Source organism: Panonychus citri, unplaced genomic scaffold (assembly GCF_014898815.1).
Source record: "Panonychus citri isolate SS breed McGregor unplaced genomic scaffold, ASM1489881v1 Contig00025, whole genome shotgun sequence".
In the NCBI taxonomy this organism is placed as follows: Eukaryota; Metazoa; Arthropoda; class Arachnida; order Trombidiformes; family Tetranychidae; genus Panonychus; species Panonychus citri.
Genome location: NW_026515430.1, coordinates 20,259 through 86,032, shown reverse-complemented (window position 1 = coordinate 86,032; position 65,774 = coordinate 20,259). Strand labels below are relative to the sequence as shown.

The 65,774-nt window shown below is 31.8% G+C and overlaps 7 protein-coding genes, 2 long non-coding RNA genes and 1 pseudogene across 10 annotated transcripts; 6 read left to right on the top strand and 4 right to left on the bottom strand.

Annotated features, from left to right (window-relative positions):
- Nucleotides 1–1,386: 1,386 nt before the first annotated feature.
- LOC128396704 (CCR4-NOT transcription complex subunit 11-like) lies at nt 1,387–2,556 on the bottom strand. Its single transcript, XM_053357319.1, is given in 4 exon segments — nt 1,387–1,418; nt 1,421–2,147; nt 2,249–2,346; nt 2,499–2,556. Coding segments are annotated over 4 exon segments (915 nt in total).
- Nucleotides 2,557–8,452: 5,896 nt separating this feature from the next.
- LOC128396703 (putative uncharacterized protein DDB_G0282133) lies at nt 8,453–10,602 on the top strand. The gene is made up of 5 exons (XM_053357318.1): nt 8,453–8,570; nt 8,722–9,185; nt 9,339–9,679; nt 9,919–10,309; nt 10,440–10,602. The coding sequence occupies exons 1-5, from the start codon at nt 8,559–8,561 to the stop codon at nt 10,600–10,602; spliced, it is 1,371 nt and encodes a 456-aa protein (XP_053213293.1). The 5' UTR covers nt 8,453–8,558.
- A 413-nt stretch (nt 10,603–11,015) lies between these two features.
- On the bottom strand, nt 11,016–11,911 carry LOC128396700 (uncharacterized). The gene is made up of 2 exons (XR_008326837.1): nt 11,678–11,911; nt 11,016–11,483 (listed from the first exon to the last, which is right to left on the bottom strand). It is a non-coding gene; the product is annotated as an uncharacterized LOC128396700 (long non-coding RNA).
- An 83-nt stretch (nt 11,912–11,994) lies between these two features.
- LOC128396698 (calcium-binding mitochondrial carrier protein SCaMC-2-A-like) lies at nt 11,995–14,174 on the top strand. 2 transcript variants are annotated; one of them, XM_053357316.1, is made up of 4 exons: nt 11,995–12,378; nt 12,878–13,156; nt 13,355–13,688; nt 13,984–14,174. In XM_053357316.1, the coding sequence occupies exons 1-3, from the start codon at nt 12,127–12,129 to the stop codon at nt 13,670–13,672; spliced, it is 849 nt and encodes a 282-aa protein (XP_053213291.1). In that variant the 5' UTR covers nt 11,995–12,126; the 3' UTR covers nt 13,673–13,688; nt 13,984–14,174. The 2 variants fall into 2 exon arrangements, with proteins under 2 accessions (XP_053213291.1, XP_053213290.1); XM_053357315.1 differs by having other exon boundaries at nt 11,996–12,378; nt 13,355–14,173.
- Nucleotides 14,175–14,453: 279 nt separating this feature from the next.
- On the bottom strand, nt 14,454–15,388 carry LOC128396709 (60S ribosomal protein L10a-2-like). Its single transcript, XM_053357322.1, has one exon. The coding sequence runs from the start codon at nt 15,206–15,208 to the stop codon at nt 14,552–14,554; it is 657 nt and encodes a 218-aa protein (XP_053213297.1). The 5' UTR covers nt 15,209–15,388; the 3' UTR covers nt 14,454–14,551.
- Nucleotides 15,389–15,761: 373 nt separating this feature from the next.
- On the top strand, nt 15,762–18,382 carry LOC128396708 (ATP-dependent RNA helicase SUV3 homolog, mitochondrial-like). The gene is given in 4 exon segments (XM_053357321.1): nt 15,762–16,076; nt 16,168–16,195; nt 16,197–17,974; nt 17,976–18,382. Coding segments are annotated over 4 exon segments (2,229 nt in total). The 5' UTR covers nt 15,762–15,972; the 3' UTR covers nt 18,295–18,382.
- Nucleotides 18,383–19,179: 797 nt separating this feature from the next.
- Nucleotides 19,180–22,020, top strand: LOC128396707 (vacuolar protein sorting-associated protein 53 homolog). Its single transcript, XM_053357320.1, is given in 4 exon segments — nt 19,180–19,668; nt 19,774–20,279; nt 20,282–21,020; nt 21,118–22,020. Coding segments are annotated over 4 exon segments (2,403 nt in total). The 5' UTR covers nt 19,180–19,201; the 3' UTR covers nt 21,809–22,020.
- On the bottom strand, nt 21,825–23,392 carry LOC128396702 (tRNA methyltransferase 10 homolog C-like; annotated as a pseudogene).
- A 217-nt stretch (nt 23,393–23,609) lies between these two features.
- LOC128396701 (39S ribosomal protein L21, mitochondrial-like) lies at nt 23,610–24,457 on the top strand (the record flags this gene model as incomplete). Its single annotated transcript, XM_053357317.1, is given in 3 exon segments — nt 23,610–23,832; nt 23,940–24,344; nt 24,346–24,457. Coding segments are annotated over 3 exon segments (621 nt in total), but the record flags the coding sequence as incomplete, so codon positions are not given.
- A 22-nt stretch (nt 24,458–24,479) lies between these two features.
- Nucleotides 24,480–25,414, top strand: LOC128396706 (uncharacterized). Its single transcript, XR_008326840.1, has 3 exons — nt 24,480–25,143; nt 25,214–25,300; nt 25,398–25,414. It is a non-coding gene; the product is annotated as an uncharacterized LOC128396706 (long non-coding RNA).
- Nucleotides 25,415–65,774: the final 40,360 nt, after the last annotated feature.

The window sequence follows — 65,774 nt, the reverse complement described above, 5'->3', positions numbered from 1 at the left end:
CTCTCTCTCTCTCTCTCTCTCTTCACCTTTAATCTTTCAATTTCTCTAACAACCACATTAATTGTACCCTAATACACTAATCATTTACATTGCTTTTTGTTTACAGTTTATTTTATGATGATTGATGAAGATAAATCTTGATGATGGTTTGCAAAAGAAAAGTTTCAAACAATTAACAAGCAATTAAGCTTTAATATTATTGTTTCTATCTAATCATCATCATGGTATCGTTTATATGGGATTCAGTTAGATTTGTTACCTTGATTGGGTAACTATTAATTTCATCACAATTTACACCAATGACTTTACAAATACCAGTATAATCAAATTGTGAAGATGATTATTAGAAAACAACAAAATTAATGTTAATCCATTTTCATCTTTATCATCTTGATAAATAAGGTTTCATTAATGGATTAATATTACCATAGGAACATATGGTTCTTATTGACATGAGATGGAAATTGCAACATTTAAGCTTACAGATTAATGTAAACAAGAAAATATGTTTTAATTTAATCAACCGATAAACAATATCATCAACCACCATGATTACAATTAACAGTTACAATATTCCCAAACCACCATTGATTTACAATCAATTATAATTGATTGATGTAAATTCTGTACAATCAAACTTTACGATCAAACTTTAACTTTACAAGTTTGTTTCAACTGAGTTTCTTATATGTACATAAAGTTGACATTTTGTTTTTCTCCATTGATTAATTAACGTTGATTGCAACCTTTTCATTGCGTTCGTATCAATAAACAATATGCAAATTTTATCAATAGATTTTGATAGATATCAAAAGGAAGCCTGAGAAAAACAACAACAACAGTCGCATCGTCTTAGCAAAAATTAATCAGGTATAAAAAAGTTTGTCGTTTGAAAGGTTTCCATCAGGTTGTTGAGTTTATCAGGTCATAAGTGAAATTAAGAGCAATCAAGTCAATTGGTTAACTCATTTCATCGCCGGTTGATGGTGAAAAATTCATTGGTGTTGACCATTGGGTCGGTGTTTTGTTTTGATTTGTAATTTACACTCTATCAGGTTTAATCAGCTGTTTTTATCCTTGTAAGGGTTGATAGGGATGAAGAGACAATTACATCTTAGTGGTGATGGATCGATGATCGGTTTGATTTGGCTTTTCTTTTAAATGGAACAGTTATATTGCTGATATTACTATCATGTTGATTTCCATTTGTTTCTAATTACAAGTAATTAATAAATGAAAATAGTCTTCATGTAGGAAAAAATGCTTCAGGTCTATAAGAAGTGTGGTTAGAGATAGACAGAGAAAGAAAGAAAAAATAGTGAGAGAGAGAGAGAAAAAAAGAAACCATTTCAGTAAACAGGCAAAAAAAGAAACCAAGTTAATTGTTTAGGCTTGTGGTGATTGTTGTTGAGATGATGAGGTGAAGATGATTGTGAAGATGTGCCTGTGTTGTTATTGCTATTGGATGTTGTCACAATGTTGAATGAAGATGATGAATTGGTTGTGGTGGTTGATGGTGGTGAGTTTTCCTGTTCACATAAATCAAGTTGCTTGAGTAATCTGAATAGAGCTGCTGCCTCTCGGATTTTACTAAATTCAATACAAAAAGCTTGAACTTCTAGGAAAACATCTTGAATCTTGATTATCTTGTTGCGAATTAGTGATTGAAGAAAGACGCAGGCCAATCGGACTAAACGATTTTGCATACATTTATCTTTGATTCGTTCACAGGTTTGTATGCAATTAGTAATGTAAAGATGGACAAATTCTGGGGGAAGTTCAACAACGGTGGTTAATCTATTTACAACTTCCATTGAGTGAACGGACATCTCCATGTTGACAAGAACCGATAGATATTCAGAAATTTGATTAGATGGCATAAGTGTTAATAGAACCTCAATAGCAATTAGTGGATTATTTTCAACTAATTCAGGTAACTTGGCTGGTGTTAATCCAACATGGTAGATTAATGTATGATCTTTTTCAATCTCTTGGAGTAAAGTTTTCTGTTGGTCAACAGTTAAAGTTGATTCAAAGGCTCTGGACATTAGAGTTTTAGCTTCTGATACTCCAGAGACACGAGAAGACACAGTTGGATCCCAGACCATTTTGAAATCATCCAATTCTGAAGGGAAAAGCCATGCAAGCTGAAAGAGATGAATTGAAATGAATTAATGAAAAAAGTCACATTTATAGAGACATTTATAGAATGGGAATGAAATAGAGATGGGGTTATTACTATTTTTACCTCATCTTCAGCGACATGTAATGGTGGAGGTAATCGAACCATTTCTGGTTTGAAATATTGTTCAGTTAAATTTTCTCCCAACAGGAGAGACTCTAATACTTTTCAGTGGCTTGTACATCCTTTTCAATCTTGGAAGAGGTTGACTTTTTATCTCCGCCATATTTATCCTCAACAAAGGTATAATTTTGTGTATCAGGATCAGGAATAATAACTGATACTCCAGCTTTATTGTTAGTAAAAGGAATCTCACCTTCTTTATCGGTTAAAGAATTGAGAAGTTCACTAAGATTAAAATAAATATCAGACATAATGAACCAAAAGAAGCAGAAAACAAAACAAAAGATTCAACAATCACACATTCAAACACACACAGCGAAAAGTGAAGAAAGAAAATTAAAGAAAAGAAGAAAAGAAAATACAACTTAATAAATATAAATATTAATTAACACACAATCAAAATAAAAGAAAACAAAAAATTTCAATGAAGAAAAATAAATAAACAAACAAGAAAAAAAATCACCGATAGCAAATCGATTTAAAAAAAGATCGATTACTAGTTGGGTTAACCGGAGAAAGAGAAAAGGGAGGAGCTTAGAGAATATTTGCCGCGAAATTTGAAAAGAGTGAATCGAAAGAGTTAGTAAGGTATGACTGGTAATGTTTTGGACTAATTTTTTAAAATTAAGTAGCGTCTCATTGACTAGACTTGATGGCTTCGTTTGACCGTAATAATTAAGATTCACTATCTGACTACAATTGTTGAAAAATTCAATTTCATGATGATTAAGATTAAAAAATACGGAGGTCCAAACATGAGCGCGTCGAAATTTAATTTCCTCTTTCATTCATCAATTTTCTATAAAACAATTGAATTCTCAAAAAATTTTTGGCTTTTTGCTTTTTCAATGGGAAAATACATGTAAATACATGAATGAATTTTCATCGATTGTGATCGATTAGAATGTGAATAATTATAATTTTGGATAAAGTCAATAAGTTCAGCCAGTCAGTCGCTAATCAATTTTAGTTAGCTTTTCAGGCAAAACGTCTGAGTTGTGATCATAAGATTGTTCACCATTAATCAGGTCAAGTTCCGAAATCCCAATAGGTTTCAGGTTTTTCCTGACATTTTGGTTTGAATCTACACCTTTTGGTCATCAGTCATTGGCATGGGTAGGTTTTCTTTAATAATTAAATCAAATCCAGTTAGGTGATTCACTCAGGTACGGATTAATTTAAATGCTCATCTGATTCTAATTATATTTGTTGTTAAAGAATCAGTTTGATAATGTGGGGTGAAATTCTCGATCTAAATTCACTAGTTTTCGAAAATTCAGACTAAACATAAAAATCGAGAAAATCACTTTTTGAGTTTGGAAGGGCCTAGAAAATCAATTAATCAGTTGTTTCTGAATGTAATTATAATCACCTGTCTTTTAATGATTGGTTTAGAATTTCAATTGATAGAATAAAGATTTAGTGGACAATCGAAGAAAAGTCCAAAAATTTGCAGGCAAATCAAGGGGTATTACTTTTTTGTTGTTATTTTTAAATTGACTTTTCGACTTTTTACAAATAATTAATTAATTGTTCGATTTATTAATTTTTTAATCAATAAAATTCTTACTATTTTCTCGCTAGTTTAAGATAGATATTAAAAAATCGTACCACTAATTAAATCAAAATCAAGAAGTTCCGTAACTTTGGGTGAATCAATCTAATATAAATGGCTTATGGTTGCCTTTAATTGAAAATTTAAGGCATTGAAAATTATCTTGATTGTGCTTGTAGCTTTCGATAGTAAGTAATTGCTAGCACTGAGAACGCTAAATTTTACTTTAATTTGAATTCATCTCATTTTGCCGAGCATTTTCAATAGGCACAATTTTTAGTCTCTTTGTTTTGTTGGTCTAAGGAAATGTAAGTTTGAAAATGCCTATTAGACATTTGGAACTCGTCAGAGGTAATAAAAATATTAAACTTACATTGAATTCATATAACTTCCATGTAACTTTCGATCATCTTTGAACCAGATAATTTCTGGACAAGGGTTACCATTGGACCTGCACTTTAATGTTACACTTTCACCAGCATCTTACCTTATAAATATATATTGATTTTTTTGGAGATGAATGGGCCTGATTAAGAGAAATTAAAATAGAAAATGGATTAATTATTAATAGATCATCAAAAAACAGTAACTGATGAATTTTTCCTCACCTGACGGACGTAATTTTCTTTCATTTGAACTTTTAGCATTGGACCACATTAAGCAGAAAGAAAATGATAGCAATAAAAGTAATAGTTGGTAGTTACACAAAATACAGTCACCTCTCTAATCGCACCCTTCTGCATGTGCCAAGTTTTTTGGTACCGATTGGTGTAGCATTAGAGAGGTGTATTGATGTTATAAAGTGTATAGAAAGAGAGAGAAAGAGTTAAATAACAGGGGAAAAAAGGCATATTGTCAGGCAGAGTGTCATCGACTGTCAAACACACAATTGTTTTAGTTAAATGTTTATCAAAACATGTGGCTGAAATCGAGCTTCACGTGAATTTGCAGACAGTTAAAATCTGTTACGACCATGACGATCAAGTTTAGGATTAGATATTTTTCATTATGGATCTCTGAGGCCGACGTTTCATTGTCAGGTTCACCGTCAGAATTTATTTACAGATCGATGATCAACTTTTTTCTGACTGTTGCTGATCTGATTCGACAACGAAAATTATTAGACTAGTTAATGGCGCCTGATCATGCGCACCAATAAATCCAGAGATCAAAAGCCTGACTCTTTATCGAGATTTGGCCCCACTGAGCGTGTTAACAAAAGTTGCATTGAATCAATAAAAAATAGACTTTTGATCTCTAGATATATTAGTGCGCTTGTAATCAGAAGCATAATGATCTAACTTGGGTGATCTAATAAGTTTTCATTCCGAAGTTATACGCTCTCAAAGTTGTATGTGTCGAATCAGATCAACTGCTGTAGCAGGTCAAAGAAAAAAGTTGTCGAAAAAAGCTCGAGTCCAGCTATAGAGCTATGTTTGAGGTTTAATTTGATCTACTTAAATAAATTCCTGACGGTGACCTGACGAAATGAGAGCTTGTCGAAAGAAATGATTAATAAGTCAACATCCAGAGATAGAAAATTTTCTAATCCTAGAGCTGGTCAGTCGATGGATCGTAAATAAGAACTAACATTCTGCAAAATCAATATGAAATTCGGTTTGTTATATGATATATTGACAGCAAAAACTTCTAATCGCCGATTGTATTGCCAACCAGAATTTTTTAGAGCTTTTAAAACGGATAGAGAGGTTTTATTAAATGTTCTAACTAAAACAATTGTTAATAAAGTGTTAGACGGAGGCGATAACAGGGTTGACATTACTCAAATTTGACGAGTATTTCGTTCATTTCCTTTTGATTTAATTAGATTGAACCATGGGTCGATGGGTTAATGTTGTAAAAGAAAAGTAAGTTATCATAAGTATCATCATTTGAGAACAAGAGATATACAATGAGTCTGATCTATAAAATAAAAAGAAATGACGGAAAAGTGTGATATTATGGAATGGATCACTTGAAACAATCAACGGTCAACTTACAAAAGAACTGGAAATTTTCTAATGGAAAGAATAGAAAATATAAAGTTCTAGATAAATAAAATTTGCAAATTAAGATTTTTATTAATTTACCATAGATGGGTTAAATTTTTAATTGTTTGAATTGAACCAAAAAATATACATGTATTGAGAAAGTTCAATCCTCTAATTGATTCAGTTTAATCAAGTGAACAACAATTTCATTTGATTCATAATTTCTGACTCTCTGATTAATCTAATTACGATTAATACAGCCAGAGTAACACCTCTCTAATCTCCGCCTCTATAATGTCACAGATTCTTCAATTTCACAATTTAATTTTGCCCCAATTAAGGAGATAGAGAATATAGTTATAATATGTCACACGCTTTAATCTCGCAATCACATATAACTCTTCGAATGATAAATAGTCAGTGTTTTCCATCTCTTGACCTTTACCTTTATTATTATCATTTCCTTCAAACATAATAAACTTACCATCTTCTTCTACTTCTTTTCATCCGCATCAGCATATTCCCTGCACTACTTAATCTTTCATCTCCAACCTCTTCCTCTTCAAAAATCAAATTCCTCTTGTTTATCATCTTCCTTTTACATCATCATTTTACTTTCCATCTCTTTCTCATCCTCTCTATCATCCATACGGTCATCCTCATCATTAACATTATCATGCTTCATTTGATTTATTTTGGTCAAATTCATTTTCAATCTCACCATTTTCCTGATTACTTATCATTTCATCGTTTCTGTTTCGGTTTTTTCATGTCCGGTGTCAGGATCCGGATCTCGTCTGAGAAGCTCACGAAGTTGGACAAACGGTTCACCTTTCGAAGATGAATTTAAATTTAAAACTTTTCGAGTCTCATTTGGTGATGAAATCATTTGCAAGTTCAATAATGAGAGAAGCCCTTTAACCCAAAATCAGTTGATGGATCAGCAATCTTAACCAATTGTTGATTATTAGATGAACGAAATGGAAACGGTAAACTTGGAACATGTTTCAATGAATTAATCACATTAACGTTACCATGATGATGACCATTGGTCAAACTTTTAGAATTATTATCATTATTAATTGAAAGACGACCACAATTAACTTTAATTGTTGATGTTGTTGCATCTGATTTAATCCGGCAGAAGCACAATTTACATCACAAGAAGATGAATTAACATTGTTTACACTTGCAATTGGAATCAATGTTTTCTTTAATGGCCAAAATTTCTTTAATATCAAAAATTTGTTCATGAGGAGAATATCCAAATATATCGATATGATGAAACGTATTCTTAGGAAAATATTGACCAACAACCAAGAATAAGATCAATCTACGATTGCCAGTTATCATTGCCCTATTTGCTTAACTTCGATGCTGGAAATTGTACAGAATCGGAACTGAAAAACTCTGACCTCCCTTACTTGTTTTCTCGGTGGCATTTTCACAATTACCCTCTCTACTTTCTTACACTAGAGCTGAATAACACGATTTATCTTATATATTGCTAATATTGAGTATACTTCCAGTGGATGAGGAAGATGATAAAGATGATCCAGTCAAACCAATGTTGTTGAAATTGTGTAAAGTTATATTAATAAGAAAACCAGAAATACTATCAACACCACTGGTCAAATTGTTAAGTACATTGTTATTAACACTTTCATTTGCACCAGAAGAGTTTGATTCATTTTTTGTTATTATTTTGTTCATTAGACTGAATCTTGAATGGATATTAATTTTTTTTTAATGTATTTAGGTTAACAATAGATGGCGAAAGGAGCAACTGGTTGAACAATCGGTTTAATTTAATTGTGATTATGAATTATTTTCATTTGATTTTCCTAATTAATCAATTGCTTATCAATTGGTGATTAATTTATGGAAAGTTTAAAGATAAGTTCATATGAAATGAAACAATTAAAGTCAAAGTTGAAAGACTTGACTAATTGTGATGATCAAAACAATTGATTATCATTTGATTTATATATACAATTAATCAAAGGTAATTAACATTTGAACAATTAATTTACTATTTTTTTTTATTAATGATATTTATATTTTCAAAGGTTTAATTGTAAACAATTTGTTGATGTTTAATTGTAACACTATCAATCATTATCACTGTTAAATCTCAATCTGATTAATTAATTGGTAATTGGTAATGACATCGTTAACTCAATTACTACAATTTAAACAATCATTAAATAAGTAACTAAATATTACTAATGATCTTGTTTACAAATTAACGATTAATCAATTTTAATTCTGTTTGTTTCAATCTTAAAGATCATTAGTAAATTGATTTGTTTCATTCCCTCCCAAACAATTAACCATTATCACCTTAATCAATATCAACAACGCTTAATATTTAATTGTTTCACTTTTATTTATAGAGATTAATCCAATTGAAATGATTTAGATTTTAGTAAATATGATTATTTAATTGTGATTGTTTTTCTGTTAATTTTAATGATTTAATTATCTCTCTCACTCTCTCCCATTGACAATTAATAGTTAATTGTAAGACTCACGAATGACAGAATGAGAAACTATATAAATTGTTTCGATTGATCAACTAATCAATTCATTCCCAATTTGAGCAATCAAATCAACTCTGTTAACATTATTTTTTTTAAGTCAAATTTAATTTAATTTATTTATTTTAACTTGTGTTAGTTGATTGTGTTAATTAATTTCTGTGAAAATGAGACTAAGTGTAAGTAAATGAAAAACCATTGGATAAAAAATCAATCTACCATTGGAATTAAATTATTGTTACAATTAGTTTTTCTCGAATGATTGGACATTTCGATTTCATTTTTCCATTACAATTAACTAATTATGATTTTCTCTCTTTTCTCTTTTAGTTAATTATGTTATTTTATGCTTTTTTCTTTTCCATGATCATCATTCTAAGTCAAAGTATTCCGATTCCAATTCCCATTCGTTTACCAATACCTATTCCACTGCCAGTTCCCCTGCCGGTGCCACTGCCGGTGCCTTTACCATTACCTATTCCCGTTCGTGACCCGGTGGGTGCGATTGGTGCTGTTGCCGGAATTGTGGGTGGACTGGCGAGTGGATTAGTTGGTGGACTTGCTAGCGGATTAACTGGTGGATTAGCGGGAGCATTGATTGCAAAGAAGAAGAAGAAAGAACATGGTGAACATTATGAACATGGTGAGGAGAAACATAAAGAAAAAGAAAAGAAAATGAAGGAAAAGAAAAAGAAAGATGAAAAGAAGATGAAGAAAATGATGAAAAAGGCTAAGAAAATGTCGAAAAAGAAAAGAAAAGAAAAGAAAAAAGATGAAAGGAGGTTCCATGCACGGTGGGTATTCTGATGATGATGGTCAAGGTGATTTTGACCTCGCAGGTAATCAGGATTCAGCTTATCAATCGGAGACCGATCAAAGTGATAACTCAGGTATGGAAGGTGAATCAGAACTTTCAATTCTGATTCTATTCATGGTAATGATCAAAGTGCTAATGATCAAGGTGATGGACTATTAGGATTTAATGGAGCTCAAAGTGACCACAATAGTAACGTGAATAACAATGCTAACGGTGATTATGGTAACTCAAATCATGGAACTGATCAGCAGTTAGTTTCTCAAGAGCAAAATGTTGATTCCTCCGGAGATCATGGAATTCCTGGAAATCATGGAGGTTCCGATGATCAAAGTTCATTTGGAGGATCAAATTTTAATACTCAAAATACTCAAAGTGCTCATGGTTCATCATTTGATCAACAACAAAATGTTCCCAATGAACATGGAGTTTCCAATGATCAAGAACTGTCCTCATTCTCGGGTTCAAATTCTGGTAACAAAACAATAATAATAATCCAACATCAACAGATCAACACGATTCATCAAGTGATAATCATAATATTCCACTCACAATGGTACTCGAATGATCAAGAATTGTCACCGTTTAGTGGATCAAATTCTGGAAAAATGATAATCCAAGTGACCATGGGTCAGCTAATCAAGATTCTTCTCATGATCATCATCAAGTTAACAACAATCAAGGTTTCTCATTTTCCGATACTTCTAATCAAGGTTCATCTAATGGTCAGTCAAATGATCAGTCGATTTCATCTGGACAACATCAAGACTCATCGATTCCAAATAGACAATCCTCTGAATCTCATGGTGAAACATCTCATGATAATGGAATGAGCTCATTCACTGAAAACACTTCAAGTTCATCAAATAATCAAGAAAACCCAAACAATGATCAACAAGGAACCAATCAAAATGAAGGGATGATCGCGTTCACTGAAACTGTTACTAACTCTGAAAATACTCCAGTTAATTCAGGAATCAATTCATTAGCCGACGAAGGACAATTAGCACTCAAAGTCCATCGAACGACAAACAAACCCCTTTACAAGGCCAAAAAGTACTTCAGTAATCAATTATCGCCGCAAGAATCTCAAGGAATCAGTCCGTTCGTCGAAACTGTTTCCACCGACCAATAGTCCAACTACTACTCAGAATTCCTCTAATCAAAACGATAATTTCTCAGTAAATTCTCAGAATGATAAAGAATTGACTTATTATTCTGATTCTAATTCTAGTTCTAATAATCCAGCGACTGACCAAACGTCCAGTCCACAAAGTGACCATCGAACTACACTTGAACCTAATTCTCTTCACGAATCAAATGGTTCAGATGAGAAAATAATCCCTCCTAATCAACAGAATGATCTAAGTAGTCAGTCAAATGAAAATTGGAACTAATTGTTTACCGATTAACCTTCTCAATCACAATCAATGTAACAATTAACCCTCAATACTAATTTTGAGGTGTAAGAAATTATAATTTATCAATATATTTATAACGTGTGCCAATCACAAAGAAAAATCAACTAATCAGGTAAACAATTGTTTCTTTAAACTTAATCATTTACTTTGAGTAAATTATTTTTCATCTTTTTCATTTGTTAATTTCAAATTAACTTTTTTGTTTAAAGTAATTTATTGATTGGAAAAAGTTATTTATAAACAATTAACCCTTTAATTTAATTGTACTATTATTTATTTCTTTTTTTATATTTATATAAACTTTATTTATTAATTGGTAATAAAAATTTATTTATTTAATTATTTCAATGATCATTAAATTTTTCATTCTATTGGCCTGATTATCACAATTAAATCGGTCCAATTGTTTTATTGGTTAATCGTTTTTAGAAAATTAAAAAATTGAACTTGAAATATTTTCACTTACGATTATTATAATTGACTACTAAATAAGTATCAATTGTATAATTGTAAATATTTTTCATTCAATTGTTGATTGATTACAATTTACTATCCTCCCAAGGTCGGAGGTAATTCATTAGGCATTTAGCACCCGAGAGGGTGGCCCTTGTGGGCACTGAGCTAAACGCTCAGTTCTTACAATTTTTGCTTGTAGTATTTTTACAATTTCATTGAAAATCTTTAGTTTGTTTACAATATTTTCTTCATTCATTAAATACCAGTCCTCCAATCGTAAGTGTCTTGTTGTCTTGGATTCATCAGCTTGGTTTTTGAACAGTGAGATTGTTTAAATTTGAATATGAAATAGGCATCAGTAGGTTGAGACGAAGGCCAAGATCAGGTCCAAAAAAGTTTAACTCATTAGGTTCGTCATGAAAAGAAAATAAAATTAGAAGAGAAATTTCAAATTTGTATCAAGTTAAGCGCTCAGTTTTGTACAGTGATTGTGTTTTTATTTTTAGGTTTGTATTTGATAAGTTTAAATTTGAAAGGCATCTGAGGCTTTGAGTGTGGTTTTTGGTTTCTTTGTTAGGTTATCAATCAAACTTACCAAGAAAACTAAAATGGTTGAAGTTATTAAATAAATAAAAGCATCAGTTTTAAGAGTAACAAGAACAACTAAAGTAACTGTTGAACTATCATAATTTTGGTATCAACTTGATCCTTGTGATGAGATTAACAATAATAACACAAAATTTAATTTTAAATTCACAAGTAAAGTTAATTAAATTAAAAATTATTAGGAGCGAAAAAAGTTAATCTTTCTCCTTAAGTTACAATTAATTTTCGCAACAATTCAACAACAGATGGAGTTGAAATCGAAAGTGATTATGATGACCTCTGGTGGAAATGTTGATAATTGAAGTTGATTTTTTTTCTCTAAAAATTTTTTTGTTTACATGAAGCAATTTTGTTATTTTCTCTCATTAACAATTAGTTATAACCTTTTAATTGTGTTTAATTAAACTGAGTGTATACAGTTTAAGGTAATTAAGCCTAATGGATAATTCAAATTGGTGGAAACACGTTATCGCTGGTGCATTTGCTGGTGGTGTTTCGAGAACGGTAACCGCTCCATTAGACAGAATTAAGGTTCTCTTACAGGTCCAAGGGGCTCAATTAGTCAGTATAAGAGGTTGTTATTATTATATGATTAAAGAGGGGGGTGTTAAATCGTTCTGGATGGGAAATGGTATAAATGTGATGAAAGTAGCTCCAGAAAATGCCTTGAAATTTACTTTCCATGATCAGGTAACATCATTTGTTAATCCAACTGTTAATCCATTTCTTTTTCTTCTTCTTCCTCTGTACACCTTGTATTCTGTATTTGGATTGTGTTGAATAGAGATTTTCATTTCTGTTTGTCGCTGTATTTTTGTCTCTCTTTCATTATCTCCACTCAAAATTGCTCTTCACATTGTGTTTTCGTTTCCTCTCTATGTGTTAACTACCGGGTTCATCACCATGAACCGGTCTGAAAAGTGTCTGAAAAGTTATTCATCTTGTTAACCTTGAAATTTTGCCTTCTTATTTTTCATTCTCACCTCTTTCGCAATCATCATCATGTCTCTTTAAATACTCTATTTCTCTTTTCTCTCTCTCGCTTTCATATCTTTTTCCTTGTTAATATGTGTATACTTTTGCCTTTTCTGTTTTATTCCTAGTCTAATATCTTACCTTGATCAAAAATCAATGACTAATCTGAATCATCATCTTTCTGTTTTCTTTTTTTTTCCTTCATTCTCTTTAGATTAAACTTCTCATGCATGATCAGATGAAAACTGAACTTGGCTTTATAGAGAGATTCATTTCCGGGTCCATTGCTGGATCTTTTTCTCAGACTGTGATATACCCGATGGAGGTTTTAAAAACTCGTTTCTGTCTTCGTAAAACTGGACAATATAAAGGCCTTTGGGATGCCATAGTTAAGATTTACACAACTGAAGGAGTTCGTGCTTTCTATAAAGGTTATATTGCCAATCTTCTTGGGATCATACCTTACGCTGGAATAGATTTAGCCACTTATGAGGTTCGTTTTAATCATCACCATCATCATTATTATGATTATCGAGGCAATTCATCAATCTCTCAGTTAAAATGAAAAGAGAAACATAAAATTGCTTCATAATTTTTGTTCAACAATATAAATCGATTATATTTTTTTTTATTATTATTGTTCTTTCATGTTTAATTATTATCAATATTTTCTCTTTTCTCTTATATATAGACCTTGAAAAGAATGTACATTCAAAGACATCCAGGGAACCCACCATTAGGACTTTATCTTGTCTGTGGGACTGTCAGTAATATAACGGGTGTTTGCATCGTCTACCCATTAACACTAATAAGAACTCGTTTACAAGCTCAAACATCTGATTCAGTTTTACCTATTTTAATGGTATTCAAGAAAATCATCGCCGAGGAAGGTTACTTTGGATTATATCGAGGAATATTACCCAATTTTCTCAAATGTACTCCAGCAGTTAGCATTAATTACTTTATTTATGAATTTACACGTATTCTACTCGGAGCTGAAATGTCTTGACGACACTTAGTCATAGGTATCAACATTTCATTTCACAACAAAAACACCCAGAGATTTATTATTATGTATATTTAAAATGCTTAAATAACTAAGATCATCCAAAAAAACTGTTCCTCATCTCGATTTCACATGAGCCAACAACAAGAACCACCAACAATCAACATCATCTAATTTTCAATTTTATGGGCCAGGGATTTACCTCGTATTCACATTACTCTTTTTCTCGCACATTTTTTTCAGTCTTTTTTTCATTTTCTTTTTTTCTCTTTCATGTAATTTCTCTCTCACTCTCTCTCTCTTTCTCCTATCAGGACCTTTGACATCTTTTTCCATTTTGCTGTTAATTTATTCACCTTTATATTGTTTCCTTTTTCTCTTACTTTCGTTTTCCTCCACAATGGATTTCAAATGAAACAAGCAAGAGGTGCGAATCTAAATTATACAGATGACCAACGAATTAAGTTGATTAATTAAATGTAAATATTTCTACAGGTTTTCCTCATCCTGTGAATTGAGGACAAGTAAAATGAGATGAAAAGTCTTTCTTGTGAAATAAAGCGATATGTTTTCTGAGCTTTTCTAAAGATGATTGTCTCAATTGTCCGAATATCTTTTTTTTTAATTGTTTCGCGAGAAAGAAACAAAATTCATTTTCATTGGGGTTTGATTGGGTTTTTTCATCTAAGGCTTTTATTACAAATGACTGTCGAAGGGACACAAAACAAAATAGAATTTTGTTAAGTTGGGTTAATTTGAAGAAAAAGGTAACTGGACAATCAAATATTCTTTCAGTTACCTTTCAATCTCTTTTTTTTTCTCTAGACAATGACAGATATTTGCAATAGAAAACCTTAATAACAAAATTCTTCGTTTCTTAAATTAATAGAGTCTGATTGGAGGTCCCATGGATGATTTGATGTGTAGGGATTTAATATTTTGCCAATTCTTTTTGAGAAGAGAGACCAAAAAGTTGACGCCTAAGTTGATGTTTTGAGCCAATTCATCGGGTGTCATTTGAACATGGCCAATGGCTACAGCCAAACATAAAACCTTCTTCATTTGGAACTTGATGGTTGCCTTAACTTCATCAGCTTTAGCCACCATACTTTCATTGTGAGTCAACAGCGCTGGAAATTTACCAGCTTTGTTTAGACCAGGACCAAGGAGACGAGGAATTTGTTTAATCAATGATTCAGAAGCAAGGAAAGCATCATAACCTTTGGCCAATTTCTTAACCAATTTCTTGTTCTTGTTCAACTTTTTCAAATCATCGGCATTCTTAGCATCCAATCCATTGGCAGCAGCTTCGTCACAATGTTGCTGATCTCCAAGAATACAAACTCGGAATCGAGGTCGAGGAATATGTTTCACCTTAACGGTACCAGAGAAACGCTTATCCTTTTGGGGATCATAATTTTTAAGACCAATTTGTAATTCGACAGTCTCAAGGAAATGTCTTTTATTCCTTTTACTTTCCAATAGGACTTGGTTTACTCCTTCATAAAGAGCATCTTTAGTTACCTTTGAAACGACCATTTCAATTCACTAATTAATTACAATAAAACCCTAAACAATAAACACAAACGAACAAATAACCACTCTAGATGATTGAATTAATCACAAAATCAAAATTAAATTACTTAATTTAGTTGTTAAACTAATCCCATGTGCCAAATATTTAAGATTTTGCCTTAAACAAAAAATTATCAACTGAAGACCGGATACAGAACCGACTTCCTTTCGAATAGGGGACCGTATACTAAATACGCTTTAGAATAGAATAGAAAAAAAAATTTCTTTTCTTTTTCCAAACAATTAAGTCTCAACTCTCTTTAATTAATTTTGTTTTTCTATTTTAATGAATAGACTCTTAAATCATTTATTGATTGGGAGAAAAAAATTAGAAGAATAAGAACAATTAAATTAGAAAACAATAACAATTAGAATAAAATTTAAAATCGAAATGAAAACAAATCAATGATTATGGAAAATTATATTTTCTTAATCAAATTAACTCTAATTTTGTTCAATTGTTATTTTTTTTTTAATCAGATTCAGTTAAGTTAATCTTGAGGATCTAATTGTTGTGAAGATTAATTATTTTTGTTACAATTAAAATTTGATTGTTTACATTGATTTCCATTCATTAGGTGGCGCTTGTTAGTCAACACATGTTAATGTTTTCGTTTGGTTTTAGTGTTGATTTAATTTTCTAATTTTGTTCCTCTTAACATGTTAATTAGTTGATTAATTGGATTGATCTTTTTTATTGTCAAAGTTACAATTGATTCTCTGGTATCATGTTATCATTTAAAACAATCGTTTCTCGAGTACAACCACAAAGAAATCGAGTAATTTTCATGCCTCATGTGGTTAAATCAACTTTAACCAAATCAGCTGCTAGGTAAGTTTTGTAATTCTAATTGTTTTTGATTCAATTGTTGTTTTTATGATTTATATTGATTTACTGTTTTTTTCTCAATTTTTGTTGATAGTAATACTGGCAAATCCAAGACTTTTAGTGAGAAGAAAATCTTTACCTGTGATACCACTTGAACCAAAATCGATGAAAAATTTGGTCAATCAAACAAATGTTGGTGAAGAATTGACTGGAAGGAAAATTCAACGTCTTGAGATTTTACAATTGTTACAAAAATTTTATCAACGACCACATATTAAAGAGATGGCAATTGAATTGGGAATGGATCTTTCAATTTACAATCAAGCTTTTAAAAGTTTTCAACAATATTGTGTTACAACTAATCCTTTACCAGTTGATCTTCATGTCACTTTCTCGGATATTTTAAATAACTCTGGTCATGTTGATGATATTTACACACCTTTTATTAAATATGCTCGTTCTATTTTTCCTCATCTTGATTGTATTGAGGAATTAAAGAAAATCAGTGACCTTCGACTTCCACCAAACTGGTATCCTGAGGCAAGATCAATACAGAGGAAAATTATTTTCCACTGTGGACCAACTAATAGTGGTAAAACATATCATGCTTTAGAAAGATTTTTATCCGCCAAATCGGGTGTTTATTGTGGCCCCTTGAAGTTATTAGCTGTTGAAGTACATTCAAAGGCCAATGATAGAGGAACAAAATGTGACCTTGTTACCGGAGAAGAGCGTCGATTAGCCGATCCAAGTGGAGCACCTTCACCTCATAATGCTTGTACCGTAGAGATGGTATCAACTCGAGATAATTGTGAAGTCGCTGTTATCGATGAAATTCAAATGCTTCGTGATCCTCAACGAGGTTGGGCTTGGACAAGAGCCTTACTTGGTGTGCCCGCTTTAGAGGTACATTTATGTGGTGAAGAAGCAGCGGTAGACATTGTTAAAGAAATTTTACTTCCAATTGGCGAAACAGTTGAAGTTCGTAAATATAATCGATTAACTAAATTAACAATAAGTGATGAACCCTTATTATCATTGAATAATGTTCGACCTGGAGATTGTATTGTTTGCTTCAATAAAGCCGAACTCTATGCAACTGTCCTGGAATTAGAGAAAATGGGAAAAGAAGTGGCCGTTATCTATGGTAGTTTACCACCGACCAGTAAATTAGCTCAAGCAAGAAAATTTAATGATCCATCTTCATCTTGTAAAATATTGGTTGCAACCGATGCCATTGGTATGGGTCTTAATTTAAGTATTAATAGAGTTATTTTCAAATCAATTGAGAAACTCAATACCAATGATAAAGGAGAAAAGGAGAAACAGTTAATCAGTGTTTCTCAAGCACTTCAAATAGCTGGACGAGCAGGTAGATTTGGAACTGATTACTCGGAGGGTTTCGCCACCACCATGCACAAGGAAGATCTTCAAATATTGAAAAAACTTCTCGTTCAAACAGTTGATCCAATTGTTGCCGCTGGTCTTCATCCAACCGCTGAGCAGATTGAACTTTTTGCTTACTATTTACCGAAAGCAACTTTATCCAATTTAGTAGATATTTTTGTCTCACTGTGTCAAATTAATTCATCGAATTACTTTATTTGTGATATTAGTCCATTCAAAGCTTTAGCTGATATGATTCAACACATTAATCTACCATTAAGAGCTCGTTATGTTTTCTGTTGTGCACCAATTAACCTTCAATATGGTTTCGTTTGTAGTATGTTCACCAAATTTGCTCGGCAATACAGTATCAATGAACCAGTAACTATCGACTGGTTGAGTAATCAAATTAATTGGCCTGTTCCAATACCGAGAAATATTAATGAATTAGCTTCATTGGAGATGACTTTTGATGTTCTTGATCTTTATCTATGGTTAAGTTACCGTTTTCCAGATCTTTCCTGATCCTGAATTAGTAAGAGGATTACAGAAGGAGATTGATGGTAAAATTGAGAAAGGATTAATTCATCTTGCTAAATTGATTACTGCTAATTTAAAATCAAGTAAACTCAGTTCACCATCGACTAGAACCCGAAGACGAATAGAACCAGCAATTAATGGAAAAGTCGACCAATCATCAACAACTTCGAACGAAGATCAATTTAAAACTGAAGAAATCACTGAGTCTCCAACAGCTAAGAAATTAGTTCAATCTGGTCAAATATCTGCAGAGATGTTAAAGAAGCTGCACAAGGAATGGAGTAAAAAGAAATAACAAATTTTTTTGACGATGCAAAAGAGAAAACTGTAAATAGTAAATTTAGAGCTATAGATTTTGTACAATAAAAATTGTTTACAACGAAGCGACTATAACATTTAGTTTGTTGAGAGCACGTTTTTGAGGTGAAAAGCCTAACACACTTGAGAAATAGAATTTAAGACGTTAAGTCAGCGCGAAGAACAACGGGGAAATGTGTGAATAAGATGAAAGAAATGAAGAATCACCATGAACGATTGAATTAATGTTGAAACATTATTAATTTAATTGGAAACTCTATGTCAGCACAATACAAAACAATTAGAGCTTAAGCTTGGTTCTTCGCCAATGTCTCCTTTTAGCATTGTATCGAATCTTGTTTCCATTTTTCATTCTTATCCATTGAGGAATAGGTCGGTTGGTCTTTTGTTTTTTGGCCAACTTGATTTTAATCCTAAATGTCTTATGGGCAGACTATAGAAGAGAAGAAAAAAAATCAAGATAGAGAACAAAAAATGAGAATCAAAGAAAACATAAAATAATTCAATCACAAATAGAAAACATAGATAACTAATTATTCACAATGATTCTCGATACAAAACTTACCATTTTAAACTAATTTTACACTCACAATTAAAGAAATAACTTATTAATTACAATTAACAATCTCTAATTGAAACAAAACAAAATCTTGAAACCAAAAAATGAAGTAAAAGTAACTTTCCGGTTCCGTTTGGAAGAAAAAAAATTAGGGACCGATTACTAATTACAGAATGTAAATTCTTTTCTATTTTATTTGGGGAATAAAATTTCTGATCCATTCAAATGGATTCAGATATTTGTATGTAAACAATTAATTTTTTTCATTCTCTTTGCGTTTTAATTAATGTGATTGATTTAAATTGTGATTGATTTTCGCTTATGAATGTGGTCTGCACCAATGGACACTAAGGTCACCATACCTGCTGAGGTACAAGAAACAATCAGTAAGGTGTTGGTTTCAGATGATCCTTTGGACCAATGTGATTTTGATGCCATTGATTATATTAATACAATTTTTCCAACCGAACAGTCATTAACCAATATTGATGATGTTTTATCTAAAATGAAGGATAAAATAAGAAATTTAGATCAAGATATTAGACGAGTTGTTAGAGGTCAAAGTGATGTTGAAACTGAAGGTCGAGCTGCATTGGATGAGGTGAAAAGGGTAATCGGTGTATTGACAAGTAATATTGGTGAAATGAAGGAACAAGCCAAGAAATCAGAGCAAATGGTTCATGAAATTACTGCGGATATCAAACAATTGGATAATGCTAAAAGGAATTTAACTTCATCTATCACCATGTTAAATAATCTTCATATTCTCGTTGAAGGGGTTGATAAACTCAGGTAAGAATTGGATGAGTTTGTAAACAAATCCAAATGTCATTTGGTTTGTTTTATTGCTTTAAATTTGTTTATCGTTTTAATTTATTCTCATTTTTTTAATTACAGTGAAGCTTGTTCCAAACGTAATTATGGAACTGCTGCTGGTATCCTTCAAAGTGTAAATGATGTTTTAAATCAATTGGATAAACATCGACATATTCCTCAGATTAAACAACTTTCAAGTCAATTAAATGATATCACCGATTCCTTAGCAGAACAGATTAAAGCTGATTTTAAAGGTGTACTTGAAGGTAGACCTAAATCTAAACAAGGAGCTGCTATTTCACAAAGTCAATTACGATTATTAGCCGAGGCCTGTCTTGTTGTTTCCACCATGTCTCAAGATGGTGATAAAAATCCTGTTAAAGATCAGCTTCTTGAATGGTTCATAGACTCAGAATTGGAAGAGTATAAAGCTTTATTTCAAGATAATCAAGATTTAGCCTGGTTGGATAAAATTGATAAACGGTATAATTGGCTGAAGAAACACCTAATTGAATTCGAGGAAAGATTTGGTCGCATGTTTCCTCCCAAATGGGAGGTAAGTGAATGTATTGCAGTTGAATTTTGTAATTAACCGCTTCTCAATTAAGCAAGGTGATGCTAAATCGAGCCAACGAGATGAATGTCCGTCTACTATTATTTGCATTTAGCAAAACTGTTGCCTTTGAAAATCTATTGAATCAAAGGTTTACCGGAGTAACTTTGATCAATGAAGAGATGAGTAAAGAGAATTTACTAAATCCATTTGCTGGTTTAATTACTCACTGTTTTGAACCTCATTTGAAAATCTATGTTGAAGCGCAGGAGAAAAATTTATCCCAATTGATTGATCAATTTATCGATGAATATCAGAAGCAAAAGTTTACCAATGATCGAAATGTATCAGAAGTTTTTCCTTCCGCTGGAATCCTTTTCTCACAATATAAAAATTGTCTAGTTCAATGTGTCCAACTGAGTACCGGTCGTCCTTTGGTTGAATTATCGTTTAAATTCAAGAAAAATCTGGAAGATTATGCGACTCGAGTTCTAAACAACAATCTACCTCGAATTAAAACTTCCAGTTTATCAGCTTCTGGAGTTTCCGTTATAAATGCCGCTATTTCGGCGGCAGGTCTTCTTCAGATCAGTCTAAAGGAAGGAGAGGTCGTTCGATACACGAAACAAGATCTCTGTCAAATTTGCTGTATCCTTTTAACTGCTAATTACTGTCTGGAAACAGTTCAACAATTAGAGAAAAAACTTCAAGAAAAAGTGGATAAACAATATGTTGATAAGATAAACATGAGCTCGGAACAAGATTTATTTCATAGGTAAATATTTACAGCGAGAATTTGATTGTTTTTTCTAATCTCTTTTCAATTATTCTAATTAGAATTTTTTTTTCTTCTTCCTTCCTTTTCATTTTAGAATAATTTTAAATTGTATTGATTTGCTAATCCAAGACATTGAATCAGGATGTGAATTGGGCTTTTCTCTTATGGTTAAAACTCAATGGTCAACAATTGGAACACCAATTGATCAAAGTCCTTACGTTAAATTAATCGTTGATAATTTACAACAAATATTCCCTTTTATTCGTGAAAATTTACAAGATGCGAGAAAATATTTTACCCAATTGTGCAATAGATTCGCTCAGATTTTCATTCCAAAATTTATTGGTTATTTATTCCGTTGTAAACCTTTACGACAAGAAGGAGCTGAACAATTACTTTTAGATACTCATCTATTGAAAAAAGTATTACAAGAACTACCTGGTTGGGAATCAAATGTTAAATCAGCTCCAGCCTCTTATGTCAAGGAAGTGATCAGAGGGATGACCAAAGCTGAGATGATTTTAAAAGTTGTTCTGGTTCCTCATCGAGATGTTGCTCATTATATTGAAAGTTACATCAAACTACTTCCTGATTCCAATTTAGAAGAATTTATCAAAATTTTAGACATGAAAGGAGTTCGAAGACCAGAATCAACAGTTCTAATTGATTCATATCGAGTAGCACCTAAAGGAGATGCTAACGAATCAAATTCGATAACACAAACAACTATCGACCAAGAATCAAGTAAAATCAAAAGACTTGAAAAGCTTATAAAACGATCTTGATAACGACGATAATTAATTAATTATTATAAACACATAATTTAATACTTTCTAAAGTAAGCAAAATTACAATAAGTTGATATATTTATGTTGTTTTGTTAAAAAAACAACCAACAAAATCAATTATATACAATGTACATTTATTGAGGGTGATCAAATTAACCTTTATTTATATTATTATTTATAAATTAACAATTAGAATCTAAACTGTCTAATCCACCATCACGTTTATAATATTCAGCTAATAATATCATAACATCAGTTTCTTCATCTGTTAATGAGAATTTATTTTTCAACGATTCTCGTGATTTAAGGTTTGCTTTTTCAAATCTTTCCCCAATTCGATCAAGTTCAGCCTCTGGTCGAATACGAAATGGAATATACTTTTTTAAAGCTTCCATCATATTGTCATTGGAACTTGAACAAAGTTGACAAATTATTCCAAAAACTTGACTAACTTTAAGTGATTTAACTTCATTTCGTATAGAAACATAATCATTTAAAGGTAATTTAGCTGTTCGAAGTCCTCTCGTTGTGATTTAATGGCTGATAAAGGTTCATTGGTTAAAGTATCAATCATCCCTCCGATAATATAAATATCATCAGGATCATATTTAAGCACATTATCGGTGTCCGCAGTTAAATAAACTAACCTTTCCTTTGGAAATAGATCAAGATAAGATTTGGAAGTTGCCTCGATCATATTAGATGATAATGATTTAAAATCAAGATCAAATATTGAGCAACTGGACTTTCTGGTTTAAGATTACAGAAAAATAATTCAATCGGTTCAGGCGATTCTTTTAAAATTCCCATGCTAATTTTAACCTGAGCAGTTATCGTCATGTGTTGTTTAGCGGTCATATACTGGTCGTAATCAAAGTCGAATATAATTTTCTGTGTTCCCGCTAGTTTCCATTGAGCGATTCGACTGAGGCAATACTCACGCATTCGCTTTGTGATATTATAACTACAAACAGGACAAATGTTGTGGAATTTGTAAATCGGTTTACCGGTTTCTTGGTCGAAAGTGACCTGAGTTCAGGTTTAGGTCTTGAGAAAATGGCCTCTTTGATCTCTTGCTTATATTCAACCATAGACTCTCTTTTAGCTTGTAACTTTCCCATACTTTTAATGTAACTTCTGATTTGTCTTGGTTTCATTTTCACCATATAATCAACGTCAGTTGCTTTCAGAGTTTCCGGCCTAACAGATTCATCGATGGAATAAAATATCTCAATTATTTCTGATAATTTAGTCTGATATTTTCCTCTTCTTTGATTAAACTCTTCCATTAATGATCCAGTAATATTTCTTTGAGCAATCATCTTATTATGATTGTAAGTTTCAACTGGACTTGATTTAGTTTCCTCAGTTTGACAAGATTGGTTTGGCGAATTTGGTTCAGTGGGTAAACATTTTCTCTTCTCACTTGAAGTCTCGGAATAATTAGTATTACTATAAATATTTAAATAGAAAAAAAAGTCAAAATCAAACAAATTTTAATATAAAAAGAGAAACAATTAGAAAATAGTCTAATTACCTTGCAATTGATTTAATTGAAAGTGAATTAAAAACTTGAGACATTAAAATTACTCGATTCCTTAGTGGTTGTACTCGAGAAACGATTGTTTTAAATGATAACATGATACCAGAGAATCAATTGTAACTTCGACACAAAAAAAAATCAATTCAATTGATCAACTAATTAACATGTTAGGAGAAACAAAAAATTAAATCAAAATTAAAACGAAATGAAAACAAAAACATTAACATGTGTTTCTCTCGAGCGCCTCCTGGTGGATAGAAATCAGTGAGTTCCAATTGTGTTCAGATTATTGTTTACAAAATTTTTCTGATAATTAATTGATTAGTTTGATTAGTTTTCTTTTTTCTATTCATAGTAATTCAAAGATAAGCAACATGTTTACTTTAAGAAGAGTTCTATCTGGTGTTTCTTTGCTTAGAAATGGATCAATAACCATGAAGAAAATAATTGAATCTGATTTTCTAAAATCATCTCAATGGTAAGTTGAGTTAACATGTGAAGAGATTTTAATTTTGATTTTGATTTTAATTGTATTTCTTTTTTTTTGTTTTATTTTCGGGGTTTTTCATTGATATTTAACAATAGTAAATTGAGTATTATGTCTCAAAATATTGGAGAAAAGGTGAATTTTAATGGACAGAATTTAGCTAAAAGTAAAGGTGATGGCTTGGAATTCAGTAAAATAACTGAAGCTGATAATTTGAAATTGTATTTTAATAAAGTTAATCAAACAATTGATTCAACTTCAAAGGATCGTCACTTTGCTGTTGTTTACATGTACAGTAAACAGAAACTTTTAACCGAAGGTGATATGTTTTACGTGTTAAAAGATTTACCTGCTAATCCTGGTGATAGAATTAAATTGGAAAAGATAATGATGATTGGAAATGATAAATTAACTCTCGTTGGAAGACCTTTGCTAGATCGTAATTTGGTTCATGTGGAAGCGACAGTTATTGAAAAGACTCATAGTCACACTTTTATGGGCTTGTGGCCAAAAGCGTTCTCATCGTTTCCGTCGATATTATTTCCAACGTAAACCATTAACGATTTTGAGAATTAATGAAATTCGTATTTGTCATCATATTAACGAATCACATAGTTTTCCAATAATCATTTTTGAAATAGTCAGTTGGTTTATATAACTTTCGCTTTGTCAAACTACTTTTGCTTGTGATTAAATATTTCAATCAATTTATTTAGTAAATTTAATTGTTACCATTCTAATTTTTGTGATTTTTGTCGAAAATTTGTTTTCCACTTTGTCGATATCAATATGTCAACTTACCAACCACCTCACCCACTACCTTACCAGCCATCTCACTCACATCAACTTTTTTTCTCATCTTCATTCTTGCCTCATTTCTGTCTCACACTCGACTTGATAAGCGACTTGAGTCCCTAACATTTCATGTCGTTAATATTGTAATATCATCCTCATCTTCTTATCGTTTTCATCCTCATCCTATTCAAAGATATTACCTCATTGTTTTATTGGTTGGATTATAAGGAGATAATCTCAATCAATAAAAGTGAATTTTAAACTCCAACAAAAAATCCTAAATTCTCAATCATCTCATGATAATTGTGTGTTAACCATTTTGATAGTTAATTCAATTTCTCTTGAATTTGTTTTCGTATAACAATTACAACCACCAAACAAAATGCTTCCATTTGAAACTCCAACCATTTTTGAACGATTACCTAAACAACTTTTCTCAGTACCAAAAGTTGTTTCCAATCAGAAGGATAAATTTGAATCCGATGAACTATTTCGTCGATTAAGGAGGTATGTTAAACATTATAAGTTAATTAACTTCAAATCGATTGATTAATTGTCGTTATCACATTTTGTTTAGATTCGTTATGTTGGTTATAAAGATCGCCCTTTAGTTGAACGTCGACTAAGATTTCAAACTGGATGTCGAGAGGGAACAACAGATCTCGTAAGTTAATTAATACTAATTAACAATCATCAATCAGTTAATTATATATCATCAGATACTAATCAATATAAACTTTTACCTTTCCACCAATCACCAGGTATTTATACCAACGGGAAAAATCTATAATTAGTGTTTAATTCATGTGTATTTACAATCAACAATCAAATTTGATTATTACAAAGATTTCACTTTGGTTCAACTGCTCACCTTGATCATCATCATCATCTTACCTGCAAGTGATGCACTGATTTTTTTGTCTCAATGTACAGTTAATAAAATGTTAATTATTATTATTATTTTTTTGCTTGATTATTTTGCTTACAATTTAATTAATTGTGGAATTGCCTTGATTGACCATTTAATACATTGACCATCCACTTTCCCACCCTGATAATCATCATCTCATCTAAATCTATTCCTTGATTCCTATTACTACCACCACCGATTTACTATTAATTACCACCTTGATTAGTTAACAATGATGATTAACAATATTTACCTGCTAATCCTGGTGATAGAATTAAATTGGAAAGATAATGATGATTGGAAATGATAAATTAACTCTCGTTGGAAGACCTTTGCTAGATCGTAATTTGGTTCATGTGGAAGCGACAGTTATTGAAAAGACTCATAGTCACACTTTTATGGGCTTGGTGGCCAAAAGCGTTCTCATCGTTTCCGTCGATATTATTTCCAACGTAAACCATTAACGATTTTGAGTTAATGGAATTTCTATTGTCATCATATTAACGAATCACATAGTTTTCTCAATAATCATTTCATTTTCCTTCGAAATTAACTTAAAAACTTTTGCGCCTCAGTTACTATGACGACCGATTCGCAACCAATTTTCAAATTTTGAAATAGTCAGTTGGTTTATAACTTTCGCTTTGTCAAACTACTTTTGCTTGTGATTAAATATTTCAATCAATTTATTTAGTAAATTTAATTGTTACCATTCTAATTTTGTGATTTTGTCAAAATTTGTTTTCCACTTTGTCGATATCAATATGTCACAAAATACCATCGATCCTTTCATGTTCTTTGTATCAACAAGTGAAGAAAAGAAAAGAATTTCTTTTCACAAAATATGGTTTTCAAGAACTTTATGAAGATGGAACTACAAGAACGTATCATGAGAAAATCGCCGATGAGCTAACACCATCACTGGATGAGATGATGTTGACTCTGGAAGAATCTGATTCTGTCCAACAACTACGCCTTTATGATTGTAATATGGTGATTTCTTTTACTTCACCATCACAATCGCCATCACAATCACCATCACAATCACCTTCACCATCGCCAGTCTCTTCACCCATCTTACCAACCAACTCGCCAACCTCATCAACTAACTCACCATCACCAGTCAACTTACCAACCAATTCACCATCACCATCAACATCACCATCACACACCACCTCACCAGTTAAGTTACCAACCAACTCGCCAACCACTTCATCAATCATTTTACCAACTTCCTCGTCAACTATCACCATCACCATCACCAGCCAACTCACCAGTTAACTTACCAACCACCTCGCCAACTAACTCACCATCACCGACAAATCACCGACCAACTCACCATCAAACACAACCTTACCAACAACTTATCATCACCATCACCAGTAAACTCACCAACCTCGCCAACTAACTCACCATCACCATCGCCATCACACACCACCTCATCAGTTAACACCAACCACCTCACCCTACCAGCCATCTCACCATCACCAGTCAATTTACCAGCTACCTCACCAGACAAATCACCAACAACTCACCCTCACCATCAACATCAACATCGCCATCAATCACCACCTCACCAGTTAAGTTACCAACCAACTCCCAACCACTTCATCAATCATTTTACCAACTTCCTCGTCAACTAACTCACCATCATCAACAACAATAAATTAGCCAATAAACTTCAATTAAACCATTACCAATGGTTGAATGTTGTGTAAATTCAATAAACACTCTCATTCCTGTTAAATTTTGTGTATTACCAAAGTCAACATTCCTTTATTACTTGGTTCTGATTTCTTCAGGAAATTCAACGTCATAATTGATTACGGAAGTGATACTATCACTATGCAATACAGAGGTGAAATAATCAAAATTGATCTCTGGTCTCCTAATCAATTTCCAATAGAAAGTGCCAATCAGTTGCCAACTGAACCTGGAAATGATTTTTCGCAACTGGTAAAGCAAATTCGAGAATCTATCAATCAATTACATTATGATTGCTTATAAAGAAAAGATTACTCGTTTGATCAAGAATATTCAAAACGCTTTGCTGTTAAGTTATATTCAGTTACCAACTGAAGTCGAAATAGATGAAGTTCCTCAACACAATGCTGATTTCTATCCTGATGAAGACCAACATATCATCAATCGATTCGGAATCAAATCACGAATTACCTGAACCAGATTTTACTGATATAAAACCTTTGGTGGACAATCAATTTGAATTAGATAATAAATTCATAGATCGCGATCAGTTGCCAACTGAATCAATTTATAATATTATAATAACTAATCCAGTCTACCGAAAGATTACGATAAAACATTTGATAATGGAATGGAGGTTAACCTACTGGACTACCCTACAATTTTACAAGTTTAAGAAAGTAAAATCGAGATTCTAAATTCAAACTTAGAAAAGAATTTTAGATTATCTACTAAAAATAATTCATAATAAGCGCTTTATTGTTTTAACAATCCATTGTTACTAAGACGACTGACCATTCGGTTGACAACCGAAAACCGATTCCCTCCATTATACTAGCTTTTCACTTAGTTTAAATTTGTGTTTATTTTGCTTATTTGTTTACTTTGTTTTCATTTTTTTGTGAACCTTAATTTGTTTCTTCCATGAATTGGAATAATCGTCGTAATTGGGGATTGGGATTACCAACCCCTGTTGCTGTCATTGCTGACCCAATTCAAGCTCTAATTGAAGCTCAACAACTTCAGAGTTTGATGAACCAGAACCTTTGACCATCAATGGATACGTCCCGAAAGATTTACAGATCAAGAAGCTGAAAGCTTCAAATATTTGCTGTGTCCTTTGGATCCATCAACTCACTCAAAACCAATGTTAACAGTTTGCCCTCTTTTTGTCTTATGTTTGACTCAGTTTGGCAACAAGTAAATTTCACTTGCCCTTTTCGATGTGTCCAACAGCGAAACTTTGGTCAAATGTTCCAATTCAGAGAGAGAAAGTGTTTATTTAGAATTAGAATTGATGTGTAAGTTCATTGATGCCGCTCGATTGTCTCTATATAAATGAACATCAATTGTGTACCAACAAAAATAAGGAGAGAAAGACATTGAAGATTACCAATCTTATTTCGACTATTTGAAAGACCAACAACAAGCAAGTCAACAAAAAGAAACCAAGATTCATCACTCAAACGGAAGAAATTGAATCAAGGGCTGGACTGGATTAGGTCCGCACGAGAGAGACCTGTTTTACCATGTCAAACTACATATTCGAGTTTATATATGGAAAGATCTAGTTCCTGAGATACAGGGCTTCAAAGTTGGATTTCGCCATAGAGCTCTATAGGTAAAATGAAGTTTTCGTATATGCATACCAATGTCTTTTACCTTTTTTATATATTATACCTATGGTATGAAGTATTATCATGAAAAATTAAGACTCTAGCTACCACGGTGAGTACTTTGTGATTTTATTCGTCTTTTTTACAATAATATAGAAGTACTAAATTTAGTTGAACATCAAATCAAGGTCACACAATAATGTCAAGGTCATCTCAAGGTCAAACTACGGTGAATAGTTTATGATGTTCTTCACTGGTAGAAATATGTATAATACGCTCGCTGTAGACGAGAATGATGTGTTTGGAGTATCTTCAAACTGTTATACGATATAATAAAATTTAAAAATAAGTGACGTAGCCATGCGCAATCAGAACTATGATTTATCAACAGATTCACGGAATCAACAAGATGAAAATTTTGTTTATCTTCTTGTCAATAATATCAATGGCTGAAGGCAGACTGTGCAATTGTTGTTCTTGGGTGGCTCAATTCCGTCACCAAAGAATGGTGAACAGGTTAAGTTTTATTCTCCGTATCCTTCTAAATCATGTCCCTGATCTGAAGGGCTGCAACGATAAAATTTGCATATACAACATATACAGCATAGTCAGTCCAGTATCTTCTGTTGGTGTATAAATACCGATTATGTGGATTCAATAGGTTATTTTAGTACAAAACTACGTGCAAAGTAAATGCAAATAGATTGTTCAATGACCCAAATGACCTTGACATTATTGTGTGACCTTGATTTGATGTTCAACTAAATTTAGTACTTCTATACAGTGGTTCATTAATTATAGTAAAGACGAATAAAGTCTCATAAACAACACGCTATAAGTACTCCGTGGTAGCTAGAGTCTTAATTTTTCATGATAATACTTTATAAGGTATAACATATATAAAAATCAAGAGGTAAAGACATTGGTATGCATATACGAAAACTTCATTTTACCCATAGAGCTCTATGGCGAAATCCAACTTTGGCCCATCTCAGGAACTAGATCTTTCCGCATATATAAACTCGCACATAATATGTAGTTTGACATGAGCTATATGTAAAAAATTTCAGGTCTCTAAACGTGCGGACCTAATCCGAAGTCTTACCGAATCAAGTAGTCGAATCGAGGAATGGAATCGAAAATCAAAGAGTTAGAACGGTTGCTAACCGTTGAAAGAGAAAATAACTCAGACCTTCGATCGAGATTATCTCAAGAAAATCGAGACAATACCGGAATTCAGGCCATTTCCAATCATCTCCGATGTTCGATTGAGCATAGAGTTTTGGAAGCAACTATAAGTTTCGGTGATAGACAAATTGTTATCAACAATTTAAACCTGAAATGACTGGACAAGATTTGATTGATCGGATTCGTGAGGAAATTGGTGAAGACCCTGGTCAATTATTGTTCATCCGTCACATTCCTATTCAACCCGAATTACGCCTGAGACAACATTCTTTGGGTCTCCGACCCTTTCATGCCGTCGCAATTGGATCAAGAAGAGTCGCTAATGGTCGTGGAAAATTAGGATCATGGGATTAGGACCTCAATTATAATTAAGTTCGAGGACGAACTCAGGTTTCACGATGGGGAAATGTTATGATTTATTGTGACACCCGGTAAAGTTGACCATTGATGATGTTGCCAACATCATCATAATTACCTAACTGGAACCTTAACAATTGTCTCTTTCTTTATCCCCTTTCTTTGTTAAATACTTTCAACCTCTGACTTAGTTTAAAGATTGATTAAACCAATCAGCATCAACATACTACATTTCTTATCTTGTTTCCTTTTCCTTTTACATTCCTTTTCTTTTGTATTTAAACCCTTATCCAACTCATCCTTGGTCAAGTCTTAGTTTATCTTTATATCTAATCACTTCTAATTAAAGTTCCTTTTCTTTCTTATTCAACTATGTTCGATTAGTTAATTAATACGTGTTGGTAACACAACTTATTCTTAGTAATTGATCTTGTGTTTCAATGTTTGTGCAAGAATATTCAATAAGTGTGAGAGTTAGTAACTCTTTATGTTATTTTGTTCCCTGGTTCACAAACCATAACATTTGATAAGCTATAATTAATCAAGATTATCACTCTATCTATTTCTTTATTTACTTAGCAAATGACTTTTAAAGTAAATAGAAACTTCACTGTTCAATCAAAATTTGATTAATTAATTTGATAAGTTTTAATTAATTAACACTATCACTCTATCTATTTCTTTATTTAGTAGCAAATGACTTTGCAAAGTAAATAGAAACTTTGATCGGCAATCAACATTTGATTAATTAATTTGATAAGTTATAATTAATTAACACAATCCTCTATCTATTTCTTTATTTACTACAAATGACTTTTGCAAAGTAAATAGAAACTTTGATCGGCAATCAACATTTGATTAATTAATTTGATAAGTTATAATTAATTAACACTATCACTCTATCTATTTCTTAATTTACTTAGCAAATGACTTTTGCAAAGTAAATAGAAACTTTGATCGGCAATCAACATTTGATTAATTAATTTGATAAGTTATAATTAATTAAGACTATCCTCTATCTATTTCTTTATTTACTTAGCAAATGACTTTTGCAAAGTAAATAGAAACTTTGATCGGCAATCAACATTTGATTAATTAATTTGATAAGTTATAATTAATTAACACAATCACTCTATCTATTTCTTTATTTACTTAGCAAATGACTTTTGCAAAGTAAATAGAAACTTTGATCGGCAATCAACATTTGATTAATTAATTTGATAAGTTATAATTAATTAACACTATCACTCTATCTATTTCTTAATTTACTTAGCAAATGACTTTTGCAAAGTAAATAGAAACTTTGATCGGCAATCAACATTTGATTAATTAATTTGATAAGTTATAATTAATTAACACTATCACTCTATCTATTTCTTTATTTACTTAGCAAATGTTTTTTGCAAAGTAAATAGCTACTTCACTGTTCAATCACCATTTGATTAATTAATTTGATAAGCTATAATTAATTAAGATTATCACTCTATTTATTTCTTTATTTACTTAGCAAATGACTTTTGCAAAGTAAATAGAAACTTCACTGTTCAATCAAAATTTGATTAATTAATTTGATAAGTTTTAATTAATTAACACTATCACTCTATCTATTTCTTTATTTACTTAGCAAATGACTTTTGCAAAGTAAATAGAAACTTTGATCGGCAATCAACATTTGTTAAATTTAATTGATAAGTTATTATTAATTAAGATTATCACTCTATTTATTTCTTTATTTACTTAGCAAATGACTTTTGCAAAGTAAATAGCTACTTCACTGTTCAATCAACATTTGGTTAATTAATTTGATTAGTTATAATTAATTAACACTATCACTCTATTTATTTCTTTATTTACTTAGCAAATGACTTTTGCAAAGTAAACAGAAACTTCACTGTTCAATCAACATTTGTTAAATTTAATTGATAAGTTATAATTAATTAAGATTATCACTCTATTTATTTCTTTATTTACTTAGCAAATGTTTTTTGCAAAGTAAATAGCTACTTCACTGTTCAATCACCATTTGATTAATTAATTTGATAAGCTATAATTTATCAAGATTATCACTCTATCTATTTCTTTATTTACTTAGCAAATGACTTTTGCAAAGTAAATAGAAACTTCACTGTTCAATCAAAATTTGATTAATTAATTTGATAAGTTTTAATTAATTAACACTATCACTCTATCTATTTCTTTATTTACTTAGCAAATGACTTTTGCAAAGTAAATAGAAACTTTGATCGGCAATCAACATTTGATTAATTAATTTGATAAGTTATAATTAATTAACACTATCACTCTATCTATTTCTTTATTTACTTAGCAAATGACTTTTGCAAAGTAAATAGAAACTCACTGTTCAATCAAAATTTGATTAATTAATTTGATAAGTTTTAATTAATTAACACTATCACTCTATCTATTTCTCTATTTACTTAGCAAATGACTTTTGCAAAGTAAATAGAAACTTGATCGGCAATCAACATTTGATTAATTAATTTGATAAGTTTTAATTAATTAACACTATCACTCTATCTATTTCTTTATTTACAGCAATGACTTTAAAGTAAATAGAAACTTTGATCGGCAATCAACATTTGATTAATTAATTTGATAAGTTATAATTAATTAACACTATCACTCTATCTATTTCTTTATTTACTTAGCAAATGACTTTTGCAAAGTAAATAGAAACTTTGATCGGCAATCAACATTTGATTAATTAATTTGATAAGTTATAATTAATTAACACTATCACTCTATTTATTTCTTTATTTACTTAGCAAATGACTTTTGCAAAGTAAACAGAAACTTCACTGTTCAATCAACATTTGTTAAATTTAATTGATAAGTTATAATTAATTAAGATTATCACTCTATTTATTTCTTTATTTACTTAGCAAATGTTTTTTGCAAAGTAAATAGAAACTTCACTGTTCAATCACCATTTGATTAATTAATTTGATAAGCTATAATTAATCAAGATTATCACTCTATTTATTTCTTTATTTACTCAGCAAATGTTTTTTGCAAAGTAAATAGAAACTTCCCTGTTCAATCAAAATTTTATTAATTAATTTGATAAGTTTTAATTAATTAACACTATCACTCTATCTATTTCTTTATTTACTTAGCAAATGACTTTTGCAAAGTAAATAGAAACTTTGATCGGCAATCAACATTTGATTAATTAATTTGATAAGTTATAATTAATTAACACTATCACTCTATCTATTTCTTTATTTACTTAGCAAATGACTTTTGCAAAGTAAATAGAAACTTTGATCGGCAATCAACATTTGATTAATTAATTTGATAAGTTATAATTAATTAACACTATCACTCTATCTATTTCTTTATTTACTCAGCAAATGACTTTTGCAGTAAATAGAAACTTTGATCGGCAATCAACATTTGATTAATTAATTTGATTAGTTATAATTAATTAACACTATCACTCTATTCATTTCTTTATTTACTTAGCAAATGACTTTTGCAAAGTAAACAGAAACTTCACTGTTCAATCAACATTTGTTAAATTTAATTGATAAGTTATAATTAATTAAGATTATCACTCTATTTATTTCTTTATTTACTTAGCAAATGACTTTTGCAAAGTAAATAGAAACTTTGATCGGCAATCAACATTTGATTAATTAATTTGATAAGTTATAATTAATTAACACTATCACTCTATCTATTTCTTTATTTACTTAGCAAATGACTTTTGCAAAGTAAATAGAAACTTTGATCGGCAATCAACATTTGTTAAATTTAATTGATAAGTTATTATTAATTAAGATTATCACTCTATTTATTTCTTTATTTACTTAGCAAATGACTTGCAAAGTAAATAGAAACTTTGATCGGCAATCAACATTTGATTAATTAATTTGATAAGTTATAATTAATTAACACTATCACTCTATCTATTTCTTTATTTTTTCAGCAAATGAATTTTGTTAAGTAAATAGAAATGGATCGGCAATCAACATTTGATCAATTAATTTGATAACTTATAAGTAATTAACACTATCACTCTATCTATTTCTTTATTTACTTAGCAAATGACTTTTGCAAAGTAAATAGAAACTTTGATCGGCAATCAACATTTGATTAATTAATTTAAGTTTAATTAATTAACACTATCACTCTCTATTTCTTTATTTTGCAGTAAATAGAAACTTGATCGACAATCAACATTTGATTAATTAATTTGATAAGTTATAATTAATTAACACTATCACTCTATCTATTTCTTTATTTACTAGCAAATGACTTTTAAAGTAAATAGAAACTTTGATCGGCAATCAACATTTGATTAATTAATTTGATAAGTTATAATTAATTAACACTATACTCTATTTATTTACTTATGCAAATGACTTTTGCAAGTAAACAGAAACTTCACTGTTCAATCAACATTTGTTAAATTTAATTGATAAGTTATAATTAATTAAGATTATCACTCTATTTATTTCTTTATTTACTTAGCAAATGTTTTTGCAAAGTAAATAGAAACTTCTTGTTCAATCATATTAATTAATTTGATAACTATAATTAATCAAGATTATCACTCTATTTATTTCTTTATTTACTTAGCAAATGTTTTTTGCAAAGTAAATAGAAACTTCCCTGTTCAATCAAAATTTTATTAATTAATTTGATAAGTTTTAATTAATTAACACTATCACTCTATCTATTTCTTTATTTACTTAGCAAATGACTTTTGCAAAGTAAATAGAAACTTTGATCGGCAATCAACATTTGATTAATTAATTAAGTTATAATTAATTAACACTATCTATCTATTTCTTTATTTACTTAGCAAATGACTTTTGCAAAGTAAATAGAAACTTTGATCGGCAATCAACATTTGATTAATTAATTTGATAAGTTATAATTAATTAACACTATCACTCTATCTATTTCTTTATTTACTTAGCAAATGACTTTTGCAAAGTAAATAGAAACTTTGATCGGCAATCAACATTTGATTAATTAATTTGATAAGTTATAATTAATTAACACTATCACTCTATTTATTTCTTTATTTACTTAGCAAATGACTTTTGCAAAGTAAACAGAAACTTCACTGTTCAATCAACATTTGTTAAATTTAATTGATAAGTTATAATTAATTAAGATTATCACTCTATTTATTTCTTTATTTACTTAGCAAATGTTTTGCAAGTATAGAAACTTCACTGTTCAATCACCATTTGATTAATTAATTTGATAAGCTATAATTAATCAAGATTATCACTCTATTTATTTCTTTATTTACTTAGCAAATGTTTTTTGCAAAGTAAATAGAAACTTCCCTGTTCAATCAAAATTTTATTAATTAATTTGATAAGTTTTAATTAATTAACACTATCACTCTATCTATTTCTTTATTTACTTAGCAAATGACTTTTAAAGTAAATAGAAACTTTGATCGGCAATCAACATTTGTTAAATTTAATTGATAAGTTATTAATTAAGATTATCACTCTATTTATTTCTTTATTTACTTAGCAAATGACTTTTGCAAAGTAAATAGAAACTTTGATCGGCAATCAACATTTGATTAATTAATTTGATAAGTTATAATTAATTAACACTATCACTCTATCTATTTCTTTATTTACTTAGCAAATGACTTTTGCAAAGTAAATAGAAACTTTGATCGGCAATCAACATTTGATTAATTAATTTGATAAGTTATAATTAATTAACACTATCACTCTATCTATTTCTTTATTTTTTTAGCAAATGAATTTTGTTAAGTAAATAGAAATGGATCGGCAATCAACATTTGATCAATTAATTTGATAACTTATAAGTAATTAACACTATCACTCTATCTATTTCTTTATTTACTTAGCAAATGACTTTTGCAAGTAAATAGAAACTTTGATCGGCAATCAACATTTGATTAATTAATTTGATAAGTTATAATTAATTAACACTATCACTCTATCTATTTCTTTATTTACTCAGCAAATGACTTTTGCAAAGTAAATAGAAACTTTGATCGGCAATCAACATTTGATTAATTAATTTGATTAGTTATAATTAATTAACACTATCACTCTATTCATTTCTTTATTTACTTAGCAAATGACTTTTGCAAGTAAACTTCACTGTTCAATCAACATTTGTTAAATTTAATTGATAAGTTATAATTAATTAAGATTATCACTCTATTTATTTCTTTATTTACTTAGCAAATGACTTTTGCAAAGTAAATAGAAACTTTGATCGGCAATCAACATTTGATTAATTAATTTGATAAGTTATAATTAATTAACACTATCACTCTATCTATTTCTTTATTTACTTAGCAAATGACTTTTGCAAAGTAAATAGAAACGATCGGCAATCAACATTTGATTAATTAATTTGATAAGTTATAATTAATTAACACTATCACTCTATCTATTTCTTTATTTACTTAGCAAATGACTTTTGCAAAGTAAATAGAAACTTTGATCGGCAATCAACATTTGATTAATTAATTTGATAAGTTATAATTAATTAACACTATCACTCTATTTATTTCTTTATTTACTTAGCAAATGACTTTTGCAAAGTAAACAGAAACTTCACTGTTCAATCAACATTTGATTTAATTGATAAGTTATAATTAATTAAATTATCACTATTTATTTCTTTATTTACTTAGCAAATGTTTTTTGCAGTAAATAGAAACTCACTGTTCAATCACCATTTGATTAATTAATAAAGCTATAATTAATCAAGATTATCACTATTTATTTCTTTATTTACTTAGCAAATGTTTTTGCAAAGTAAATACTTCCTGTTCAATCAAAATTTTATTAATTAATTTGATAAGTTTTAATTAATTAACACTATCACTCTATCTATTTCTTTATTTACTTAGCAAATGACTTTTAAAGTAAATAGAAACTTTGATCGGCAATCAACATTTGATTAATTAATTTGATAAGTTATAATTAATTAACACTATCACTCTATCTATTTCTTTATTTACTTAGCAAATGACTTTTGCAAAGTAAATAGAAACTTTGATCGGCAATCAACATTTGATTAATTAATTTGATAAGTTATAATTAATTAACACTATCACTCTATCTATTTCTTTATTTACTCAGCAAATGACTTTTGCAAAGTAAATAGAAACTTTGATCGGCAATCAACATTTGATTAATTAATTTGATTAGTTATAATTAATTAACACTATCACTCTATTCATTTCTTTATTTACTTAGCAAATGACTTTTGCAAAGTAAACAGAAACTTCACTGTTCAATCAACATTTGTTAAATTTAATTGATAAGTTATAATTAATTAAGATTATCACTCTATTTATTTCTTTATTTAGCAAATGACTTTTGCAAGTAAATAGAAACTTTGATCGGCAATCAACATTTGATTAATTAATTTGATAAGTTATAATTAATTAACACTATCACTCTATCTATTTCTTTATTTACTTAGCAAATGACTTTTGCAAAGTAAATAGAAACTTGATCGGCAATCAACATTTGTTAAATTTAATTGATAAGTTATTATTAATTAAGATTATCACTCTATTTATTTCTTTATTTACTTAGCAAATGTTTTTTGCAAAGTAAATAGAAACTTCACTGTTCAATCACCATTTGATTAATTAATTTGATAAGCTATAATTAATCAAGATTATCACTCTATCTATTTCTTTATTTACTTAGCAAAGGACTTTTGCAAAGTAAATAGAAACTTCACTGTTCAATCAAAATTTGATTAATTAATTTGATAAGTTTTAATTAATTAACACTATCACTCTATCTATTTCTTTATTTACTTAGCAAATGACTTTTGCAAAGTAAATAGAAACTTTGATCGGCAATCAACATTTGATTAATTAATTTGATAAGTTATAATTAATTAACACTATCACTCTATCTATTTCTTTATTTACTTAGCAAATGACTTTTGCAAAGTAAATAGAAACTTTGATCGGCAATCAACATTTGATTAATTAATTTGATAAGTTATAATTAATTAACACTATCACTCTATTTATTTCTTTATTTACTTAGCAAATGTTTTTTGCAAAGTAAATAGAAACTTCACTGTTCAATCACCATTTGATTAATTAATTTGATAAGCTATAATTAATCAAGATTATCACTCTATCTATTTCTTTATTTACTTAGCAAATGACTTTTGCAAAGTAAATAGAAACTTTGATCGGCAATCAACATTTGATTAATTAATTTGATAAGTTATAATTAATTAACACTATCACTCTATCTATTTCTTTATTTACTTAGCAAATGACTTTTGCAAAGTAAATAGAAACTTTGATCGGCAATCAACATTTGATTAATTAATTTGATAAGTTATAATTAATTAAGACCTCTATTTATTTCTTTATTTACTTAGCAAATGACTTTGCAAAGTAAACAGAAACTCACTGTTCAATCAACATTTGTTAAATTTAATTGATAAGTTATAATTAATTAAGATTATCACTCTATCTATTTCTTTATTTACTTAGCAAATGACTTTGCAAAGTAAATAAAAACTTTGATCGGCAATCAACATTTGATTAATTAATTTGATAAGTTATAATTAATTAACACTATCACTCTATCTATTTCTTTATTTACTTAGCAGACTTTTTGCAAAGTAAATAGAAACTTTGATCGGCAATCAACATTTGATTAATTAATTTGATAAGTTATAATTAATTAAGACTATCACTCTATTTATTTATTTAGCAAATGACTTTTAAAGTGAACAGAAACTTCACTGTTCAATCAACATTTGTTAAATTTAATTGATAAGTTATAATTAATTAAGATTATCACTCTATTTATTTCTTTATTTACTTAGCAAATGTTTTTTGCAAAGTAAATAGAAACTTCACTGTTCAATCACCATTTGATTAATTAATTTGATAAGCTATAATTAATTAAGATTATCACTCTATTAATTTCTTTATTTACTTAGCAAATGAGTTTTGCAAAGTAAACAGAAACTTCACTCTGCAATCAACATTTGTTTAATTTAATTGATAAGTTATAATTAATTAAGATTATTAACAGCCAATTGTAGTAAAAGCAAATTGTTAAAGAAAAATATCTATGTGTATACATTTTACACATACATGTATACAATTGTTAAAAAAATATCTATACATGTGTATAGATACTTTTATGACTAACAAACTGAGCAAATTTGGATTTTTCTTCACTCTGATGCTATATCTCAACTCTGGTTTCGTTTTTCACTCTCTTATGCTATATCTTCATTCTAATAACAGCCGAGTGTAATAGAAGCAAATTGTTACAAAAATATCTACACATGTGTACAGATACTTTTAAGGCCAAAAAACAAAACAAATTTGGAATTTTTTCACTTTGATGCTATATCTGATCTCTAAAGTATCTTGTCATTGTCGTTGTCGATTTTGATATTTTTTTAGCAATTTGCTTCTACTAAACATGGCTGTTATTAGAATGAAGATATAACAAATTAAAAACAAACCAGAGTGAATATAGCATCAGATGTAACATCAAAGTGAAATAAATCCAAATTTGCTTAGTTTGTTGGACTCAAACAACAAGTGTGGTTAGATTAGAATGATATAAAATCCAGTATAATAAACTATGATCTTTCTGCAATTCTATAGTCACACATATTACGTAGTTTGATATGGAATATTTACACAAAAAATTTTAGCCCTCTAACTCAACGGGCGTATATCAAAGTCTTACCTTATTACTGATTATCAAAAAAAGGTTTTTGAAACTAAAAATTGGACTCAATATTTTTAATTTATTAAGCAATTTTATTTATTGATGCAATGGTCTTAGTGTATTGACTAAACACTAAGCATCGATACATCAGAGTCAGACTGTAAATCAACGTCCATGGCTTCGATATTCATATTTGCCGATTTATTGTTTGGCAATCCATGTCGTTGTCGTTGTCGTTGTCGTTGTCGTTGTCGATTTTGATGAAGCATATTTATGCTATTGAAGCACAATTATCAAACTTTAGAAAGGAAAAATGATTACTAACGGAAGAAAATAAATTAAACTTATGTTTAACGACGAAAGTAAAACTTATACCATAAATAAAAAATTGATCGTGTAGCTGCTTAGTAACGAACAGGTAAAGGTTGAAGAGCTCGTAGTGCTGCCATCTATCTCTATCAATGAAACTAAAGCATTTCTACGCTAATTGGGTGTTTTTGATTATCACAGAATTACTTGAAGATAATTCAATAAAATAAACTATGATCTTTGGACCTTGTTCTTTCTCTTTGTTTCCTTGATGATATTAATGAAACAATTAAAACAACAAGTGTGGTTAGATTTAAATGATATAATATCCTAATGGGGTGTTTTTTATTATCACAGAAATACTTGAATATAATTCAATTTAATAAACTATGATTTTTGGACCTTGCTCTTTCTCTCTATATTTCTTTAAAAATGATACGTAGAGATCAGATATAGAATCAGAGTGGAGAAAAATCCAAATTTGCTGAGTTTGTTGGGCAACAAAGTATCTATACACATGTATAGATATTTTTTTTAGCAATTTGCTTCTACTAAACATGGCTGTTATTAGAATGAAGATATAGCATAAGAGAGTGAAAAACGAAACCAGAGTGGAGATATAGCATCAGAGTGAAAAAATCCAAATTTGCTTAGTTTGTTGGACTCAAAACAACAAGTGTGGTTAGATTAGAATGATATAAAATCCCAGTATAATAAACTATGATCTTTCTGCAATTCTATAGTCACACATATTACGTAGTTTGATATGGAATATTTACACAAAAAATTTTAGCCCTCTAACTCAACGGGCGTATATCAAAGTCTTACCTAATTACTGATTATCAAAAAAAGGTTTTTGAAACTAAAAATTGGACTCAATATTTTAATTTATTAAGCAATTTTATTTATTGATGCAGTGGTCTTAGTGTATTGACTAAACACTAAGCATCGATACATCAGAGTCAGACTGTAAATCAACGTCCATGGCTTTGATATTCATATTTGCCGATTTATGCGCTGGCAATCTTTCTCTTATCTCTTTGAAACTTGACATATCGTCACCGAGTGTTGATTCACCTTCATTACTTTCATCATCAGCACGGTAACCGGTAGAGTGGTCTGAGTGTATTGATGAAACACTAAGCATTGATACATCCGAGTCAGACTGCGAATCAACGTCCATGGCTTCGATATTTATATTTTCCAATTTATTGTTTGGCAATCCATGTCGTTGTCGTTGTCGTTGTCGTTGTCGTTGTCGTTGTCGTTGTCGTTGTCGTTGTCGTTGTCGTTGTCGTTGTCGTTGTCGTTGTCGTTGTCGTTGTCGTTGTCGTTGTCGTTGTCGTTGTCGTTGTCGATTTTGATGAAGCATATTTATGCTATTGAAGCACAATTATCAAACTTTAGAAAGGAAAAATGATTACTAACGGAAGAAAATAAATTAAACTTATGTTTAACGACGAAAGTAAAACTTATACCATAAATAAAAAAAAATTGATCGTGTAGCTGCTTAAGTAACGAACAGGTAAAGGTTGAAGAGCTCGCAGTGCTGCCATCTATCTCTATCAATGAAACTAAAGCATTTCTACGCTAATTGGGTGTTTTTGATTATCACAGAATTACTTGAAGATAATTCAATAAAATAAACTATGATCTTTGGACCTTGTTCTTTCTCTCTTTGTTTCCTTACGATGATATTAATTAGCGAAACAATTAAAACAACAAGTGTGGTTAGATTTAAATGATATAATATCCTAATGGGGTGTTTTTTATTATCACAGAAATACTTGAATATAATTCAATTTAATAAACTATGATTTTTGGACCTTGCTCTTTCTCTCTATATTTCTTTAAAAATGATACGTAGAGATCAGATATAGAATCAGAGTGGAGAAAAATCCAAATTTGCTGAGTTTGTTGGGCAACAAAGTATCTATTCACATGTATAGATATTTTTTTTAGCAATTTGCTTCTACTAAACATGGCTGTTATTAGAATGAAGATATAGCATAAGAGAGTGAAAAACGAAACCAGAGTTGAGATATAGCATCAGAGTGGAGATATAGCATCAAAGTGAAAAAATCCAAATTTGTTGAGTTTGTTGGACTCAAAAGTATCTATACACATGTATAGATTTTTTTCAACAATTTGCTTAGACTAAACTTGGCTGCCATTAGAATGAAGATATAGCATAAGAGATAAAACGAAACCAGAGTTGAGATATAGCATCAGAGTGAAAAATCCAAATTTGCTGAGTTTGTTTGGGCACAAATATCTATACACATGTATAGATATTTTTTAACAATTTGCTTTTACTACACTTGGCTGTTATTAGAATGAAGATATAGCATAAGAGAGTGAAAAGCGAAACCAGAAAGAAGATATAGCATCAGGTGAAAAATCCAAATTTGCTTAGTTTGTTGGACTCAAAACAACAAGTGTGGTTAGATTAGAATGATATAAAATCAGTATAATAAACTATGATCTTTCTGCAATTCTATAGTCACATATACGTAGTTTGATATGGAATATTTACACAAAATTTTAGCCCTCTAACTCAACGGGCGTATATCAAAGTCTTACCTAATTACTGATTATCAAAAAGGTTTTTGACTAAAATTGGACTCAATATTTTAATTTATTAAGCAATTTTATTTATTGATGCAGTGGTCTTAGTGTATTGACTAAACACTAAGCATCGATACATCAGAGTCAGACTGTAAATCAACGTCCATGGCTTCGATATTCATATTTGCCGATTTATGCGCTGGCAATCTTTCTCTTATCATTTTGAAACTTGACATATCGTCACCGAGTGTTGATTCACCTTCATTACTTTCATCATCAGCACGGTAACCTGTAGAGTGGTCTGAGTGTATTGATGAAACACTAAGCATTGATACATCCGAGTCAGACTGCGAATCAACGTCCATGGCTTCGATATTCATATTTGCCGATTTATTGTTTGGCAATCCATGTCGTTGTCGTTGTCGTTGTAGTTGTCGTTGTCGTTGTCGTTGTCGTTGTCGTTGTCGTTGTCGTTGTCGTTGTCGTTGTCGTTGTCGTTGTCGTTGTCGTTGTCGTTGTCGTTGTCGTTGTAGTTGTCGTTGTCGTTGTCGTTGTCGTTGTCGTTGTCGTTGTCGTTGTCGTTGTCGTTGTCGTTGTCGTTGTCGTTGTCGTTGTCGTTGTCGTTGTCGTTGTCGTTGTCGTTGTCGTTGTCGATTTTGATGAAGCATATTTATGCTATTGAAGCACAATTATCAAACCTTAGAAAGGAAAAATGATTACTAACGGAAGAAAATAAATTAAACTTATGTTTAACGACGAAAGTAAAACTAATACAATAAATAAAAAAATTGATCGTGTAGCTGCTTAAGTAACGAACAGGTAAAGGTTGAAGAGCTCACAGTGCTGCCATCTATCTCTATCAATGAAACTAAAGCATTTCTGCGCTAATTGGGTGTTTTTTATTATCACAGAATTACTTGAAGATAATTCAATAAAATAAACTATGATCTTTGGACCTTGTTCTTTCTCTCTTTGTTTCCTTACGATGATATTAATTAGCGAAACAATTAAAACAACAAGTGTGGTTAGATTTAAATGATATAATATCCTAATGGGGTGTTTTTTATTATCACAGAAATACTTGAATATAATTCAATTTAATAAACTATGATTTTGGACCTTGCTCTCTCTCTATATTTCTTTAAAATGATACGTAGAGATCAGATATAGAATCAGAGTGGAGAAAATCCAAATTTGCTGAGTTTGTTGGGCAACAAAGTATCTATACACATGTATAGATATTTTTAAACAATTTGCTTCTACTAAACATGGCTGTTATTAGAATGAAGATATAGCATAAGAGAGTGAAAAACGAAACCAGAGTGGAGATATAGCATCAGAGTGAAAAATCCAAATTTGCTTAGTTTGTTGGACTCAAAACAACAAGTGTGGTTAGATTAGAATGATATAAAATCCCAGTATAATAAACTATGATCTTTCTGCAATTCTATAGTCACACATATTACGTAGTTTGATATGGAATATTTACACAAAAATTTTAGCCCTCTAACTCAACGGCGTATATCAAAGTCTTACCTAATTACTGATTATCAAAAAGGTTTTGAAACTAAAATTGACTCAATATTTTAATTTATTAAGCAATTTTATTTATTGATGCAGTGGTCTTAGTGTATTGACTAAACACTAAGCATCGATACATCAGAGTCAGACTGTAAATCAACGTCCATGGCTTCGATATTCATATTTGCCGATTTATGCTGGCAATCTTTCTCTTATCATTTTGAAACTTGACATATCGTCACCGAGTGTTGATTCACCATTACTTTCATCATCAGCACGGTAACCTGTAGAGTGGTCTGAGTGTATTGATGAAACACTAAGCATTGATACATCCGAGTCAGACTGCGAATCAACGTCCATGGCTTCGATATTCATATTTGCCGATTTATTGTTGGCAACATGTCGTTGTCGTTGTCGTTGTCGTTGTCGTTGTCGTTGTCGTTGTCGTTGTCGTTGTCGTTGTCGTTGTCGTTGTCGTTGTCGTTGTCGTTGTCGTTGTCGTTGTCGTTGTCGTTGTCGTTGTCGTTGTCGTTGTCGTTGTCGTTGTCGTTGTCGTTGTCGTTGTCGATTTTGATGAAGCATATTTATGCTATTGAAGCACAATTATCAAACTTTAGAAAGGAAAAATGATTACTAACGGAAGAAAATAAATTAAACTTATGTTTAACGACGTAAACTTATACCATAAATAAAAAAAAATTGATCGTGTAGCTGCTTAAGTAACGAACAGGTAAAGGTTGAAGAGCTCGCAGTGCTGCCATCTATCTCTATCAATGAAACTAAAGCATTTCTACGCTAATTGGGTGTTTTTGATTATCACAGAATTACTTGAAGATAATTCAATAAAATAAACTATGATCTTTGGACCTTGTTCTTTCTCTCTTTGTTTCCTTACGATGATATTAATTAGCGAAACAATTAAAACAACAAGTGTGGTTAGATTTAAATGATATAATATCCTAATGGGGTGTTTTTTATTATCACAGAAATACTTGAATATAATTCAATTTAATAAACTATGATTTTTGGACCTTGCTCTTTCTCTCTATATTTCTTTAAAATGATATAGAGATCAGATATAGAATCAGAGTGAGAAAATCCAAATTTGCTGAGTTTGTTACAACAAAGTATCTATACACATGTATAGATATTTTTTTAAGCAATTTGCTTCTACTAAACATGGCTGTTATTAGAATGAAGGTAAGACTTCGGATTAGGTCCGCACGTTTAGAGACCTGAAATTTTTGTACATATAGCTCATGTCAAACTACATATTATGTGCGAGTTTGTATATGCGGAAGATCTAGTTCCTGAGATACAGGGTCAAGTTGGATTTCGCCATAGAGCTCTATGGGTAAAAAGAAGTTGTATATGAATACTAATGTCTTTACCTCTTGGTTTTATATATGTTATACTTATGGTATGAAGTATGAAAATTAAGACTCTAGCTACAACGGTGAGTACTTATAGTGTTATTTATGAGACTTTATTCGTCTTTACTATAATTAATGAACCACTATATAGAAGTACTAAATTTAGTTGAACATCAAGTCAAGGTCACACAATAATGTCAAGGTCATTTCAGGGTCATGAAAAAATCTGCATTTGCTTTTGCACGTAGTTTTGTAATGCAGTAACCTATTGAATCACACATAATCGGTGCATTTATACACTGCCAGAAGGTACTGGACTGACAACTCTGTACATGTGTTGAATTTGCAAATTTTTAGCGTTATCTTTGCAGCCCTTTAGTGTTGCGCGATACCGATAGAAAGTATTGATTGAACGTATCGGTATTGTTAGGCAAAGTATCGATAATATTTTCAATACTTAATATTGAAAATATCGAAAGTATCAACAATACCGTGGGTATTGAACAGTATTACAATATTTTGATTTTTCTGATTCTATTTGGTGAAATTTCTACATATTCTCAATTTTCATTTTCTGAGTCAAAATTCACTTTCAGTGCCTGGAAAAGTACTCGATACCGTTCAAAGTATCGAGTATCGAAAACGAAAGTATCGATAATATTACTCGTTAAAAAGTATCAGCGCAACACTACAGCCCTTGAGATCAGAGGACATGATTTAGGAGGATACGGATAATAAAAACTTAACATGCTCATAATTCTTTGGTAACGGAATTAAAGCCAACCGGTGGACAACACTTGTGCAGTCAGCAAGAATAAGCTCTTCCGCCTTCTAGTACTAGCTAGATAGCAGAGCTATGGTGATATTTAGCATATGCTATACAGATTGCTTGATAGTACCACTTAAACATCTTTGCACTAAACAGCGTGGGACTTGATTTCTTCCCCCCCTGGGTGGCCAAGCGGCCACACCCACTTGGGGCGGGAGGGTCAAAAAATTTTCATATCCTCTACTGATTCCGTGAATTAACTGAAAGGTTGATAAATAATAGATATGATTGCCATGGCTACGTCACTTATTTTTGTATTTTATTATCTATCGTATAACAGTTTGAAGATACTCCAAACACATCATTCTCGTCTACAGCGAGCGTATTATACATATTTCTACCAGTGAAAAACATCATAGACTATTCACCGTAGTTTGACCTTGAGATGACCTTGACATTATTGTGTGACCTTGATTTGATGTTCAACTAAATTTAGTACTTCTATATACAGTGGTTCATTAATTATAGTAAAAGACGAATAAAGTCTCATAAATAACACACTATAAGTACTCACCCGTTGTAGCTAGAGTCTTAATTTTTTTCATAATAATACTTCATACCATAAGGTATAACATATATAAAAACCAAGAGGTAAAAGACATTAGTATTCATATACGAAAACTTCATTTTTACCCATAGAGCTCTATGGCGAAATCCAACTTTGAAGCCCTGTATCTCAGGAACTAGATCTTTCCGCATATACAAACTCACATAATGTAGTTTGACATGAGCTATGTACAAAAATTTCAGGTCTCTAAACGTGCGGACCTAATCCGAAGTCCAGCCGAATGAAGATATAGCATAAGAGAGTGAAAACGAAACCAGAGTGGAGATATAACATCAGAGTGGAGATATAGCATAAGAATGAAAAAGCAATCCAAATTTGTTTAGCTTGTTGGACTCAAAAGTATCTATACACATGTATAGATTTTTTTTCAACAATTTGCTTAGACTAAACTTGGCTGCCATTAGAATGAAGATATAGCATAAGAGAGTGAAAAACGAAACCAGAGTGGAGATATAGCATCAGAGTGGAGATATAGCATCAAAGTGAAAAAAATCCAAATTTGCTGAGTTTGTTGGACTCAAAACAACAAGTGTGGTTAGATTAGAATGATATAAAATCCCAGTATAATAAACTATGATCTTTCTGCAATTCTATAGTCACACATATTACGTAGTTTGATATGGAATATTTACACAAAAAATTTTAGCCCTCTAACTCAACGGGCGTATATCAAAGTCTTACCTAATTACTGATTATCAAAAAGGTTTTGAAACTAAAAATTGGACTCAATATTTTAATTTATTAAGCAATTTTATTTATTGATGCAGTGGTCTTAGTGTATTGACTAAACACTAAGCATCGATACATCAGAGTCAGACTGTAAATCAACGTCCATGGCTTCGATATTCATATTTGCCGATTTATGCGCTGGCAATCTTTCTCTTATCATTTTGAAACTTGACATATCGTCACCGAGTGTTGATTCACCTTCATTACTTTCATCATCAGCACGGTAACCTGTAGAGTGGTCTGAGTGCTGATGAAACACTAAGCATTGATATATCCGAGTCAGACCGCAACGTCCATGGCTTCGATATTCATATTTGCCGATTTATTGTTTGGCAATCCATGTCGTTGTCGTTGTCGTTGTCGTTGTCGTTGTCGCTGTCGTTGTCGCTGTCGTTGTCGCTGTCGTTGTCGCTGTCGTTGTCGTTGTCGTTGTCGTTGTCGTTGTCGTTGTCGTTGTCGTCGTTGTCGTTGTCGTTGTTTTGATGAAGCATATTTATGCTATTGAAGCACAATTTTCAAACTTTAGAAAGGAAAATGATTACTAACGGAAGAAAATAAATTAAACTTATGTTTAACGACGAAAGTAAAACTTATACCATAAATAAAAAAATTGATCGTGTAGCTTAAGCAACGAACAGGTAAAGGTTGAAGAGCTCGCAGTGCTGCCATCTATCTCTATCAATGAAACTAAAGCATTTCTACGCTAATTGGGTGTTTTGATTATCACAGAATTACTTGAAGATAATTCAAATAAACTATGATCTTTGGACCTTGTTCTTTCTCTCTTTGTTTCTTACGATGATATTAATTAGCGAAACAATTAAAACAACAAGTGTGGTTAGATTTAAATGATATAATATCCTAATGGGGTGTTTTTATTATCACAGAAATACTTGAATATAATTCAATTTAATAAACTATTTTGGACCTTGCTCTTCTCTCTATATTTCTTTAAAATGATACGTAGAGATCAGATATAGAATCAGAGGAGAAAATCCAAATTTGCTGAGTTTGTTACAACAAAGTATCTATACACATGTATAGATATTTTTTAGCAATTTTCTACTAAACATGGCTGTTATTAGAATGAAGATATATAAGAGAGTGAAAACGAAACCAGAGTGGAGATATAGCATCAGAGTGGAGATATAGCATAAGAATGGAAAAGCAATCCAAATTTGCTTAGCTTGTTGGACTCAAAAGTATCTACACACATGTATAAATACTTTTTTACAATTTGTTTTTACTGAACTTGGCTAACATAAGAATTAACATTTAGCAAAAGAGAATGAAAACAGAAATAGAGTGGAGATATAACATCAGAGTGGAGATATAGCATCAAAGTGAAAAAATCCAAATTTGAGTTTGTTGGACCTAAAACAACAAGTGTGGTTAGATTAGAATGATATAAAATCCCAGTATAATAAACTATGATCTTTCTGTTCTATAGTCACACATATTACGTAGTTTGATATGGAATATTTACAAAAATTTTAGCCCTAACTCAACGGGCGTATATCAAAGTCTTACCTAATTACTGATTATCAAAAAGGTTTTGAAACTAAAATTGGACTCAATATTTTTAATTTATTAAGCAATTTTATTTATTGATGCAGTGGTCTTAGTGTATTGACTAAACACTAAGCATCGATACATCAGAGTCAGACTGTAAATCAACGTCCATGCTTTTGATATTTGCCGATTGATTTGCGCTGGCAATCTTTCTTATCATTTTGAAACTTGACATATCGTCACCGAGTGTTGATTCACCTTCATTACTTTCATCATCAGCACGGTAACCTGTAGAGTGGTCTGAGTGTATTGATGAAACACTACATTGATACATCCGAGTCAGACGCGAATCAACGTCCATGGCTTCGATATTCATATTTGCCGATTTATTGTTTGGCAATCCATGTCGTTGTCGTTGTCGTAGTAGTCGTTGTAGTTGTCGTTGTCGTTGTCGTTGTCGTTGTCGTTGTCGTTGTCGTTGTCGTTGTCGCGTCGTTGTCGTTGTCGTTGTCGTTGTCGTTGTCGTTGTCGTTGTCGTCGTTGTCGTTGTCGTTGTCGTTGTCTGTCGATTGAAGCATATACTAGCCACAATTTTCAAACTTTAGAAAGGAAAATGATTACTAACGGAAGAAAATAAATTAAACTTATGTTTAACGACGAAAGTAAAACTTATACCATAAATAAAAAAATTGATCGTAGCTTAAGTAACGAACAGGTAAAGGTTGAAGAGCTCAGTGCTGCCATCTATCTCTATCAATGAAACTAAAGTTCTACGCTAATTGGGTGTTTTTGATTATCACAGAATTACTTGAAGATAATTCAATAAAATAAACTATGATCTTTGGACCTTGTTCTCTCTTTGTTTCACGATGATATTAATTAGCGAAACAATTAAAACAACAAGTGTGGTTAGATTTAAATGATATAATATCCTAATGGGGTGTTTTTATTATCACAGAAATACTTGAATATAATTCAATTTAATAAACTATGATTTTGGACCTTGCTCTTCTCTCTATATTTCTTTAAAATGATACGTAGAGATCAGATATAGAATCAGAGAGAAAATCCAAATTTGCTGAGTTTGTTGGCAACAAAGTATCTATACACATGTATAGATATTTTTTAGCAATTTGCTTCTACTAAACATGGCTGTTATTAGAATGAAGATATAGCATAAGAGAGTGAAAACGAAACCAGAGGAGATATAGCATCAGAGTGAGATATAGCATCAAAGTGAAAAAATCCAAATTTGTTGAGTTTGTTGACTCAAAAGTATCTACACATGTATAGATTTTTTTCAACAATTTGCTTAGACTAAACTTGGCTGTTATTAGAATGAAGATATAGCATAAGAGAGATAAAACGAAACCAGAGTTGAGATATAGCATCAGAGTGAAAAATCCAAATTTGCTGAGTTTGTTGGACTCAAAACAACAAGTGTGGTTAGATTAGAATGATATAAAATCCAGTATAATAAACTATGATCTTTCTGAAATTCTATAGTCACATATACACGTAGTTTGATATGGAATATTTACAAAAATTTTAGCCCTCTAACTCAACGGGCGTATATCAAAGTCTTACCTAATTACTGATTATCAAAAAGGTTTTGAAACTAAAATTGGACTCAATATTTTAATTTATTAAGCAAATTTATTGATGCAGTGGTCTTAGTGTATTGACTAAACACTGCATCGATACATCAGAGTCAGACTGTAAATCAACGTCCATGGCTTCGATATTCATATTTGCCGATTTATGCGCTGGCAATCTTCTCTTATCATTTTGAAACTTGACATATCGTCAGAGTGTTGATTCACCTTCATTACTTTCATCATCAGCACGGTAACCTGTAGAGTGGTCTGAGTGTATTGATGAAACACTACATGATACATCCGAGTCAGACTGCGAATCAACGTCCATGGCTTCGATATTCATATTTGCCGATTTATTGTTTGGCAATCCATGTCGTTGTCGTTGTCGTTGTCGTTGTAGTTGTCGTTGTCGTTGTCGTTGTCGTTGTCGTTGTCGTTGTCGCTGTCGTTGTCGTTGCCGTTGCTGTCGTGTCGCTGTCGTTGTCGTTGTCGTCGTTGCTGTCGTTGTCGTTGTCGTTGTCGATTTTGATATTATTAATATTGAAGCACTTCAAACTTTAGAAAGGAAAATGATTACTAACGGAAGAAAATAAATTAAACTTATGTTTAACGACGAAAGTAAAACTTATACCATAAATAAAAAAAATTGATCGTGTAGCTGCTTAACAACGAAAGGTAAGTGTTGAGCTGCCATCTATCTCATCAATGAAAGCATTTCTACGCTAATTAATTGTTTTTGATTATCACAGAATTACTTGAAGATAATTCAATAAAATAAACTATGATCTTTGGACCTTGTTCTTTCTCTCTTTGTTTCCTTACGATGATATTAATTAGCGAAACAATTAAAACAACAAGTGTGGTTAGATTTAAATGATATAATATCCTAATGGGGTGTTTTTTATTATCACAGAAATACTTGAATATAATTCAATTTAATAAACTATGATTTTGGACCTTGCTCTTCTCTATATTTTTTAAAAATGATACGTAGAGATCAGATATAGAATCAGAGTGAAAATCCACCAAGAGTTTGTTGAAAGTATCAATACACATGTATGGATATTTTTTTTAGCAATTTGCTTCTACTAAACATGGCTGTTATTAGAATGAAGATATAGCATAAGAGAGTGAAAACGAAACCAGAGTGGAGATATAGCATCAGAGTGAGATATAGCATCAAAGTGAAAAAATCCAAATTTGTTGAGTTTGTTGGACTCTAAAAGTATCTATACACATGTATAGATTTTTTTCAACAATTTGCTTAGACTAAACTTTGTTAATAATGAAGATATAGCATAAGAGATAAAACGAAACCAGAGTTGAGATATAGCATCAGAGTGAAAAATCCAAATTTTGAGTTTGTTGGACAAAACAACAAGTGTGGTTAGATTTCAATGATAGCAAATCCTAGTATAATAAACTATGATCTTTCCGAAATTTTATACTCACATATATTATGTAGTTTGATATGGAATATTTACACAAAAAATTTCAGAACTCTAGCTCAACGGACGTATATCAAAGTCTTAACTAATTACTGATTATCAAAAAAAGGTTTTTGAAACTAAAAAGCGGACTCAATCTTTTTTATTTATTAAGCAATTTCATTTATTGGTGGAGTGGTCTTAGAGTATTAACTAAACACTAAGCATTGATACATCCGAGTCAGACTGCAAATCAATCTCCATGGCTTCGATATTTATATTTTCCAATTTATTGTTTGGCAATCTTTCTCTTATCTCTTTGAAACTTGATTCATCGTCACCGCGTGTTGATCCACCCTCATTACTTTCATCATCAGCACGGTAACCGGTGGAGTGGTCTGAGTGTATTGATGAAACACTAAGCATTGATACATCCGAGTCAGACTGGAAATCAACGTCCATGGCTTCGATATTTATATTTTCCAATTTATTTTGTGGCAATCTATGTCGTTTTCGTTGTCGTTGTCGTTGTCGTTGTCGTTGTCGTTGTCGTTGTCGTCGTCGTCGTCGTCGTCGTCGTTGTCGTTGTCGTTGTCGTTGTCGTTGTCGTTGTCGTTGTCGTTGTCGTTGTCGTTGTCGTTGTCGTTGTCGTTGTCGTTGTCGTTGTCGATTTTGATGAAGCATATTTATGCTATTGAAGCACAATTATCAAACTTTAGAAAGGAAAAATGATTACTAACGGAAGAAAATAAATTAAACTTATGTTTAACGACGAAAGTAAAACTTATACCATAAATAAAAAAAAATTGATCGTGTAGCTGCTTAAGTAACGAACAGGTAAAGGTTGAAGAGCTCGTAGTGCTGCCATCTATCTCTATCAATGAAACTAAAGCATTTCTACGCTAATTGGGTGTTTTTGATTATCACAGAATTACTTGAAGATAATTCAATAAAATAAACTATGATCTTTGGACCTTGTTCTTTCTCTCTTTGTTTCCTTACGATGATATTAATTAGCGAAATTATTAAAACAACAAGTGTGGTTAGATTTAAATGATATAATATCCTAATGGGGTGTTTTTTATTATCACAGAAATACTTGAATATAATTCAATTTAATAAACTATGATTTTTGGACCTTGCTCTTTCTCTCTATATTTCTTTAAAAATGATACGTAGAGATCAGATATAGAATCAGAGGAGAAAATCCAAATTTGCTGAGTTTGTTACAACAAAGTATCTATACACATGTATAGATATTTTTTTTAGCAATTTGCTTCTACTAAACATGGCTGTTATTAGAATGAAGATATAGCATAAGAGAGTGAAAAACGAAACCAGAGTGGAGATATAGCATCAGAGTGGAGATATAGCATCAAAGTGAAAAAAATCCAAATTTGTTGAGTTTGTTGGACTCAAAAGTATCTATACACATGTATAGATTTTTTTTCAACAATTTGCTTAGACTAAACTTGGCTGCCATTAGAATGAAGATATAGCATAAGAGAGATAAAAACGAAACCAGAGTTGAGATATAGCATCAGAGTGAAAAAATCCAAATTTGCTGAGTTTGTTGGACTCAAAACAACAAGTGTGGTTAGATTAGAATGATATAAAATCCCAGTATAATAAACTATGATCTTTCTGCAATTCTATAGTCACACATATTACGTAGTTTGATATGGAATATTTACACAAAAAATTTTAGCCCTCTAACTCAACGGGCGTATATCAAAGTCTTACCTAATTACTGATTATCAAAAAAAGGTTTTTGAAACTAAAAATTGGACTCAATATTTTTAATTTATTAAGCAATTTTATTTATTGATGCAGTGGTCTTAGTGTATTGACTAAACACTAAGCATCGATACATCAGAGTCAGACTGTAAATCAACGTCCATGGCTTCGATATTTATATTTTCCAATTTATTGTTTGGCAATCTTTCTCTTATCTCTTTGAAACTTGATTCATCGTCACCGAGTGTTGATCCACCCTCATTACTTTCATCATCAGCACGGTAACCTGTAGAGTGGTCTGAGTGTATTGATGAAACACTATTGATACATCCGAGTCAGACTGCGAATCAACGTCCATGGCTTCGATATTCATATTTGCTTATTGTTGGCAATCCATGTCGTTGTCGTTGTCGTTGTAGCGTTGTCGTTGTCGTCGCTGTCGTTGTCGTTGTCGTTGTCGTTGCTGTCGCTGTCGTTGTCGCTGTCGTCGTCGTTGTCGCTGTCGCCGTCGCTGTCGTTGTCGCTGTCGCTGTCGCCGTCGCGTCGCCGTCGCCGTCGTTGTCGCCGTCGTTGTCGCTGTCGCCGTCGCTGTCGCTGTCGCTGTCGTTGTCGTTGTCGTTGTCGTTGTCGTTGTCGTTGTCGATTTTGATGAAGCATATTTATGCTATTGAAGCACAATTATCAAACTTTAGAAAGGAAAAATGATTACTAACGGAAGAAAATAAATTAAACTTATGTTTAACGACGAAAGTAAAACTTATACCATAAATAAAAAAATTGATCGTGTAGCTTAAGTAACGAACAGGTAAAGGTTGAAGAGCTCGCAGTGCTGCCATCTATCTCTATCAATGAAACTAAAGCATTTCTACGCTAATTGTTTTTGATTAGAATTATTTGAAGATAATTCAATAAAATAAACTATGATCTTTGGACCTTGTTTTCTCTCTTTGTTTCCTTACGATGATATTAATTAGAAACAATTAAAACAACAAGTGTGGTTAGATTTAAATGATATAATATCCTAATGGTGTTTTTTATTATCACAGAAATACTTGAATATAATTCAATTTAATAAACTATGATTTTTGGACCTTGCTCTTTCTCTCTATATTTCTTTAAAAATGATACGTAGAGATCAGATATAGAATCAGAGTGGAGAAAAATCCAAATTTGCTGAGTTTGTTGGGCAACAAAGTATCTATTCACATGTATAGATATTTTTTTTAGCAATTTGCTTCTACTAAACATGGCTGTTATTAGAATGAAGATATAGCATAAGAGAGTGAAAAACGAAACCAGAGTGGAGATATAGCATCAGAGTGGAGATATAGCATCAAAGTGAAAAAAATCCAAATTTGTTGAGTTTGTTGGACTCAAAAGTATCTATACACATGTATAGATTTTTTTTCAACAATTTGCCTAGACTAAACTTGGCTGCCATTAGAATGAAGATATAGCATAAGAGAGTGAAAAACGAAACCAGAGTGGAGATATAGCATCAGAGGGAAAAAATCCAAATTTGCTTATTTTGTTGGACTCAAAAGTATCTATACACATGTATAGATATTTTTTTAACGAACAAGTAAAGGTTGAAGAGCTCGCAGTGCTGCCATCTATCTTTATAAATGAAACTAAAGCATTTCTGCGCTAATTGGTGTTACGCTACGCGACCACGCCCATTTGAGGGGTGAGGTCAAAAATTTTGCCGCGCCGTTTAGTGCAGAGGTGTTTAAGTGGTAAAACTTACCGCATATTACCAGAGTCCTGTTGACATTACCCAGCCAGTACTACGATGAAGTAGACCTTTGAATGGGTAGACACCATTCTTAGAGCACCATCTCGTTCAAGTAGCTCTAATACAGTCACATGACAGCACATGATAGCAACTCTAAGCTGAATGAACCATTCAAAACAGTCAAAATGTGAAACTATTCCTTTAACCTTGAAATGACCTTGACTAGTATATTTGACCTTGACAATCATCTGTACTAAATATTATAAGAATCGGATGTATGGTTCATTAGTTACATATGATTCTATTGAAAATCCAACTTTGAAGCCAGATATTGTACTGATCCAATACAACTAGAGGTCTATAATTTCGTCTGTGTAGTGCTGTAGGTGACAAATATATTTGCTAGAAAAATTATTTCTCCAGCGTCATTCTGTATGATTCTATGAAACTTCCTATTACTCCATAAGCCTCTATGCAAAAATCGACTTTTAGCTAGCTGTATCTTCTGAACTAAGAGTTTCCGCACAAAATCCATACACATGTATGACACTCATATAGAGACCTATACACAGAAAAAGTTTGGAGAAGATCGGAGGGTGGGGCTATTCTAGATTATAGCCAAAAAATCCAAATTTGCTTATTTTGTTGGACTCAAAAGTATCTATACACATGTATAGATATTTTTTTAACGAACAAGTAAAGGTTGAAGAGCTCGCAGTGCTGCCATCTATCTTTATAAATGAAACTAAAGCATTTCTGCGCTAATTGGGTGTTACTACGCTACGCGACCACGCCCATTTGAGGGGTGGGGAGGGGTCAAAAAATTTTCGCCGCGCCGTTTAAGTGCAGAGGTGTTTAAGTGGTAAAACTTACCGCATATTACCAGAGTCCTGTTGACATTACCCAGCCAGTACTACGATGAAGTAGACCTTTGAATGGGTAGACACCATTCTTAGAGCACCATCTCGTTCAAGTAGCTCCCTAATACAGTCACATGACAGCACATGATAGCAACTCTAAGCTGAATGAACCATTCAAAAACAGTCAAAATGTGAAACTATTCCTTTAACCTTGAAATGACCTTGACTACTATATTTGACCTTGACAATCATCTGTACTAAATATTATAAGAATCCTATGTATGGTTCGCTGGTTACATATGATTCTATTGAAAATCCAACTTTGAAGCCATATATTGTACTGATCCAATACAGCTAGAGGTCCGTTACTTCGTCTATATAGTGCTGTTAGTGACAAATATATTTGCGTGAAAAATTATTTCTCCAGCGTCATTCTGTATGATTCTATGAAACTTCCTATTACTCCATAAGCCTCTATGCAAAAATCGACTTTTAGCTAGCTCTATCTTCTGAACTAAAAGTTTCCGCACAAAATCCATGCACATGTATGACACTCATATAGAGACCTATACACAGAAAAAGTTTGGAGAAGATCAGAGGGTGGGGCTATTCTAGATTATAGCCAAAAAATCCAAATTTGCTTATTTTGTTGGACTCAAAAGTATCTATACACATGTATAGATATTTTTTTAACGAACAAGTAAAGGTTGAAGAGCTCGCAGTGCTGCCATCTATCTTTATAAATGAAACTAAAGCATTTCTGCGCTAATTGGGTGTTTTTTATTATCACAGAATTACTTGAAGATAATTCAATGGCTATTCTTTACTACAGCCCCCTACTCAGATTGTCTTGAAATTTTTCTTGGAGGTAGGCCTTATGTAGTTCTATATACATGTTGAGGGTTTTTCAGCGAAAACTTCTGTGGGCGGAGTTATTAGCATTTAAAAACATAAAATCCTTAAGAGGTCTATGTGCAGTTTAAACTTCTCGAAAATTGATTTTTTATGGAAGTGGGAGGTACCTAGCTTATGAAATTGACATATAGAATGGACTGTGCGCATGTTATATATGAACTTTCAGGCATATCCTGTACTTCAAACGGTATTTATAATGGGTTGAAAATAGCAAAAATTTAGTTTTACACATATTCACAGATTGGATGCTCACATTTGGTTCAAAATTGATCAGAATTTTCGTCAAGGTCAGAAAATGAGTCAAGGTCATTTCAATCAATATTACCCAAAGTTCAATTTTTCGGTGAAAATAGATTGCCAGAGCGACATTTCAACTAGATGTATATCTTATTAGACATGTTCATATCGTATAGTCCCATGAAATTTCTGCTTGAATACATTGCAACAATATTGTTGTCTTTTACAACATTGGTAGTGTATTTATACTGCAAAAGGAGTGAATCATGATAAAAGCACCCCGAAGGGATGCAAAGAAAATTTTTTGGGCCCACGCCCCCTCGAAGTGGGCGGGGCAAGGCAAAAAAATTTTCTTGGCATTCATTGAACCAGATGGCAGCACATATACATGAGGGAGCACCTTGAGTGAGTCTTTTCTAATAGTACTTAAGTCATTATATTAACCATTATTTCTCATTCAATCAAGTCTTCTTGTTTGTGTTGTTTCTCTCAATCTCTGAATTTCTCAATCTCTCAATCTCTCAATCTCTCAATCTCTCAATCTCTCAATCTCTCAATCTCTCAATCTCTCAATCTCTCAATCTCTCAATCTCTCAATCTCTCAATCTCTCAATCTCTCAATCTCTCAATCTTTCAATCTCTCAATCTCTCAATCTCACAATTTCTCAATATCTCAATCTCTCAATTTCTCAATTTCTCAATATCTCAATATCTCAATCTCGCAATCCGAAAATCTCTCATTCTCTCGATCTCTCATCATGTCTGCGTGGAGCAGGACCTGGCTCGAGCAGCAAGTGCTGCGTTCTAAGGAGGAGGCGATTGAATGGGCTCAATCTACGGGACTCCTCCTCAGTTCCGTTCAATGTGGCCAACACCGTGAACCGATGCGGTTCAACCCTAATAGGGGGAAGTTTAGGTCATTTTGGTGCCCCAAACATGCCCAGCACCGCAGCTCCAATAAGGCAGAGGTGAGTGCAGCGTCAGGCTCAATCTTCGAAAATTCGAAGTTGAGCCTTGACATTGCACTTCGCCTCATGTTCGAATGGAGCAGCGATGCTTCCTATGAGGAGACCCATCGGGAGACCGGTGTTAGTCCCCGAACCACTGACGAGTGGTATCGTCGCCTCCGGGAAACGATAACCTCGGCCTACTTAAAAGATCAGGATGATCGGGGGAAAATCGGTGGTCCGGGCTGCGTGGTTCAGGTGGACGAGGCTAAGTTTGGGCAGCGGAAGTACCACCGTGGACGGACCATCACGGGTCATTGGGTCTTGGGCATGATCCAGGACGGATCAGAGGATCTACGCCGAAACTCCCGAGCTTCCAAGACTCTTACCCCAATGATCGTTGACCACGTGGCTGATGACACCATCATCACAGATGGCTGGCGGGGGCTATGCGGGGCTCGAGGAACATGGGTATGAGCATCATTGGGTTAATCACCAAGAAAACTTTGTGAACCCAAGAAATGGTACTCATAATCAACGAATTGAGTCCTGTTGGCGTCCGGCGAGAGTATTCTTCAGGAATAGAAGGATTCCTGAAGAAGACTTCGCGGATCACTTGATTGAGTACCAATGGAGACGTTGGTCCTCAAAAAGCGGTCAGCCATTCGAGGCCCTGGTCAAAGTGGTTCGGGAGGCTTGGCCACTATGAGCTTGCGCTCGAGCTGGGGTGCAATCCTAACCTATTTGCTGGAGTAATTCCTGACCTAACCTAACATTCGCAAATTCCTAACCTATTGGTCAGCAAAGTCCAACCCTACCTCTTCGTGGTGCTTGCTGGATAAAGCTAACAGGGCTCCGGCAAGCTATTTTCACCGAAAAACCGAACTTTGGGTAATGTTGACCGAAATGACCTTGACAAAAATTCTGATCAATTTTGAACCAAATGTGAGCATCCAATCTGTGAATATGTGTAAAACTGTATTTTTACTATTTTCAACCCATTATAAATACCGATGAAGTACGGGATATGCCTGAAAGTTCATATATAACATGCGCACAGTCCATTCTATATGTCAATTTCATAAGCTAGGTACCTCCCACTTCCATAAAAAATCAATTTTCGAGAAGTTTAAACTGCACATAGACCTCTTAAGGATTTTATGTTTTTAAATGCTAATAACTCCGCCCACAGAAGTTTCCGCTAAAAAACCCTCAACATGTATATAGACCTACGTAAGGCCTACCTCCAGAAAATTTCAAGACAATCTGAGTAGGGGGCTGTAGTATAGTCTTACCAAAGTTAATTTATCGCATGATTTGACTTTCGATAAAGTCCGATACGATCTTATCTTTATTTGTATCTACACAAGCTTGTGACAATGCAAACAAAACCTTTGAACGAACACTTGAATTAGCAAAGGGAGAAAACAAAACACTTAACCCTTATCAATGCAATCATAACAATTTGAAATAAATTTAATCTGTAATGTTAATTTATCGAATGATTTGACTTTCGATAAAGTCAGATACAATCTTATCTTTGTTTGCATCTACACAAGCTTGTGACAATGCAAACAAAACCTTTGAATAAACACTTGAATACGCAAAGGGAGAAAACAAAACACTTAGACTTTATCTTTATCAATGAAATCATAACAATTTGAAATAAATTCAATCTGTAAAGTTAATTTATCGCATGATTTGACTTTCGATAAAGTCCGATACGATCTTATCTTTGTTTGCATCTACACGAGCTTGTGACAATGCAAACAAAAACCTTTGAACAGATACTCAAATCAACGCGAAAAAACATAAACACTCCAATCCAATCAATACATTATTGTCAATTTATCTAAATTAAATCAATTACTTTTATCAGCAATAGAGATAGGTTGGTATGGCAATGTTTGCATCTACGGAAGCTCTTGACAATGCTAACAAAAATCTTTAACGGATACTTGAATAAACTATAAAAAAAACAAAACACTCCAATTTCTCATAAGACTATATACAGCGTGGCAATTCATAAGTGCGCAACTTTTTTTCGCATTTTCTCGTGAATGGTTAGCTTTTCGAAGCTAAAATTTTTTATACATCATCTAGATCGAATAAGAAATTGTTTGACATAATTTTCGAATTTTCGAAAAATTCGAATTTCTATGGGACTTTACATGATAAATTTTGGACCAATTTTTAACATCATTTTTCTTGTTGATTTCGATGGTCATTGTAATAAAGCAATAAAATGCAATGTTTTATCGATACTAGCGACATTTAAGCAGACAGGAACGCTTGAAAATCAACAAGAAAAATGATGTTAAAAATTGGTCCAAAATTTATCATGTAAAGTCCCATAGAAATTCGAATTTTGGAAAATTCGAAAATTATGTCAAACAATTTCTTATTCGATCTAGATGATGTATAAAAAATTTTAGCTTCGAAAAGCTAACCATTCACGAGAAAATGCGAAAAAAAGTTGCGCACTTATAAATTGCCACGCTGTATGATGATATCAATGTGCAAATCACGCGCGATTCAACTTATATCAATATATGCTAAATTTCACACATCATTATCAACTGATCCAGATATTATTACGCGATTATGAAAGGAAAGTTACTCATATATATTTAATTGTTATCTCAATTTAATACAGCCAAAGACTTTGAGTTTGCATAAATTTTTAATCATTTGCGCAAGTAATGATAATCAATCAGAGATAGAGTTTAATATCTAATCGGGTAACCATCTGAAAAGATTACATTGACTAAACGAGAAGGCATTGAATCAATTAATTTTTTACAATATTAACTTTCGATTGCAACTTTGTCCCAATATCGAAAAACATAATTTTTCATTTCCTCAACAGTCGATGGGACATTAGCATCATACAACATTTCTCGTTTCAAACGACCCCAAACATTTTCTATTACATTTAAATCGGGCGAATAGGGTGGAAGACGAAGAAGAGTAACATTAATTTCGTTTCGATACAAAGGTCCAACTGAATCGAACCATTCTCGAGCTAAATTACAAGTATGAGCTGGGCAATTATCATCAACCCAATAACATTGGCTCGATCCAAAAGTTTGTTTGATTAAATCAACACCATAAGTTGACATTAATTCAACGAAAGTTGGTCCATCTAATCGCCGCTCCAAGTTTACTAATGGACCTAATCCATTATAAGTAATTGCTCCCCAAACAGAAATAGTTTTTCGATGACAATGATCAGGATAATTAACAAATTCAGGATCATAACGTTGGCCTTTCGATCTTTTCACTAATTTAATTCCTTGTTTTTCTGACGAAAAGCAACATTCGTCAGTGAATATACATTTTGACCAATCGACTTCCTGATAAACAGTAGCAAATGCCACTCTCATGTCCCTATTAATTTGATTTATTTTCGGCTTGGAAGCGGCGTGATGAGTTTTTATCCCTTGGCTCTTTAAATAACGACCAATAGTTATTGGGTTACAATTAATCTCTAATTCCTTTCCTATTTGAATGGACGATTTGAATGGACACTCAATCGTTTTCAGTAAAATTGATTCTTTTTCTTCATCATTCAAAACATTTACACCTTTACAATTAACATAATTGGTTTCGATTGAGCCTTCACATTGGTATCTTTGTATCCATCTTGAAACTGTTGATTGATTTAAATTAAGTTCGTGAGCGATTTCTTGTTGACTATAATTTTGGTTAAATAATTCGATGATTTTTGTTCTTTTATCAATACTAATTGCTCGAGGCATAATTCACAATCAAATTAATTAAGTAACAAAACTAACGAAATCAAAAAGGAAAAACAATAACAAATGCCATGTGATTGTTATCATATCTTTGGGTTAACTTTATCTCTAAATGATTAAATGATCGTCGCAAATGATTAAAAATTTATGAAAACTCAAAGTCTTTGGCTGTATAAGGCTAAAGGATAAAATGCGGTTTACAGTGTTAATTTACTAATTAAACAAAAAAATATATAATGGTTACCATGAATGAATACAATGAAATGTAAATACATTAAGATAAATTATTATTATTATTTTGGTTTTGATTGTCTGATGATTGTTGATTTGGTAAATTTTCCAAAAATGCAATTTGTTCGTCGATTAACGGGAGGTTTTTCCAAAAACGGGCTACGTTCCTATCGGGTGACTCTTCAATGGCTGTAATGGCTCTGTGCATATTTTTCACCATAAAATCTGCACTTTTAGTTGAATCAAAGAACTTTGGGTAATGCCTAACATTTCGGTATAAATTGCGATAGTTGACAAGGTTCTGCTCTGAAAAACATTTATTTCTAGAGCAATTGTCGATTTCGGTGGATGTCATCTGGATTGTATAATTTGGTGATGAAAATTGCAACCGATCTATGATTTCACCGATAGTGTAAGCCAGTTTGATGGATACTTTTTGTGACCGATTGAATAAACTTATTGCATGCTTTAACAGGTCCTTCTCACGGTCTCTATCAGTGAAATCTGCCACCTCGTAAAATGGGAAATTGATTGATATGTTAAGGTTCTCAACAAGTGAGTCCTTAAATTCAGCGAGTATTTCATCATTTCTCATTACACTTCTTTTGTTTGACGATCTCGCTCTGTTGCTTGTTCAAGGGTTACATCAACAAATGCCATGAACCTATCACCATCAACGAAAGTATTTGATACAAGTTTACATAAAACATTGGTCAGTACCCTCGAGTATTCAGGATCAATTCGTTCTGACTGGCTACCATTATCGCATAATTTTTTTCCTCGACTGGAACCTGTTTGTTGTTGTTGTTGTTGTGCTGGTGTTGATGCCGCTGATAGATAAATATGAAAGAACACAAAAAGAAAAAATAATTAATACATAATTAGGTTGAAAGGAAAAAAAATAATAATACAATACCTTGATTTGAAGATGTTGTTGGGATTGAATAAAACGATGATGGAGTTTACGAGCGAGTAGAACTTGGATCATCCATCCTAATCCTTTTTCTGGGTGCCTCATTCACATAGTCCAAACTACAGGGTGATTGACATTGACCCTTGGGTGTTTGATTGGCTATAAAATTTTATTTCTCGATCAACCTCGCTGAAATTTCACAAAAATATTCTTCAATTAGCAGAAATTCATCTGTACAATTGTGAACGGGATATCTTCAGTGTGTCGGAAATGGTTCAGGAAAACATAGAAAAGCACCAAAATTTTGCCAAAATAGTAGTCAAGTGCATTATTTGGACGGAGCTCTCTTGATTGATCCTAAATCGAATTTGCTCAGTTTTTTGCTGCACAAAACTCCAGGGCCAAAAATCAATTTGCATGATTTGAGGACCGATTGTTGACTTCAGCCATTGTTTATTATATAACTAAATATTTAGAATCTTTAAAGTGACAAAACTTTCAGGGCAACTTTTTGGATGTCCAGTGTGTGGTTTGCAATAATTTACTTGATTGAATTGCACTGAACTATCATTTGATACGCTTCCAAAGTTAATCAAACTGAATAAAAACCCTTGCAGTGAATTTGGCCTAATTTCTGCTCATATAGATATGCAAATAATTTTAAATAAGTGTTAAAAATCTAATTAATGTACAGATAACATATATCCTAAAGATCTTTGTTCTTTTTTAAACCGTTTTGCGAAAAATTAGCATCAAACACCCAAGGGTCATTGTCAATCACCCTGTATGTTGACCATTAGCATTTCCTCCCCTGGTGTTGTCTCTGGTATCCCAGATTGCTGATCCAATTGATCTGGCTGAACTTGTTGTTGTGTTTGCTGTTGTTGGGAAGTGCTGCTTGGTGTTATCGGCGATGCAATTCGCTCCATGAAGTCGTAAACTTCCTGTGTATCATCTTCATTGGCGCCAATATTGAAGTTCATTGGAATTTCCATTTTCACGTATAAATTATTTCCTTTGTGATTGTCTGAATCTAAATGGAAGAGATAAAGAATGACACAAAAAAGCAAAATATTAGCAAAAAGTAATAACATCAACGATAAACCGCACAGGATTGCCCCCGTCTCGGTTATTCATTGTTTAACAAAAGTTGATTCAGTATCAACAATATATATACATGGTATTACCAAAATATATATATCTTTATATACAATGAATAACCGCACAGTGTTGCCCCCGTCTCGGTTATTTATTGTACAGGGCGTAACAACCAAATATCCGGAATTTTGACGCTTTATGGAAAAGTTCCAAACCAAGTCACAACAAAACTTTCACATTTTCTCTGTTGAATCACGAAGAAAAAAATCTGACCTAATAAATAGCCTAGAAATGGTAAAGCGTCAAAAGTCCGGATATTTGGTTGTTACGCCCTGTATATAAAAGTTGATTCAGTATCAACTTTATACAGCCAAACGAAATGAGTTTGAGGGTAAATTTATATCAATCGCGCAGGTAAACCCTTGGGACCATGATAACAATTAATCAAGATAAGATAATCATTTAGTATTTCAAAGGATAACCATCATAAGTAATTACGGTAAGACTTCGGATTAGGTTCGCGCGTTTAGAGACCTGAAATTTTTTGTACATATAGCTCATGTCAAACTACATATTATGTGCGAGTTTGTATATGCGGAAAGATCTAGTTCCTGAGATACAGGGCTTCAAAGTTGGATTTTGCCATAGAGCTCTATGGGTAAAAATGAAGTTTTCCTGTATACATACTAATGCTTTTTACCTCTTGATTTTTGTATATGTTATACCTTATGGTATGATGTATTATCATGAAAAAAATTAAGACTCTAGCTATCACGGGT

What these genes read in the sequence shown, in the direction of transcription:
- LOC128396709 (XM_053357322.1), bottom strand. Translation starts at nt 15,208, where the DNA reads ATGGTCGTTTCAAAGGTAACTAAAGATGCTCTTTATGAAGGAGTAAAC.
- LOC128396703 (XM_053357318.1), top strand. An exon ending in ATTCTCGGGTTCAAATTCTG is followed by an intron (nt 9,680 to 9,918) that starts GTAACAAAACAA and finishes CTTCTAATCAAG; the next exon opens with GTTCATCTAATGGTCAGTCA. An exon ending in GAATCTCAAGGAATCAGTCC is followed by an intron (nt 10,310 to 10,439) that starts GTTCGTCGAAAC and finishes TTCTAATTCTAG; the next exon opens with TTCTAATAATCCAGCGACTG.
- LOC128396698 (XM_053357316.1), top strand. Translation starts at nt 12,127, where the DNA reads ATGGATAATTCAAATTGGTGGAAACACGTTATCGCTGGTGCATTTGCT. An exon ending in AATTTACTTTCCATGATCAG is followed by an intron (nt 12,379 to 12,877) that starts GTAACATCATTT and finishes CATTCTCTTTAG; the next exon opens with ATTAAACTTCTCATGCATGA. An exon ending in TAGATTTAGCCACTTATGAG is followed by an intron (nt 13,157 to 13,354) that starts GTTCGTTTTAAT and finishes TCTTATATATAG; the next exon opens with ACCTTGAAAAGAATGTACAT.